This window comes from Hyalella azteca, unplaced genomic scaffold (assembly GCF_000764305.2).
Source record: "Hyalella azteca isolate HAZT.00-mixed unplaced genomic scaffold, Hazt_2.0.2 contig13331, whole genome shotgun sequence".
NCBI lineage: Eukaryota > Metazoa > Arthropoda > Malacostraca > Amphipoda > Hyalellidae > Hyalella > Hyalella azteca.
Window position 1 is genome coordinate 38,907 of NW_025943257.1, and position 60,948 is coordinate 99,854.

Below are 60,948 nucleotides of genomic sequence, written 5' to 3' on the forward strand. Positions count from 1 at the left end.
TAGTTCAAATGTTAGTCGTGACGTATCTATATCAAGTTTTTCAATTATGCATTAGCTTAAATTTTTATTGTTCCACTCCTGTGGAAAATAGCGACTTCTAGATCGTTGAAAAATGAGATAATGATTGGCCGCTCAGTAAACTTTTTAATTAGTGCATGCTCTCCCGGAGCAGCATGGTTGAAAACATCTTTTGAACATCAAGCTACAACTTATAAGAGACATCATTTAGATTCATCCAATATGATGTATGATCATTTATTCTAATGAAACTTGTAAGGAAGTTGGTAGCCTATCTCTGATGGTAGGGAAAGCTATAATAACATTCTCTGGTACAACTTTTGAAGTATTCCAATCGGGCCAATATGGGCAGTTGACTTGGGGTCTTTGATTCGCGTATTCGTAGCAACTGCACTGAACTAAAGTTTGTAACACAACTTCAAACGCTGAGACTTCGTGTCTGCATCCTTGAAATTGAACTGCGGGGCATTGTTTGGCAGTAAATTCGAAATTTCAACACAAAATTTCTCGAATGTTCTGCGATGCAAGCATAAAAAAGAAAACAGAAAATGCTTTCTGCTTTCTGAAAAATGACTAATTTTGAACACTGTATGAGTTTTCTCAGGTTCAATACGAACAAAAATAGTTTGAAAAATGCTAACGTGATCAAGTAAGTGACAGTATTATTAAGATCCTGTTGGTCTGAAAATTTTACTGTCTTTAAAATAATTTGTCCTTTCAACTGCAAAAACTAAAACATTATTGTTGACACAAATTATTTCATTTCGCAAATAAGAAATATGAAATTAGTAAATATGAAAGCGAGTTGCATCTGGTAATTATAGTTACATACATTCAGATTTTTCTATGTATTTCTTACGATCGATAAAACGTCATACTCAGATTGTAGGGTTTAAAATTTTTTTTTCTTTCTTAAGTTTTCAGCATTTGAACAGAAAATAATTACATAGATAGATCAGAACACGTAAGTTGAGAAATAGCTTCTACGTTTTCTATTTTGTCAAAAAAAGAATCAAATAGGCATAAAGAAAGTCGATAATGTTACTTAATATTTATTGAGAATTTATATTTCGATAATTTACAATTGATAAGCGGCACTTTTGACATGTTTCCAAAGACAGAAATTTTTATATACATATTAAATTAATTAAGGCTTAAATAAGCTATTTTACATGCACTGGAAAATGTCAATGAGAAACTATTCACTAATTATTAGACATGAATTTCCTTCACGCTGAATGAAGCCTATGACGAATGAAGTCCACATTACAATAGAATTAACTGCGACCATAATGATTTTCAACATATCGCAGCGATATGCAGTCGATGAGCATAGAAATAAATGGAGGTCCAAATGATCAACATAAGGTGTAAAATGGACACAAAAATAATAGAATTATTAAAATTTCAACTCATCGCAGATTAAATTTCAATGTCTCTAAAAATAATTTATTTGAGAAACGTTTTCTTTCTGACTTTAGCGAGTTAATGCAAAGTTGCTTACTGGGTATAAACATTCTTCTAGAAGAAGGTTTTACATAAATTGTACATATTATGGATTTTTATTAGGGCTGAATATACAATTACTGAAGTGAATCGATCGACAATTTACTAAAATTGAAGATTGAATCACTTTATAAACTAGTAGGAGTCATCCGTTGAAATATACAGTATTGATAATAATATAAATTCTAAGTCACAACTTCAGTAATCATTTTTTATTCTGAAAATCAACCAGCTCATATTATTCTTAAGCGAATTCATCGAATTCAGTCATAAACTAAATGGCAATCAAAAAAGTGAGCGTGCACAATTTAGGAGATTTTTTAATGTGGGATAATTAGTAGGCCAAGTTGCTTGTCAGTCGTCTACAAATCCAATGAAATTGCAAGTTTCACTAACATCATATGTATAATTAATTAAAGAGCATGCATGGGAACTCAGTAGTACGGACAATATAGAAATTTGTACTGCAAAGTAAACAGCACCACAATATAAAAATAAGAAGAAAAATTAGACAAATGAGTTCAGGGGAACGAAATTGATTAAAAATCGTGTGACAAAAATTCAAGGGCTGTTATAAGTTATCTACGCAATGATATGTTTCGAAAATAATTAGATTTTTCGTTTCCTTGCAGAAACTTTCAGTGACGGAAATTGTAATGCCACTTACGCTTAATCCCTCCCAAGTTATTTGGATCTAAAGAGTTATCAAGGATCCCAATGATCGTTTTGCGTCTATCAAGCACATTTGGGGATTTTTCAATAAGAGAAAATGCGTTTATCTCAGGCCGGAGTCGGGGTTCAGAATTTATATTTAAGAGAGCATGGGTAGTCCCTTCTTCGCTCCTGATTGGACTTATCTGAACTTCTTCAGGTAATGTCTCGATGTCTGTATCAAGAGCATTTGTAGCGAGTTCTGCAAACATTGGCAGGTTTGCTATATCAATGTCTAATGACGCGTTGTCGTATATTGGTCTTTTAATTGGTTTTGGAAGTGTTTTTCTCCATTTCTTACAATATTTCATTTCATCGCTTCTTATTTTCAGGACTCGTCCCAAGACTCGAGTTGTAAATTGTCTCGTGTAACTGGACCTGTCTAGACCAAGCTGAACCTCCCTTCCATTACCTGAAGGGTAAGTCTTTCCCATGATGAGGTAGATTTTTCCCGACTGCAGTTTCGGACAGGCGCAGTTGAAGTTCTCAACGTAGATGAACTCTTTGTGCAGCAGCGGCACCGTATTTTTGAACGACTGGAGGATGGTGACCTCATAGCGGCCTTTGCTCGTGGTATTGTTTTTCTCTTTTGGAGCGGCGTCAAAACTCACAACCTGAACTCGAGAAACTGTGGTGCAAAAAATGGCTGGTTAGAAGATTTCTTCAAACGAATAAATTTATATTTGTAGTTATTGTAAAATAGGAGATTAAAGGACGGATAGCAGGATGTTTTTGTTTACAAACACCTTCAGTGAGAACCGCTAATTTCACCATGACACCGCTCTGAAAAAAAGCCCTAAAAATATATACGGCGCTGTAAGAAAAGTTCATATTTTCAGTAGGTGGCTCAACTTACCGAAGTCACTGGTGCAGAAGTGCTTCTTCACCTCACGAACTCTGGAGCACTTGGGACAAACAAGCGCTGGGTTCTTTTGTCGGCGTTTTTTCTTCGTTCTTCGAATTTTCCGCCTCCTGTGAGTTTTTTTATTAGGGCTCCACTTGCTTGGAGCTGGAGAATTTTTTGCAGATATTTTTGAGTTTGTAAATGCATTATTCGCTTGAACTCGATTGCTGGAGCTGTGCCGACTAGCAATGGGATGATCTCGGCGTCTGCTGAGCCTCTTTTCGTCCTCTTGAAGAGGAACGGCGTCAGTGAAACGGAAATGTTTTTCTCGATTTCTCGGTGAATTTTTAGAAATTGAGGAGGGAACATTGGTGTTTAGCCTTGCTGAAAAATGAGCAGGATTGTCGTCTTGAAAACCGAACCTGATAGGCTCATCAAACATTTGTCTGGACAACTGTGTATCTTCGGAAATAATTTTATTTCTGGGATTAGCGTGGCTTTTAGTCCATCGGATGCGTCTCTGCTCTAAAGAATTCAAACGTGAGAGTTCTAAGTTTTGATGACGTCTTTTAGAAAGATTTCTCGCGGAATGTCGAAGAGCCTTGTGGAGTACAGCGTCCGTTTTTCTGCCTGATCTGAGACGCAGCTCGACCGAATCGTTCGTGAAATTAAATCCTGACAACGACGTCGCTTCTGAAGTTTTTGATTTCTCAAAAGCAAGCTGGTGATCAAAATTTGTACCGTGAAATTTGATCGAAGGCCATTCCTTTCTGTCGGGTTTCCAATTGGTACTCGGTTTCGAAGTCTTCTTGAAATGAATTGAAGGCAGACCGTTCGAGTTGCTGTTAGGCGTCCAATATTCGTAATAAACTCCTGGGTTTTCTTCTCTCAGCAAGATCTGAAGGAAATAACCTTTGTCTTTCACACGTTCTAAGCAATTAAAATCTCAAGACACCAACTGATGTTGGCGGAAATATATCTATGTATTTTTTCGTATAATTATGTAAGTGTAGATTCGCTCCGCCTGCGCAGTTTTGAAGTTTACTCAAAATAAATGACAAAAACGATCGCTCTAAAATACCCATAGCAACGATCACTTTATTAAAAATTTTATTATTTAGAATATATTTATCCTGATTGCTTACCATTAATGACAGATTTGACTTTGTTGGTCCCAGAGCCGTAAGCTGCTCTGAGTCGTTTTCAGCTCTGCTGTAGGAAAACATGACCCCACCAGCCTCGACCTCCCCGGGCCAGTCTATGAGCCAGTCGCCGTTGAGAAGAAATTTATTGCCCTCGCGCAGAGCTGACATTGTCAGGGGAGGAAAATAAGAAGAGCGATGTGATTATGTGTCAAAACATAAGAATTCTCTGCAAGCATGTTGAAATATCACGGAGACCTATTTGTTTATTTTAACAAGCACAGGGTAGTGACAAAATTGTCAGAAAATTTAGAGATCTCGAATTTCTACAGATAATAAAAAAGTTCGTTAAGATTAAAATGTACTAAGAAGTAAACAGCTGCAAAGTTCCTCATATAAAGTAGTTGGTTAAGAGCACTTAGAAGAAATTTTGCGATCAAGTAAAAACAACTCATCATAAATGGTACGCATTAAATTCTCTTCCAAATTAACACTCACTGAGCTTTGTTACAGTAGCAACAACTATCTGCAACCATTTTACATTTAAATTGTTATAGCATTGTATCTCTGATGCCACTAATATCAATTTGAATAATTTCTGCTGGAATTGAATATCTAAGTATCTCAAAAGATTTCAGAATCAAGCGATAGTTCTCACGAAAAAAATTGAGTCAACTAAGTGATTAAATCTGTAATGTTCAGGGCATTTTCTGTCAAATTACACGGGCGTAATCGAAAATCCCGTTTAAAATAAAATATTTTTGAAATACGGAATCTAAATTGATTTTAGTTATAAAATTTTTCGATCCTGAAAGTTTGTAACAACTTAATTCGTCCTGTATTTTTTTATTACAGCACGATCAATCAAAAGTAATTTATCTTGAAGTTCCATTCTCTGAAACAAAATATCGGCTGAAGCCGAAAAGCCTCTAATCGCATCTATTATATTCCTAATGCAAATAAATAAAATCAATGATTAATCGCGGTTAAATAAGTTCAGTTTTAAACCAAAGCCTAGATTTTTGTGCTCATAATGAAGCTCTCACCTAAGAAGTTATGTGAATGATCGGAGACTTTGATGTTTGTAGAGCCTTTAGGTATGAGAGTCACTTCATAATATCCAATGGTTCCTGCACAGACAAAGTTATATCGAATTTTAGTATTTAAAAGCTATGTACCTCAGCTTGTAAGAAAAGAATAATTTATTATTCATCATTTCCTACTCTCATATTTTAATTAAATGACAGATAACCTTGCTCTCTTTCTTGTATTTTCAATTTTGACTTCATTTGCATGAAGTAAGAGAAGGTACAAGTTGAAAAATTGCTGATTTAAATTTTAGCTTTACATGTTTCATTGCTGCCATGCAACATTCCAAAATGTGACGGGCTCATATACTACCTTCATTAGATTTGGTTTCTTGTATGTATACATAATATTATTCACTTGTAGTAACAATAATTAGTTCAGGCTGTTTTAATTTCATATTTATGCGCAATTTTATGAGATTCTATTTTAATATTTTCTTATCCATGACAGGAACCTTATTTTACAACCCAAATTGAACCACTTACTTAATTCATTAAAGAATCAAATAATTAAAGAATAATCGAGAATTAGAAGAACTAGGAATAAAGAAGTTCACCTTTTTGTTGCTTCTCCTCATCAGCAATAGTGGGCTGATCAGCTACGAACTGATCCCTCCTGAAACTGCCGTAGCCATGCCATGCCGGCTCCTCAGCTCCGTGCGCTGAATGATATTTCAAATTTTTGGCCTCATCTAAGGCGTAAATTTGAGATTTCTTTGCTTCGTTGTAAGGCTCGTCTTGAGGGTCCGTGACAGGGGAGTGGAAGATGCCCTTATGCAGGGTACACGTCGTGTTGTTTCCTCCACACACGCGACACTGGTCTTCTAATGCAGTGCCTCCAAGTTGTCCGTCGCATGACATTCGCTGCGGCAAAAAATTTAGCTTTGCCAAAAATATATTCTTGTCTGTATTAGTTTTCCTAATTAGTATATAGTTTTATATAGTATTTTTTATAGTATAGTTTAGTATATAGTTTTGTATATAGTTTTCCTAATTAACATTAGCTTGACCATAAAAAATGTACTAGTGCAGGCACTAATGAAAAAGATATAATTACTCAAAATCGGCATAATAGAGAAAGGAATCCAGCGAATTTGTCCTAAAAAATTTGCCTTGCATTGCACTGTTCGCCTTAAATAATGCGTTCAGTGTCACCATTATATGATGTTATACATTTCTTCACGGACTTGTTAGAAAAATTTCACCATGAAGCATGGTCATTGCCTTCCACACAAGAGCATTGCAGTGTGAGGGTTACGGAATAGAAAGCTGTGCAGAATTTTAAATCGGATTAAATTTTTACCAACTCAGAGGGGATTGAATTGGAAATAATTGAGTTTGGTAAATTTTTATCCCGCAGGAAAGTTCCTCAAAAACCTTCCTGGGAATTAAAACACTATTTGTCCCACGTAGTTAAATGTAGGTTTCAGAGACCGTAAATTTGTTCAAGCATCAAAATAGAAATTTTCTAATACCGCAGGATTTACGACGTCTCAGAAAATTCACATTATATTAGCATGATAGACTTATTTCCGGCTGACGGTAATTTTTTTCACTTAGTATAAAGGGGAGAAGCATAAATTAATTGAAAGCTAGAGGTCATTATTCGTGATTTATTGCTTTCAGATGTGATTATAAATTTGATTGATGATTACTGTTTCGCGATCGCGAATAATGGATTTTTACACGTTCCCTGTCAATTTTTTCTACCTTTAATAAAATTCTGCTCACAATAATGAGGCGATTTAAATAGGGATTAGCATTTACACTACGGTAGATTAAAACACTACCAATACAGGAGAGCAATACTATTTACAAAACTAAATAAATCAGGCAAATATTTCCAGGAAGCTTTAAACATTTATGTATCAAGGATGTGCCAAATTGGGGCAGGCGTAAAACGTTCATTTGAGTTACTATTACAGCAGGATAGTAAATGTTTTCCTGCATTACAGACATAACAAAATTGAAATCCTAGGCTCTCACAATAAGATTAATTGAGTTTTATTATTTTAAACGAAATGTAAAACTCCAAAATGAGAGTATAAATGGTTGATTACATTTTAATTGACAGATTTTATAGCGAAAAATTGTCAGGATATTGCCACTTGTACATATTTTGATATTCAGTGATAATTTTACGTATGTTTTTGTGGTAATTTCTTTGCATTTAGGTAAACACTGGTAATGTAAAGAATTGATTCGTACCTTTAATAAATAATGCAAAAGGTTCTATATTAATGTATGAACCCTAATAATTTTCAAAATAATCTAGCAAAAACGTAATTCATCACATGACATGTATAAAATAGAATTTTGTTACCAACTAAAATTACACGACTTGTTGTTAACTTACCTTGATTAAATTGTATACGAGCACATAACTCATTCCGAAAAGAACCCTAAACAAAACACTAAATCCTCAGGCCAGACTCTATGACCCTAATCAGTGCAGAAGCTTTCAAGGAAAACCGACGCAAAAATCAGGTTACTGAGTTTATGATAATTAGAGATCTTTGAGCGAGGTGGATTATTTCTCGTCATTCTAATTGACACTCGTGTGATCTTTTGCCTTTTCTGGTTCCTGCGACGCACTTTACAAAAATATGCGGAAATTAATTATAATGTTTAGTTGACAATTAAAATTCATAAATAAATAGGTAATCATGTCATGGAGAGACGAATTTAATTGCAGTGGGAACAATTGGGATCAAATAGCATCACCTGATGACGATATCATTATGGTGCTTGAAACATCTTCAATGTGCCAAAAATGACATTAATTACTGAATTAATACAAGAAAAAATAAAAAGCAGAAAAAATCAGGTTTGAGGTTACAATGATCGTGTATAAATCGTTCCGGGACTCTGCGGGAATAACAATTTGCTGCATGTGTACAAGATCGCTACTATGTGTACATAGGTAACGACGAATTTGCGATGGACAGAATACAAGGCTATTCAGCTGAGTTATTATGGCACCAATAATGACGGCAAATTCTCTTAAATGGAATAAAATATTTGAGATAAACAGAATACAAGGATATTCTCCTTAATGGAATAAAATATTTGAATACGATGCGTTAATCAGATGTAACTAGTTAGAATCTGCAAATGTGAGGCAAATCATCTCATAGGAGAAAAAAGTTTGAATAAAACGTGTTAATCTGATGCTGATAATAATAAAGTGTACGCACTAAGCAGCGACCGTTGACGCAGATGCCGACGAGGCCGCGGTCGGCCGAGCATTGCGTTCCGTCCCTGACTTTGCCGAAGGTATAGACGATCCCAGCGCCCTCACCCTCGCACACCAGCGCACAGGAATTCGTGGCTCCTGCTCGGGAGCCAACACAACAAAATTTTTATTGTTTTTTATCATGACAAAGTGGAGAAATAACTTGGTTTGACTTTATTTTTTTACATTTAGAACATTACAAATTCCATACTTTGAATGACTGAAGTTAGTTAAACTTTCAGATTAGCAAACCGACTCCATCAAACCTCAAAAACAAAAATCTAGTTGCTTACAAACAGAACATTTCAGTACCTTGCGTGTAGGGCAGCCAGCGCGTGACGAGTTTACCGAAGACTTTCCTATTGTTATAAAGTCTGCACTGTACAGCTCGGAACGATGCTCCGGACATGAGGTCTGAGCCTCCAGCGCAGGGTTGGCTGCTGCAGGCGTCGTACTGCGTGTTGGGGCCTACGCATTGGTCGTGGCTCGTGCGTATTCCTGAACCTGGCATCACGCGCGGGGCGGCCGCGATGCAGTGCCGTGTGCGCGAACGAACTCCGGTGCCGCAAGACCTGCTCATCAGAGGCAAGGCGTCGATATGAGATGTCGTTTCTTCATCGTGCAATCGCCCCTAGGTGACTATGAAATAAATTATGTGGAATAAAAATGCTCATTCTGGTAAGATAAAATGGAAACTTGGTAGCATGTGAACTTCTAATTTTCATATGTTGGGCTGTTAATCAATACAAGATAATATGTACGGTAAATCTGTCGATCCTTTGGCGAAGAGATCACAGTTCATCAGCCACTTGCCTGGAACATTTGGTCCATTCGCCCCAACGTGACCACTCAGTTAGCACGGAGTTGAGGTGAGGGAGCGGGCCGATGTGCGAGGTGCGCTGTGGGAACAGACCGGGCAGCGTGCGTGAGCCGTAGAAGGTCGGAGGCGGGGGACGAGACTCTGGCCCAGTGGCCTCTTCTGAACACCCGCATCCTACCATCAACTGCAAAATGGAGCGGTTTTCCACATAGTTTATTACACTTACAAAAATTTACTTGATAATTTTCTTTATTGCAATGAATTGTTGCCCAATATAATGGTGAAAACTAAAAATGAATATATTCATATATGCACTTAGTGTAATCCAAGAGAAGTTCATCCTGGTCTTCTCTCTAAATGTTTTACATGCTCAAGGTCACAGTTTGATAAATAATCATTATAATCTTTCTGTCTCATTGTGTTACATTTCTGAAATCTCAAAAGACTAAAATGGTCTGCAGTTTACATAAAATTACATTGTAATAAGTGTTTAAGCCTATATTTCGTGAACTTAGACCTAACTCATTTCAAAAGATCCAAATTGAAGTATTCAACAGAAGTAAATTTAAACATCATGATGGATTTTGCATTTCCAATGTCCCCGTAAATCAGTTGCCTTCGTTCCTGATTGCAGATTACGTTGCGCTTTACATCCTTCAGCTTCAGAAGCTTTTGAGCTGATCTTCCTGTAGAGACTCAAGATGATCGGCAGACTATAAGCAGCTGAGCGCCTCTTGACGCAATCTAAACTCTTTCTAAAGCCTCATCGGAAGTTATGCATTCTTCTAGTCGGTTAATGTGTTCTTTTGATTCAATTTTCTTTATGATTTTTTCTTAATATTTCGCTTTATCATAATAATTAATATGAATACATAATTTGTTAAAGATGATATTAAATTAGACAATTGAATATCGGATCTGCACAAGTTGAGAATTTGTTACAAATATTTTCTCAAACAAATTTTTCCAAGTGATCCACACTGAAAATACATTTGATACTTTCAGTGAACATTATTTATAGTTGATGGTTCGTTCATGACACTCGAAACAATATTTTATTTATTAATTGAGTTTATAAATAAGAAGTTGGTTACCTGGAAGGCAACGAAGAAGCGAACGGCTACCATGGCTTTCATCTGAGAAGTGCTCTGCAAAAAGAACACATATGGCAAACATCTTTCTTTGGTAAATAAGTCAAGTGACGGATTAATTTAACCAAAGATTCGAAGGTACCATTCCAAAAATTTAAAAATCAGTGAGAATCTATCGTTTTGTGAAAAGTATTTGAATTTAAGTACAAAGAATATCGAAATATGAAAAATATCATCATCATACTTCATTGTATCTGTTTTAAGGAATGCAAGCAGGTCAGAATAACATTGAAATTAAAATGAATCATTACAATTATAATTTCAGCTTCATCTTACATAAGTATACCCATAAGCTTCTACATGAACAACTTACGTTTAAGTTGAGCTAAGAAAGACTGTCATAAGAGTACCTAATACAACAGCAAGCCCCGCCTCGCGTCAGAGACGACATGGTGCCTGTAGAGTAGGAGAGAAACATCGTTACTTCTGACGCTAACGATGACATTTTATTATCTATATCTGCTATACAATTCTCATGACATAAAATATGATTGCTATAGGTTTTATGGGAGATGGTTTTCGCAAGTAAGTAGATGATAAAAGCTTGATGGTCATGTTGAAGATTTTATTATGACAAGATAATTTATTAAAAATTTGATAAATCTGTGTCAAAATTTTTTTGCGTCACCTTATGTTACATGTGAGCAAGTCGATTTCAAATTTACATACATAACAGTGTGAAAAAATGTTTAAAAATATTATAAAGAACCAAGGTGAGATATTAATATGTCCCCTATTAAATTACTCTTCCTTATTTAATGATATAAAATGTACAAAGTTCAGCAATTATTGAGTTATATACTATTGTGCATGTCACATCCACGTGACCCACGAATGATGAAGACACGCCGATATCATCATTTGTCCACATCAATCTAGTTAATGCTGACCTTACATGCGTACGGTTGACCACTGTAATGATATCGGCGCTTCGATTATTTCAATGTCATGCCAAAAGATTTGAATGCTGATTTTATCTAGATATTGAATTAATAAAATCTATATTCGATTCGATGGTCAGTGTTATATGTATTAAAAAACAAGCTTTTAACATTATACATGATGACTGCCTTGCGTATTTTTCATCACAACTCAACAGCTTGTTCTAAAGATTCAAACTGGGAAGAGCCCGTTGCCCTGCCTGTTTTTCATCACACCTCGCAGATTGTTCCAAAGATTGACTCGGTAAGTTTCATCGCGGGCGTCCATTGACCGGAACGGATGCAATCTGTGACGCTATCGACCGCGTATGACAGCGTCGGCCGGCACACCTCTCGACCGTTTTTCCATTGGAAAATAGAAAAGATTTATTGGTGTTTTGGGGCGTAATGTTGAGTAGGCCATGGCTTCATTTTGTGTGTACGAGAGCAAATAAGGTTTCAGGCTTGCTTTGTGAACGTATTTTGGTTGGTTCCAGTAAGTTTTTTTGTTAAAAACTATGCAAATGAAAGTAAATATATCATTTTATTTTACTGTAGACTACTGTCATTACTAAATTGTAGCTCCTTTTTCATTTTCGAGCAACATTAAAGCTTACATTTCACACTGCAATAGAAATAAAACACATGATAAAATACCGTTACAAAAATTAAATGTAGTCTCAATTGCTCAAAGAGAACTGACTGCTTTGGACGTTTAAAGAAGTTATCGAGTTTGTATGAAGATATTCATGAGTCGCTGAGTAATAATTGCCTCCGGACATAAATAAGTTGGCACCGAGTGAGTGAGCCTTGGCACGTCATCTCTAATGTCAAGAGCAAACTATTGATAAAAATATGCCATCGAAGAAGGAACGACAACAGTAACAGTAGACGAGCAAGTCGTAATATCGATGCTCGGCATAAATAAAACCAAAGTTTATGTAACGAATTTTCCTCTGCTCTACCACTTCTGATCTTTCTGAGCTACAAAAGTATTTTCAATATTCATACAGCTTGCTTTATCCCATATATACAAAAAATATAACTCAGTACTTACTGCAGTGAGTGACAGAGAGCGCATTTTCTCGTCGACGAAAACGTGAAGTCACGGACGGACAGACAGACGGACAGACAGACAGACGGACAGACAGACGGAACTCACTGCAGTGAGTGACAGAGAGCGCATTTTCTCGTCGACGAAAACGTGAAGTCACGGACGGACAGACAGACGGACAGACAGACGGACAGACAGACGGACGGACAGACGGACATGGCGAGCGCAATAGTGCTTTTTTCCATGAATGAGAAAATGCGCTAAAAAGCCTATTTGGACCATCTAGAAAACATTTAGATCTTCCAGAAAAATATCGACTTGTTGCAGGTAATTAAGGACATGTTGACCAAAGTTGAAGAAAGAAACAGTGCCACGTCCTGGGCAGGTTATTAGAACAGTTATGATGGATTGCTTTAATATCCAAGCCTCGGCGCTGGTAGAGATTAAAGATGTGACTTAATTATTATTTTTATGAATTCAACTCTTGATGAGTCACCGCTGGAAAATTGTAACTCACTGAGTCACTCTTTTATTACAGATCGAATTCTATAGCATCAAACATGATCTGAATGAGAATGTATCAGAATAGTTCATTTTGTGCTAACTGGAATGAATTATTTTGAAAAGCAAATGAAATGAAGTTAACTCCGGTAAGATTTGTTTTCCTCCTAGACATTCCCCGATCAAAGATCATAAAATTTTGTATTAGCTGGTACATTCACTCCCAGAAATTGAATGAAATCTATTCGAAAAGTAACGCTAAAGTTTATCATGCAATGAAAATCTAAGAATAATACTCCTTGTTATTCGTTTCTCCCGATAACGGAACCAACGGAAGTCGACATTTTCCCACAATTCCAGCAGTTGTCGATAGTACGCTAGGATCAGATAAGAGGGCTGCTAAAGCCAAGTTCGATGAGACCCATTGCAGCACTGCGCAATTTTTTGCAACGCTGAGCCACGTGTTCTATTATCTCAATGGAAATCTAATTAAGGCACCTTGAATCCAATTCTAGAGGCAAATTTGAGGCCCGCCGCGAAGTAAATAGAACACAATATAACACACATACTGCATGCGATGCACTTTATTTAATTATACTCCCCCTAGATGGGATTCAGATTGTCCGTTTTTCCTTATGTTGTATTCATTGTGCGCCGAGTGAAAGAGTTAATTATGGTCACAAATTAAATGAACATGTGAACAATAATAAGAGTCAGTTGTATGTCAGTCAAAGTCAAAGTAAGTAAAAAGTAAGTAAGTAAGTCAAAGTAAGAACATGTAAATAGACTACTGAGTACAAGTCATGGGACAATCAGGACATGTATATAGACTATCTAGTACAAGCCACCGGACATGTATATAGACTATCGAGTACAAGCCACCGGACATGTATATAGGCTATCGAGTACAAGCCACCGGACATGTATATATATAGGCTATCGAGTACAAGTCACCGGGCATGTATATNCGGTGACAATAACCGTTTTTCAGCGCGCTCTCTGACGGCTTTAAGCACCTCGGCGAAAACTGCAGGTTCAAATTAAATTCAATCCTTCAATTAATGCCCGTCTTCATTATCCCCGCTTCAATGAACTGGAATAAAAAAATGATGGAGGAGGCTATCGGTCAAGCTTTGTGTCTGCGATGCAGGAAAACCCTGCCGCATCTGTGTCTCGTTCCCAGGAATATTTTTTAAGGTTTTAAAATACACAAGGACTTCTTTAACTGCAGGTTTCTGTACGCTTTAGTGAATCTCATTCTACATTTATTTTTTTTACATCAGAATCTCATAATCGAATCGGAAGAATCGGAAATTCTTGATATGTCTCAGCCATTCAACAAAATAAAATTAACATAGTAATTACGACACATACTTAATACCGCAATACTTAATCACTTAATCAGGCACACATTGGATAAAATGCTGTTAATGATCTAAAAATCATTAGCTATAATTCAAGAATTGTTAGTAAGCGCTCGTTTAGAAACTCAACTACGGACAGTGGGCTAGCCTCTCGTGTTTAAATATTACAATCTTACACTCCGAAAATTGATGGGACATTGTCCAAATAAGGACGTTCATAACCACAGCACATCCAGATAGAGGACGTAAGCGTCGATCCGTCCATGTACCGGTCCAAACTGAGTCAGAAGGACACACATGAGCAAAATGTTCCTAGCCTATTTGTACAATATCCCACTCCATTATTTGAGTGTGGGCAAGAGCCCTCCTTCAGCAGCAATTTGGCAGCGAGGCTACGATGCGGAGGCGCAGGTCTCCGTAGAATCCTTTAGGGCTAAGAATCGCGGTTAGATAATTCAAGATATTCGTTTTATGGGAGACTTACAGAGTTATGGGTAGTGCGATGCTTTGAATGTCAGGCTGGCGTTTAGTCTTTCATTGAACATTTGTATAATTTTACGGTCTAAAGTTCTTTTTTAGTCGCGTTCAGATGTGCTATGAATATGAAAGGAACTTTTTTCTTACTCGGTGCTGCTCTTTCTTCTTATCTTTTTCGTTTTTATCTAAGAAGTTCTATTCATTTCAAGTTCGGTGTTCTGGGTCACACCATAATTTGATTTCACGAACATGAAATTTGGTTTCATATGTTCCCTGTTTCATAAAATTTTTTTCATCATCCAACATTAATTAAATAACGTGAAATCTTCAATTTGTCATATCAGTTTTTAAAACCTTTGTACAATTCACTCAATAATTAACATGATATATTCTGTTTAACACATTTTGGCTTAATAACAGTGTTATAATAAATAATCGATACATACTGCCTTTAAGTTTAAAAATGCGCTGGTTTAAATATTCTCTTACGCTGTAGTCAAAGACAGCTCAACTTTATTTAGCTTTAAGCAACTCAATCTAAGTCAAACTTCTGAATAAATTTCCAACAAATTTATTCCAGTCTCTCATTCTTTATTGGTCTCCACAAAGGATATTTTAAGAGCGAGAACTAAAGAGCTTACAGAATCACTTCTCAGAGTTTGCTTTTTATTAACCCATATTCAAACAAAGATCTCCTGATCTGACGCCAAGTTTAGAGCCGTCTTTAATTTTACGCTCCTGATAAAACTTTGATGGTGCCATGAAAGTTCGACATTATGGTGGATCGTGACGATTGTGACCCAATATTCATCAGTGTGACAGGATTTTGGTCTTGTAGCTTTAACGACGCCTTCTTCTACAACACAAAGTTTCAGTAACGATTGCACCTACCGAATAATTTCACACACTTAATTCTTATTCAAACAGATAATTTCATAATTTTAATTAAATTATCAAAGCCTTATCAAAGGGTTCCATGAATATAGTCATGCACAGTGTCATAAAATTTTTCAAATTACAGATTCTTCTAATTTCGTATAATAGTTCATCTAGAGAATTGGTGGAAAACCTCGACTATTATTAATTAATCATTATTTTTAGAACTATCAAATGGCGACAAATCGATTTTTCACACCGAAAAATATATACGAGTGATGCCGACATCCTATAGTTTAATTTCATTGACTAATTACGATTAAAAATATTGCATGAATTTAGTTTGAATGCCTGCTTTCTTTCTGCAAGTCATGAACATGACTATTGTTATCTATCAATTATTTATTCAAGTAAGTGTACTTAATTAATTATTGCGATGACATGGTGACAAGGGTTGACGGCCGCTCGCCCATTGTACACAATCTAACCTCAGATATGCCGCGTCAACGCGACTGCATTTCAAGCGTGCCACAGTCCCGGAAGCTGCAGTGCTAGAATTCATCGAAATATGAGATATTCCTCATTTTAAATAAATATACTCTGATATGCTTATGCTGAATACTAGTTATCATAAAATCTGCTAATATTTTCACAGGAGATAAGAGAGTGTATAAATATACCTCATAAAATGCAATCGCAACAGGAAATTTTGAAACATAAAAACTTACTGAATTGTGTTTTGAATTGCGCCGCAATTCAGTAGCTGTACGTCAAAACTTCACTACTGAATTTTTGAAGAATTTCTACGCTCTCGCATGGCATCAACACGAAAACTAACGGAAAATAACTAACGCTCGAAAAGTGCAATGAAGTTTCCGTCGCAAAAATTCTAATGCGTTCCAATCCTTTTCATTTCGGTCTGACGGAAAGTTTGGGTTGTAAAAAATAAACACGGGCCGTTGCGTGGGAAGAGCGCTTTCTTATTCCCTGATGTTTTCCAGATAAGATATCAGCATACATGAATAATGAAGAAGATAGTATAGTTGGTATAACAGCTAGGCTGAGGCATGGGTATTTCAGTGCCGAGGCGCTATCACAAGCCCGGGCACATGCGATGTTCATGGGTAGGTGCAAGCGTGCTTTTAGTTCCTGGTATCTTTAAAGAGGAACGCTGACTGCCCACGCAATATCGCTGGCCATTACCGTCTTCATGCGGCTACTACCAATGCAGATACAACTAAAATAAATTACTAAAGAAATTATGCAAGAAAATACTAAACAAATTTATCGTTTCAGTGGTTGAATCAATAAAGTTTTAGGTAATTACGATATATTTGTTTGATTTAACAGACAAATTCTTCGATATTATTTTAACTGAAATCCCCGATATCGGCACACTCAAGCCTGTGCTCTAGTGTTGGCTGAGTTTTTGTGCCAGTTGAAGTTATTTTGATGAGTTGAAGGTATTCTTCATTTCAATCCATATAACAACTAAATGTTAATAATAAAGAGTTGTTATATTCACATTCAATTATCAAGACTGAAAGGCCTCCTCGAGCTAAGCAAGAAAAGAAGTATGAGAAAAATCTCTCTTGGGGTGTATACTGCATAGGTTGCATCAAATACACGATTACAAACTTTCCATGATTTACATGTATTATACGAAATGTTCTGGATACTTTTTATTTGAATGCTTGACAAGTTTTATTTGTCAAAAAAATGCCAAAGGAATTTTTTGTCGTGAAGCGTTGTTATTAACCTAGCAAAACAATTGCTCGCATAAAAATGTACTAAAATCCAGTCGGTATAAAGGCAGGATACGAATGAAAATCAGCTTGCAGTCCCATTGAAAAAGTAGTTAAAATAGTTTTTTCGAAGGCATCTTTGTCAAAATTTACTTTTCTTTTCTATTTGTTCATGTTTACAATTTATGAAATTGCATATTAGGCTCATTATGTTAGGCTCATTATTATAGGCTCACATGGTGCATTATTCGTTCCCTTAATAATTTATTCACCAGGAAGCTTAATACAAGATGATATAAACCTGTCGAAATAAATAGGGCCTGATGAGGGAAACTGAACTGCGAAAAAGCAAGTTCACACCATTTCCTCCGGTGCAGAATAGCAATCATTACATTGGCTTTAAACAGAGCGAGGCCATAATAGGTTCAGCCAATGGGCATATTTAGCGCGGCTGTCGTCACGTAGCTCGTGAATCGCTCCATTATACAAATGCGAGGCAATTATGCCTCTACTCAGAGGTGATTCTTCACAGCCTCGCTTAATTCTCGGCTCTGGGAGCTTGGCACTTGGTAAATTCAGAAGCTGCGGGATGTCTCGCATTTTTGGCGTTCTTTGTCGCCGACTCGCATTCACAACTGCCCCTAGCTCGGCGTTCATATAAAATCTTAGGAATGAGGTCCATATAAGAAAATTTTCTACTTGGGCATATCACTATTATACAATCTTCTTATTTTTTAGGCATTTATTTTCGATAAATAGGGTGTGTTAAAAATTGTATTTAGCCCTTAGATGTAGATAACAGAGCTCTAATCGCAAATAAGCACATATAAATAAATATATGCAAAAAAGGTTTCGAAATAGATATGTCAGCAAACATTTTCAATGCAAAGCTTCTGAAGAACATATTGTGCCTGCTTTCCAGTATTCTGTATCATACATTTTCCTTTCAGAATTGTGATACGGCGTCTACCCGAAATTTACAAGTAATAAATGTTGCGTTTTCTAAATGTTGAATTTCATTTTTGGCTTTTTGTTTCACTAGATATTTTATTTCTTTCTAGCTCATCACTCTTGGTAACTCAACTAGAATGAAAATTATTTCTGCTCGTTTAAGATGAATTACGAGCAAATACACTTCCTATTTTGAATCCTGTAGTTAATTTTAACCATTCAGGATCCTGTTATTTTTTATTAGCAGATGCAGCACTGTCGTATTTTAAATTGGAAAAATTTAGATTCAGAGGCAAAAATTCAAGTTATACCCATGGAACTTAGAGCCATCCAGATAATGCAGGCAAATGAATTAATTGTCGTGATTATTGATCATTGGTGACATTAATGTTACGATTTGAATTATTATGAATTTGTTTCACTTCGAAAATTATCGGAATTTAAATGACGTTCTTACACCGATCTATGTGTGTAAAATATTCAATGCGGGTAGCACAGAGGAAGCCACGAAATAATTTTTTGAATACATATTTTCCTCCTATTTTACAATTTAGATAGTATAAATGAGAAGTTATATATTACAAAAAAAAAGGAACTTGTGTACCGGGACAATTTTAAGCGAACTCCAAAGTCAGTTTGCCTAGAATCTCTACAGCTTTCCTCGTTCTGAAATATGAACGCAAATTCTTCGCTAGAAATTGCTTGTTTTTTGTGGGTGCGCAGTGCCTTTATTTACATTTCTGCAAATCTAAACACGCCCTCAAAACTGAACAAAAGCTCTTCAGAGACGCCTGGCTCATTGATTTTGGTAGTCAGGCTTTACGTGCGATAAGCAATGCAAATATAGCTCCGTGGTCGTACTGAAACACTCCGCCCTTGCTTAGTACTTTCCGCAGCCCTCGTCTTCTGAAGAGCACGAGTATGGCTGGATGTTCCAAAGGTTAGTGCATGTATAGAGAGGATTTACGTGAAAGGCGTGTCATGTTGAGATTTTAGTTGCTGCTTCTCGGGAGAAATAACTAGAAAGTCCAGCTTGAAAAGCGGGTAGGAGGAAATGGAAATAGTCATTTATTTAAAAACAGTTATGTCTGTTGAATCAGTGTTTACCGAATTAATTTCTGATAATGTTTGAATTTGAAACCTAAACCAAAGCTCTATTAGACTCCTAAGGCTTTGCAAAGAAATTCTTTTATCTCTGACGCCGTCAATTTCAGCATATCTCTGAAAGATCGAATGCAGATATTATTTATTCAAGCAACATCTTTACGCCGAAAGTTTATCTTCACTTTATAATTGTAGAGGAAGAACTTAAGAAGTTCGGTCTAGCCCTCAGCGCCCTAATTGGTAATTGATTGCATCAGAAGCACCGAAGAATTTCACACCCGTCACTCCCATATCTGAGCTGAAGAGGCCATTCCGTTCAGGAAGTCATGGCAATGTTTCTCTTGGTTTGACGTTCTACAGCAGACCGTTTATGCACCAAGAGCGATGAGGCTGCTGTCTTGTAGGTCAAGTAATTAGTAGTAGCCGCCATTGTAGTCGGGACGTGAGCCATGTTTACATTTCTGGGCCGTCGGGGCTGGTGTGATGTGCGAGCCGCTGAGCTTGAATCGACCTGACGACGCGTGATCTAAGAATAACGTTTATAATTTTAATATAAGAACAAAAATTTGATAGTAAGGGAAAATTTTAGCTGAGAAAAAATAGAAATTACAACGAATTCTTTTGTAGATGCCCGATAAATGAATTCAATGTTATATGAATTACGCAAATTTATTATTAAATTGCATTCAAGTTACGCTTGCAAAATTAAGCCAAAATACATTATTTTTATTGAGAGCAAAATCATTTCAGGCGATGAGAATATAAATCAGGCTTTATAACCATGAGAGGATATTTTTCAGGAAAATATGGTTTGGTATATAATAAATTATTCATCCCATCGATGAGGAAACTCTCATCAAAAATTGTTTAATTCCCGCATCACCGTAAATTCATAATTGAAATGAATGAACTTCTTTGCATTTTGTCATGAAAATAAATAGCACTTACTTCGAATCTTTTCGGCACCTCGCAATAATTTACGTGAAAATTTCGATAATTGCAAAAAATGGGCCTCATCTCGATATTATTTGAAATAAATCGTAACTATAATCATTCCGTTGACTGGACTTGAATTCAATAATTTTTGCATATTTTCTCACATACTACACTTTCTCAGTTCAACTTGACCAACGCCAATCAAATAAAAAAGTATTCAAAATTTCATGTTATCTTCAAAGAAGCTAAATCTGTTTCCTCTGTTGAACAAGGACGTGTGTTGGAACCTTGTGTAGAATTACCTCGCCTTATAATTACTGTAACACTACACCGAGGTTCTCCTAGAACCCTAGTACAATTATTCGCAATGGGGAGCTATGGAAGCAATCCAAGGTCCCCATCTATCAAGCGTCGGAGGCCATAGAACTCAACTCTCTAGTGGAGTGCGTGATTGAAGATGGCATCAAGCAGCGAGATTTGCTCCCTGTGGGCGGACCGAATGCCACTTAGAGGAACTAAGAAATATTCGAGGCGGGTTTGATAGGCATACGCTTCTGAAATATTGCATAAAAAAACTAAGGAAAATTCCATGCGTGTTTGATAGGGGCAAGGTTGTGAATTATCACGCGAGTAAGAAATATCCAAAGCATTCATGATTTTATTTACGCTTCTATGAAGCGTTTATTCAACGGCTAATTTTGATACCACATCAGCATTTCGTGGTAATGCTAATGTTTCTCAAGTCTCAATAAAAACCATTGTGATGTTTTAATTGTATAGGACATACGGGTTGAATATTTTGAGGTTAGCTCAAATTTTTTGTAAGTGTAATAATACTTAAATATATTCTCGTCCCATACCCGTATCTTTCAAAATTAGAAAGAATATGTAAAAAATAGTAACGATTTGGGTCCATAAAAATATTGTTTTTTTTTTTCAGTGATTACCACAAAATGTTGGCATAATCGAAAAATTTTGAATCTTACATTCAGAACGCTTTTTTAATAGGACTGCCAAAAAATTCCGCGCCCAAGGGGCGTCAAAATAATTATTTAAACTAACCTTATTTAATTGGTAATATGTATGACCTATGTAGAGGCCGCAGAAGTCATGTGACCTATGACCTCTGTTTCTGAAATCGTGAGACTTCGTTTTTAGTAAATAAGGTACTAAACTTTTGTCTGAGGCTCGCATGCTTTCATTTTTAAGTCACAGAGCAAAAATTTCGTAATGTCAAAGCTAAAGGCGCAGAGCGTGTGTTGTGGGAGAAAATTGTCTCAATTCATAATACTAATAAATTCTATTCAGTTATTTGAGTTCTTAATGTTCATGTTTTAAATGTTGACAAATTAAGGATATATGATAATTACAAACATCAATAACAGAAAATTAAAATGCGAAATTGTTTCCCTCTTTACGAATAATAATGGGGAGAATGGACCAATGATTAAATGTTTCCCAACTTTTGATGTGCCAAGGGCGTAGTACTTTGAATGCAAAGACAAAATACAGTAATTTGTTTCACTCAAAGAGGAAATGAAACAGGCCATATCAAGGTAACGTACGTATCCCGATAAGCTGGAACATTTCTCATCCGTTTTCATATAACGAGCCATGTTCGAGGTGTGGCTGTCCCGATGCCCCGGTATCGGATAACTGATCGTGAGTACTTTAAAGTGATGGAGAGGAGTCATGTTTCACTTTCTCCAAATCACTGCCTTACGAGCAAGCCCATTTGACTGGGTAGCGGCCCGAACACTCGTTAACCGCCATTGTCGCGGGCATGCGCTAAAAAAGCACACTAAAAATATCGGGCAACTAATCTCTTCGCGTGTGTAATCACACACCGAAAATACGTGCCTAAATAACACATTCAGGTAATACGTCACTTTGTGTAATCTTGATTAAAAAACCTTGAGAAATAGAGCTGGCAGCTAATATCTCAGAGAGAGTATTAGATCACACGAGTATTCGACAAGTACCCGTCGACAGAGCGCAACAGCAAATTATACATGTGGGAGCAAAAACAAGTTGACATGACAAAATAAAATTTTATGTTTACGAATTCAGCAATAGGAATGAAAAAACCATTATTACTAGGGTAGCCACTTTCAAAGAAACAGCGTTAGTATGAATATGTATATACATTATCGAAACGCGTATATAAATCATCGAAAACGTATTCCATGAAAACATGGCAAATTTATTCACAGCTCTTGTTTAGTCTGATGTCATACCTAGCTGTAAATTAGATGTTTAGTCTACAGTCCATGCCTGTAGACACAGTCTACTGTAATAGGTACAGTATACCGTTAGAAGAACATTCTTCCGCTAGAATTACATCCGTTAGAAGTACATTCTACCGCTATAGGTACATTACACCGCTATTGGTACAGTCTACCGAAATAGGTACATTCCACCGCTATTGGTACAGTCTACCGCTATTGGTACAGTCTACCGCTATAGGTACATTCTACCGCACTAGGTACAGTCTACCGCTATAGGTACATTCAACCGCAATAGGTACATTCTGCCGCAATAGGTACATTCTGCCGCTATAGGTACATTATACCGCTATAGGTACATTATACCGTTTTAGGTACAGTCTCTATAGGTATATTCAGCCGCTATATAGATCTATTCGACCTCTATAGGTACATCCTACCGCTATAGGTATAGTCTACCGCTATTGGTACAGTCTACCGCTTTAGGTACATTCCACCGCAATAGGTACATTCTGCCGTTATGGGTACATTATACCGCTGCAGGTACGTTATACCGCTATATGTACATTCTTTCGCTATAGGTACATTCTACCGCTATAGGTACATTCTACCGCTATAGGTACATTCTACCGCTATAGGTGCATTCTACCGCTGTAGGTGCATTCTACCGCTACAGGTACATTCTACCGCTACAGGTACATTCTACCGCTGTAGGTACATTCCACTGCTATAGGTACATTCTACCGCTATAGGTACATTATACCGCTATAGGTACATTATACCGCTATAGGTGCATTCTACCGCTATAGGTGCATTCTACCGCTACAGGTACATTCTACCGCTGTATAGGTACATTATACCGCTATAGGTACATTCTACCGCTATAGGTGCATTCTACCGCTACAGGTATACATTCTACCGCTGTAGGTACATTCCACTGCTATAGGTACATTCTGCTGCTATAGGTACATTCTACCGCTATAAGTGCATTCTACCGCTACAGGTACATTCTACCGCTATATATAGGTACATTCCACTGCTATATATACATTCTGCCGCTATAGGTACATTAATTATATCGCTATAGGTACATTCTACGCTACATGTACATTCCACAGCTATAGGTCCATTCTACAGTTATAGGTACATTCTACCGCTATAGGTACAATCTGCCGTTATGGGTACATTCTGCCGCTATAGGTACATTATACCGCTGCAGGTACATTATACCGCTGCAGGTACATTATACCGCTACAGGTACATTATACCGCTACATGCAGGTACATTAATTGTACCGCTATAGGTACAGTCTAAGTAGCACCTTCTAACCCTCGCTTCTCACGACGACAATTCAGACTTTCTCACGGCGCTCCTCGACGCTCGTGATCCTGCAACGCAACCTTATCCTTTTTATCAAGCTAATAAATACCAGGGCACTAAATGACAGTTCTTTCTCCAGGGAAACGCTCACCAAGCAGCATCATCTAGCGCTGCGAAATTGAAACCCCCAGCGTTGGCTGCGAAAAACTGGAAGCACCATAGCGAGGAAGCGGAGCTCGAGTTCCAGCGTTGGGTAATCGCGTCAGCATTGAGGAATTTAATCTTTTCCAGGAGTAGACGACGCCGTCGTCAAGGTTAACGAACTCCAAAAATTTCTGTTGCTGTGCACACGAAGAAAATCTCATAGAAAAGAAATGATTCTCCAGATTACGTCCAGCGGTCGTAAGGAAGCTTAATGCGTTCTAGGCAGAAATTTTTACCCCAATATTGTTCGAAAGCTTAATTATATTCACTCTATTTCTTATATGACTCATGTGTGACCGGCTCAGATGAATGATAGCGTTGAAGTTAGTTGATACAACTTCCTGAAGCGCATAAGTTTACATTTATGATGTTCAACGCGTTATCCGAATCGCTTGTTCATTGCCAGATATAAAAGGAAGCCCAAATTTGTTAGATAAATATAATTTATTGAGGGATAAAAACTAACTCAATGTATCATGATGCATGAATTAGATGGTTGCAAAATAGACTAAAAAATGTATAACATTATTTGAGATTCGTGCCTGTGCGGCCATGTGGCGCTCAATAATTAAGGGAATATTAGTAGCGCAATGAAGGTGAGCGAAGCCTAGCACACAAATAGGCAACATAACATAACATGCAGCTCAAGAATTATGAAGCCTAATTAGAGACGAATCCAATGCGCATGTTCCTATAGTTATTTAATTTCAAATTTGATAGGGAACGTTGCTTAGCGATATGAGATTCAAAGAAGGTCTTTGAATCGGCTTTTTTCCAAGCTTCGAGTTCCCACCATCGTATCAGATGCCATGAGGCGACGCAAATAGACTGGTTCCGAAATTCCATCGTCTACACAAACGCCCCTTCAATTTCTATGATAATGCAAAGTTTCAAAGAGGCAGTCTGTGTACTGCGAATAATTCCTATTATCTCAAGCTGCAGCTTGAAAAAAATACCACTCACGTATTTATAGGAAGTTTCAAAGACTCTACGGAGTCAACCGCAGGGATATATTCGCAGCTACCTCATGTGAAAGTAATCGAGAAAGCCATAGGCGATTACTTGCGTGGACTTATGTATGTAAGTGACCGTATTGAAGTACAACAACAGATTGCCGGAGGTTCATGTCGCCGAGATAGCAGACGTCCCTAAAATTGTCATGTTACAACCAGAAGGAAAATGTACTTATGGCGGAGTTTCTGCTTGTGCACCTAGCAATATTGTAGCTCATTAAGGTTTTATACGCAGGAAAAAATTTTCTACAAGAAAAAATTATGTCTATAAAATTTCATGAATATGATGTGAACTTCAGTGTAATTTTTTGTTGCGAATGGAATTATTGAAAATTTTTATTAAGGATTGAGTCGGCACATTTGCTACAGACGATGCATATGAAGTATGTTTTAAAATGAAAATTAATAATTCTTTAAAGTTCATGAGATAACAAAAAATAGGTATTTCGGCTATCTCACTGCCCCATCAATAATGTAAAACTAATTGAAGACAGGATCAGCTATTACCTCGAGAAATTTGTCGATAATATTAGCCGATATATTTACCTTATCCAATGGGAAATTATTTTGTTTGTTTGCCACACTCTCTGTTCTTCGAGTTTCAGTGAAGGCGTCTTCTCCATTAATGATTTTTTCAGAATAAAGCGATTGGTTTAAATGGAAAGTTTGCCGTATAACCTGCAACACCTTTCAGCCGATTGCTTCCTTGCAATATTTAAGTAAATTGCCTTTTTTCGCTTCGGAAAAAATTAAATAGCTTTACTGCAAGGCCTCTTACTTTGGTTCGGTTATTTTGTCATTGTATTACCTGGAGACCTATTGCATAAATGACAATGATTTTCTTTGCTGGGGAAACTTTATCTGCATACATTATATACTTAATTACCTAATACAAGACGGTTTACCACTTTACAGAATGCACATGGTGTCAGGACAAGCATTTTGCAGCTGCTGGAATGAATTTTAGAACGGAGGGAGAAGCCTTGACAGACATTTTGATTTTCTTGAATGGAAATCGAACTTATATTAGTATTTTATGCAAAAATAGGAAAATTGCGACATAATCAAGCAGAAAAATTCGTTTCTCTTTTCAAATTTTGTAAATAACCCCTCAAAATTGCCTTCATGCATTTCAACATACGTTGAAATACCTTGTAACATATTGCAGGATTAAATTGTTCAGTTTAACTTCATGGGCTCATATAAACCAATGGAAAATCATTACTGGCTCTAATTAACAAACAAAGAATAAACATTACAGGCTGGACATGAGCAAAGTAAAACAGAAGCTTGACTACTTCGCCGCAAAAGCTTTTAAACCCAAGGCGCTATCGTCTTCAGCGAAGGCTTTTGATCTGAGCTGATGGTTTACCGCGGCTACGTTAACATTTCCCGTTGAAAGGTGAGCGCATGGCTGGCAATTACGTAGAGTTTACATGGGTCGGCGATTACTGAAGGTCAGCTTTCAAAGAGCAAGAATAAGGATCGTGTGAAGCGCTTGAAATGGCATAGGAGTTAACCGTTATCATCGACTCCATCTCGCTCGGTTCTTGGCGAGTAACGAGTATTTAGCTTCGGGATCAGAGCCGTCATCACGCTAAGTGAATCTCCATGTAAATCATGGGCGAGGGCGATTAAAACCGACATGATGTTTTGTTGCGCCGGCTACACACGAGCACATACGTTGTCGGAGATAATCATCAATGATGTTGTGGAAAAATTACGATGTCACATTAGACAGATGAGTTGGAGAGTCGGATAATGTATGATTTTGCTGGAGATGCATATCGATGCATACAGCGCGCGAAATCATGAAGTCGCACAAGCTCGATAAGCTCTAACATCGAAAGCTTTTAAACTAAAAATTGTGAGACCGTGCAACGATTTGACACGCTTAGAGTTTGAATGCTTGTAACATGAAGAAATATGAATGAATTACGTAAACATGAATGCATGAAAATCAGTAAAATTGGTAATTTCCTATTCATAATTGAATGCTAATTTCCGGTATCGTTGAATATTTAGATAAATAAAATTTTTGATTATGAACAACGCTCTTCGTGAGCAATGAACAATTTTAAACATATGTATACTCAGTATACATATACTGAGAGTAGAACGTGAGAGTAGAACATAGAGCCACTACTACAAGTAGAACGGAGGCTCTATACTTTATTGCTGAGTGTATGAACGTAAAAACATAGGAGAGGCATTAGAAATATTTTTATTCAAATTTGCCATGTAATAAGCGCTCATTAAACGTATTATTGAGAAGTAAGACTACAAAAAATTAACAAATAATCTTGTCTGTAAAAAATGCGCTGTTCAGTTTCACTAAACTTTGAGCGAAACGATTATCAATAGGTTTTGTGATGAGCTAAGCACCTCAAATAAACTAATTTTCTAGATCTGGGAAGGAAAACCTTTTCTCCCGGGTTTCGTGTTATTGAATTAATGGAAATGAGTTTTTCGTGTTCATCTAGATTTTTAATAAAACTTTGTCGTTAAACCTGTTAATTTAAAGGACATTTATTAAGAAAATTCATTGTTAATTAAATAAAGAACTTTATTTAATAACATTGACCCCAAAGTACCATTTAAATTAACGAAATAGCATGTGGAAAAAATCAAATACATTAGAAAAGAAACATAAAAAACTTAGAACGCAATATTGAGAACTTCATGTAACGGCAACATCATATAAGGGCCAAACAAAATATTTTTATGTGCCGCGAGTTGCTCACCCATGCTCAAGATCAAACCTAAATTAGATAAATCCTTTTCTGTGAGTCTAGCAAAAGTAAAATGAACTGTTATCGTCACCATTATATAGTGATATTATAAAAAAAAACTTTTACAGTAAAAATTCCCTTCGTTCCGTTCATGAATATTTGCTGGTGAGATGAAATTGTTCCATGACATGAGCAGCATAAGTGATGATAATTAAGTTGTGGCGCTATCAACACAGCATCAAAATCAATGGAACCAATCGTACGTCTAAGAAAATATTGTCTTATTCATGCATTGGATGGCTTTTCCGCGTGTCATCATAATTAGGGAATGAATATTCAATCGATGTTCGAATATTCATGGAATATAAGATCAACGGCAGCGTGATTGGAAGAAACACTTTTTCATTATAGATGTCACAATGAAAAAGAGTGTAATTAGATTATTATCGAATAAAATCATGATTTGGAAAAATGTTTAGACAGAAGGGATTCGAGCACAGCGTCGTGTTGTTTAAATTAATCTTTAATAAATTACGTGACAGTGACACCGAAGACAGGAAACTTCTATAGCAACATGCCACCGCTTCGATAATTCGTTGAATGATAAAATAAGCAAGACGAATAGCCTCAATCTTATCCTGAACAAAAAACATTTATCAACTCATTGAATTACATAAATTTGCACAACAGAAAGTATTAAACCCAAATCCGATTAATTTTTTCTATAAATGACCCAAGGTGTCGGTCATAATTGCAAGTGTATGCGGTAGCCTGGGCTCCCATGACCCATGCCTCTATAGCCAGGACGGCTGCAGCCAGTCTGTTATTTGTCTGCTATCCTGAACATAAATTCCACGAAGGGCGTAGTGCCGATAGATCAAAATCAGGCTCCCTATAGGGTCTTTTTGGCTTCGTGGGTTTGCCATGTCAGTGGAAGGTTAGAAATCATTTAACGGAAAAATTTTAAATTCTTATTTTTTTATATAAATCGAACAACAACATCGGTTCGGTTCTTCTTCTTCCAACGTCATAACATTCACACACACTGAGGCCTAATGGAAAAAGAACAGGCTTACATTAATTTGAACATTATTATTACGTTAACCTCAATTCGGGAAGTCACACACGAACATGAATTATCATGTACTCGTATAGGACCCTATATTTTACATAAACTACTCTGATATTCTAAGAAAAAATTCTATGTTGTCTCACGAATTTTCAGTAGTTTAATTGCAGCTCACAACGTGATGGCCTCCCAATTACACCGGCAGTTCAAGATCAAAACTCAGTCGGTTGTAAATGTCGATACTCACAAAGCACTTCATCCGGCAATCATAACGATTTCATTGTAGAGGTAATAATGTAAACTCAACTTATTGAGATTTAAAAAAAACAGTAAGCTGGCTCAACACAATAAGAAACAAACTCAGGCTTGATTGTCGCTTCAAATATGATGCTGGGAGGTAGGTTCCACAAATTGAAGACACATGTTCTTAATCTACTTGAACGTCATTAGAGTTGTAGATACAAACTGTCACTATGTTTTTTTCTAGAAAGCAGTAGAATCAAAAGGGAAGTAGAATTTTTAATGGTGAAATTCTAAGGCTTCCATGTTAGTTTTCCCGCTGAAATCGTCTCGTCGGTTTGCCGACGTTCCTCATGAACTAACGCAGCGGGGAAGAGCGAGCGATGATCCCGAGTGACAAGGCAGCCAGTAATTACAAGGTATCCTGCATACCACACCATGGATCACGCCAGCAGACTGTGCGCAGGATCAACATAAATTAGCGAGCATGACGCTCAGAACGTCGCGCAGTCGCCCATTAGTCTAGCGGCGCACAATGACGCATCGCACTAAACCAGGCGTAATCCGTCGACTTACCACCGTGCACGAGAGCATCTATGCCATTAATTTGTATCAATACGAGATATTACTTTTATAATGATTTGGGTTCTACCTAATCGAGTGGCAGAAGACCATTGTTCTACATAAATTGTTGCAGTATGACATCATTCTTTTATTATATAAGACTGATTGGGTTATGTCAAATTTCACTTTCTACATTATAGGTTTTGCCTGAAAGTTCGGCTAGTTTATAATCTCAAGGAAGATGACGCACCTCAGCACTTAAGTTAATATATAACAGCTTAAAACTATCCGACATGCCAATGTACGGCCTAATCTATTGACTTATATTACACGTATCTAAATAGGCATAATTAATATACCTACTAAATTCCACAGATTTCACCACATAACAGCCATAGACAACGGACGACTTACGGCAAGAAGTCTCCTTTTGTCCGCTGCCTTGAGAGGCACTGGAGCTTAAGCCGTTAATCAAGAACCGAGCAATGCAAGCCAAGGCTGGAAAGCAAGTACAGTGAATAAGAACTGCCAGTAATGATGGAGTCTTAGATTTTTATTCCTTTCGTTTGTCTGTCTTCATATATGGAAAGATAGAAATGTTGGTCTTAGGCATCGCTGTACTGGGGAGATTCCCTGTATTATGCGCATAAGATCTGTGCTTACAAATGAATACAGGACTGAGAAACGCGAATACAGGAAACTCACAGCTACAAGTAAAATGAGCCAGCTTCTGTGTTTGAATCCAATATATATTATCATATTATTCAGTGCAAGTTTAGGGATGCGTTTTGTTACTCTCAAAATCGTACAAGGATACAGGCTCAGAATGTAAGCAAGTAATTGGTTAGGCTGGTTGGCATTTTTGGCTTCGGATGAGTTATGAATTCTAATCCGTTTCTCATAGATAATCTTTAAATTTTTTAAATTCATTTTTTCTTATAGTGTAAGAAAAAGTAAGCCAGCAAAGGAAACGTTTTATCAGACAAGAAAACAAACAAGAAATTAGCAGCGAGGTTTATTTAGTCACACTCAACAGTGAGTCGTGAAGAATAGGAATCAAAACTATATGCTAATTCGAAAATCTAGCTTGCTTATTTCGTCTTCAAAATTTAATAGATAGAATAAATACAACTTTTTGCCAGCTTACATTTAAGCGTTTTCATTTTTGTCATTTTTTATTACGCACAAGATCGCCCTTACCATTTTTTAAAGCGTTTCCAACCGAACTCAAGGCTTAATCGAAAGTCATCACACTTGTTACCAGAGTTACGTCCTTGGCGGAAAATGCTCCGTGCTCACTCTGAGGGCATGGAATGGGTGCTCCAAAGCTAACTTTACGGCGAGTCTGGCAAACTAAATTACAAGTCTTCTCAGACTGCCTAGCGAACCATGGAGGACTTTGGGCGTGCACGTTTCTTTTTATCTTACGTCCCGCGAGTCGCAAGTCACCAACCTCCATGGGAGCAGAGGCAGCTGCACAAACTGCTCGGTCGGTTTTCCCTTGTCGTCGCACGCTCCCCGATATCCTAACTAATAACATTCTTAATTAACTTTGCTCCCAGGAAGTCACAAGTTGCCAGGTTTTATAATTAATTAGTTTAGGTGCTGTCATAAGTTCCCTACCTCAACTCTTAAAAGAAAAGAAAACATCATTAATATGAATAATGAACACATTGTGCAGAGACTGCGAGCAGAGCTTGCGACTGTGAACACTGAAGTCGCTGGGGCTCATTAATTACGCGTCTTTAAAATGCTGTGGTAAAGATATCTTCAGGAATAATTGTCACGTTAGAGCTTTCAATTTCAATTTCTTTTTGACAGAGTATAAAATTTTATAGTCACAGCGTACGCTATCAAGATTTAGATTAAATTTTGAAATTGGTGCTATCGTTTCGAAATTCATGCAAGAAAGTTTAAATGAGAACCTAAAAATCTAGTCTCCAATTTTGTTTTTGAGATCATTTGTATTGATATGGGTTTAATTTTCAAATATTTTTTCTTCCAAGCAGAATAATTATAACAGTGTAATAAATTCTAACAGACTTAGATTCCTACGTGAACACTGCTTGTACTTCACTATACACCGCGCGCTTGTTCTTTCCTCCTCTTCGTTGTTTACGTCTGATTGAAATTAGAAATCGAAATCTTGATTTTACACCAGTAAATTTTGATTTCTTTGCGTTAGGAAAAAATTTTGGTTTGTAGTCTAGCCATATATGGAAAAATATGTATTTTTTGACGAATAATAAAAAAAGGAATTCAAATATGTGCAAATTTTAGTCAATAGAAGTTATAACAGGATAAGCGATTGCTTGTTCAGTACTAACTGTTTCCAAATGAAGTTTATGTTGAAATATATAGAGAGCATAGAACATTGAATGAAAGGACTAGAATTTTTGGTAATATTTGTCTATTGAAATAGTTAGTTCAGACTTACAACATTTTTTTCCAGCCTATTTTACGGTGAAGAATCGTAGTGAAGTATCCATTCCTGAATAAGAACCAAATGAAAATAATGTACTTTATTGTTTTTAATATCAATTTTTACTTCAATAGATTTTGCCATCAGAAGTTGATAGCTTCCTGTTTTCCCGATACGATATTCGTGGAATTTTTATTTAGGTTCCCCTCTTCAAAACCATTCCGAGTGTCAGCGTCTGACTGCGTACACTGACGTCCCATCTCTACCTACCGAATATATCTTTATTTTTGTCCGTCCATAACTTCATGACATACCATCTTCTGAACCGCGACGAACGTCGTTATCGCTGAATTAGGGAGTGCGAGAATGTCGTTCGTGAAGCGAGGTAAACATTCGTCCAGCGTTCTCTGAGTTTCAATTTAGTGCGCAGATTTTCATCGCTTACACTCAAATTTAAATCTTGCCTGGCTCATGGGAGTCAAATAAACAGTTTATATTCGGCCACTGAAAATCTACCACTTTTTTACGAAAGAGGCAAAAGCTTTAAACAAAGGCTTCACAAAACAGAGCTTAAACGCGCGGTGCAGACAAATGCTATGAATATTGTTGGTCAGGCCGCTGCATAACCTCTCGCATGCAGTGTTGTTGTGCGCCTGCAACACGAGCGTATAATCGTCAATGAGGAAGAATACTAATCAAGTTCATTGCATTACATTCATTTCATGAGCCAGCGTCTTCGGGATTTTTCTATTACACAGGAGCTGGTAACGGCAGGTAAAATATTTTTCCATCGTCTAAATTTAGAGTAAAATATTCGCTGTGTATAAAATTATATACTAACTAGCAATTTAAGTGATCACGGTCACAAAATTACTCGAAACGGAAAGCAAAAATTTGCGACTAAATTTGTCCGTCATTCTCTGAGCATCAAACCCTTAAAAATCAATAAAACAGTTCTACGACCATTGAGAAGTAATCTAAAATTTAATCCACGTCATGATTGTATATTTTGAATACTCATAAAATTTGTCACACTCTGACAATCAAAGAACATCGGGCCTCAAATCTCAACTGGACCCTGAGCAATAATACTTCAAAGTCGCGCTGAGGGCGCTGTGGTACGGCGGCCTGTCGCAAACTTGGAAGAGGACTCCTGCCTAATTGCCGACTCCAATTTCCTCTTCAAATGACGGCGAATTGGATGCGGCGAATACAATGATGCCCATAATGTATTGTAAAACTCTGCTGTGGCAATTGAAGTTCAAGAAATAAATATCAAATTTCATTATTGGTTTGGAAGTCTTATTACAAAAATAGAGATAAATACTAAAAAGAATCGCACCCATTGAGAATATATTTGCAATGTAATTTCATACAGCCATTAAAAGTTTATCGAATTCTGAACTGTTGGTTATGGCTAGGAGTGATCCCTAGGCTGAATAATATGAAGTTAAATCGGAAATAAGGAAAGTTGTATATACAACGCTGTAGAAAATGTTGTATTAGTCGTGCAGAAATCGCGGGATTGTCGATTCTATGAAATTAAATTAGCAGCCAGTTGCCGAATCTGTAGAATCAGCATTTATATACCATAGGAATTTGGGGTTAGGTCAGTCAGCCAAGATTTGTTTTTTCAATATTTAAATAAGAAGGAACTTGATCGTTATTGACCTAACCTTTTCTAACACTAACTGCCGATTTATGTTCTAACTCTAACTTCCAATTTTCCAAATTAGCAACGAAATGGTGATTATACAGATTCGGCAAATGACTGCCTATTTCATAGAATCGGTAATTCCTCGATTTCGGTACGACATATGTGCATTAACGATGTAGAATGTTGTATATATAACGCTGTAGAATCTTGTAAATACAACGCTGTAGAATCTTGTATATACAACGCTGTATAATCTTGTATATACAACGCTGTAGAATGTTGTACATACAGCGCTGTAAAAACTTGTATATACAACGCTGTAGAACCTTGTATATACAACGCTGTATAATCTTGTATATACAACGCTGTAGAATATTGTACATATGTACAACGCTGTAGAAACTTGTATATACAACGCTGTAGAACCTTGTATATACAACGCTGTTGATTGTTGTACATACAACGCTGTAGAAACTTGTACATACAACGCTGTAGAAACTTGTATATACAACGATATTGAGTCTGGTATATACAACGCTGTTGAGATCTTATATCCTCTTATACGCTCTTGCCGTCATAAGACCTTGTCTCCAAATCAAAGCAAACATAATTTATTCTCTCATGTCATTTATTAATAATTCCGTTCATTTTATCTCAATTCTATTCTGCTAAGGAATTAAAAAATATGTGTTTAGCTTCGATCAGGATGAGGAAATTCGACTTTTTTCCTTTCCTCTTCGTGTAAATTGTTTCACTCGTTTAGCTGTCCCATTATACTTTTCAAGCGTCTAACAATTTCATTGCAGTCATGCCAAAGCACTCATTTATTGATATTTCAAAGTGCATAAGCGATGAATAAAGTTACATCAAACCAATTCAACATAATTTCAAACTGAGGATGCTGAAAACGTTTTTTCCTGGCAACGGACGGCCCGATAAACCAACTTTCACATGAACTCCACTCCGGCCAGACTCACGCACGCTCTTGAGTTTGTGCCCGAGCGCCACGCATTTAAGCTTATCGGGCGCGGAAGAAGTGCCATATTGTCTCTCTTTTAAGCAGAACACATGGGACTTGAAGGCCCGTTTTGGAGTTATTGCCCAGAAGAAGAGGTCCCATGTTTAATTCATCTCTCTCCTTGCTAAACTTGGAGGAGTAAACGCTATTGCGGAGCATTGGTTGCCTTTACAGGCACAGGAACGCATGTATTGAGAGTTTGCCATATAACAGATGAGACATATTACGCCGCACCTCCTTGTTAATGCGAAAAGTTTTCCTCAATCCATGCAAAAGAGATAGTCTTAAAACTTCTGTAACAAATCATGATATATTGGCACCAAGTAGCTTTTAAACCTTGCACGCATTTTATATATTTAAATATCAGGAGTTAAATATTTGGTAGATGGTTCATCTGTCAGAAGAACCAAGAATTATTGATATGAAATTGTACTCAACGCATTTCAGTAACAATCCGTATTACACTGGAGTGATTTAGAAAAAAAGAGCGATATCATAGTCTTTCATTATTACATCGATGCTAAGGTGGTGAATTAACATGAAATTGTACACAAATTTCGCGTGGAAAATCATGATTTCATTAAAAACTGACAATAATCAGGGGCGAGGTTACGTGAATACTATTATTATTATTTTTGATCGGGGTATTTTCCTTGTACGTTCTTTCGGCTTGCCTGATGTGCCACACTACGAACATGGCATGGAACATGAGGTTCGCCCTTCCAATCTTGACAGAATTCACGTCCAGCGTCGGAAGGAAAGCATAATCTATAGTTCGGATTTGCCAATATTTAGATTATCAGTAGAAACTACGATATTTCAGAGAAATGCACTAACTCTATTTAGATTAATAAAAAACGAAGAACTCTGATTTGACATGAAATGCACATGTAAATAATCTCAGAAGTGGAGCAGGACCGTGGAACGAAGCTCGGAGCTGCCGGGCAATGAAACTATAATCTGGTGAGATGGCAGAACAGAACTCAAGTTCTGCACAGAAAACGCGATCTGTTTGCCACGGTAAGAAAATGAAGCTATAAGTCAGCGAACAGTGGAAGAAATAAAAGAACATGATGATGCCAGAAGAATGAATGTACCAAAATGTCTAACTAGGTAATAATTAATACACCGGCATACATGACGAATGATATTACTCAATTGTTATCTCCGATAAACAACTATCAGTCATCACTCAATAAATAATCAATCGATTGTAGGAGCAAACTAACAATTTCTCGCATAAAAGCAATTTTCTGACAATAAAGGAAAGAAAAACCATGAAAACCAACTTTCAATAAGTTTACACGTTAAACATTAGTAACGAAATATCCCGTTTAATTTTTATCACTTCATCTACTTTTTTAATGTGAATTTTAATGCTACAAGAAATATCTCAGAGATTTGCGTTGTATATTATATTATTTTGATGAGGCTCATTTTAATGCAAAATAAAGTTCATGGCTTCGCAGAACTTGAAGCGTTCCGAGAAAAAAAAAACACTTACGCAGTATTTGAGGCTCAAAAATGTTTATTAGTTTTCTTGGAATTTCAGGCATAAAAGGCACTTTTGGAGTCCATGAAGTTGACACAAACGGCATTTTATGTCCGGAGGAAACACTACTTAATCCTTTAAAGACGGGAGCCGGAACTTAGGCCAGAATAATCCACAATCTGAGATTTTTCCCGATGCATGCATGAATATTTCTTAGGAAAATCCTTCTGCAAACGTAAAAAAGTATTTCACGATTTTTCTTAATTCTGTTTTCAATTACTGGAATCGTCTGTAAATCTATTGAAACTGACTGGACTAATTTAAAAGTAAGAAAAAATTAGCTTTTGCAACCAATATTGTAAGTTCATTTCAATTGAATTTGAGCTTTTCGCTTAAATACAATAATTTATGAATCATCCGCAAGCATTTGGAACAACAGAAGAGAATGTTGTCCAGTTTAAACCCCAAATTTATAGAAGCATATGTTTTTATTTATTGACGAATCACGATGAATATTTTATACTGAATTACTTTGGTTTGCAAAAATTATCGAAACATAGTGGGACTTCTTGAAAATAAGCGCTTATAATACAAATCCTCATGCACTTGAGATGTTTGCCTTCAAGTCAACGATTTGATTGCGTTCTTTGTGACTTTGATGAACGCAATCTGTTCAACAAAACCCGTTAGAGTGACGACAGCTTGCAGAGGAGATGCCATGATTATGGCCTTCAACTTCCCCACTTGCCATCACTTGAATAATGAAACGCGTCGCCTGACAGGTCTCGAGGGAATTTTTGGCGGAAACAACTTTTACGCTAGAATTCCATGATTCACTTTAAGATTTAAACCGACTCGTCTTTAGTTAATTACCATATAGCTAAAATATCTGTGCACTGTTTGGCACGACATGCAGGATTTGTGTTTATAGGCGGCCAACAAATATTTTTCATAGTTGGCTTGTGTGTATGTGTGTTTGAAGCCTGGTGATGAAATTATTTAAGGTTTGATCAGGTGTGCACCCACAATGCCCATCATGCCGAGATATTACCTGGACCAGAAAATTCATTCTTGGTGGAAAATTAGTAAGGCTTTGTAAACCTGAGAAAAAGCACTGGAGAAAAATTGAAGTTATATTTTTATATTTGAATTTGAAAATTTAATCTAATCGACTCCAATATTTTTCACTGATTTTTAAATTATAGTTAATAGATGTTCTAGGTTCCATGTGATGAATGAATTTAAACGCGGAACTTAATTTAAATTTAAGCGGATCTGCATGCATGCACTGGCTTTATGATCATTAACTGGATTAGGGACAGCGAAATTTTGAAAGACGGAATCCCTGAAAAAGAAAATCTGAAATCGCATGGATTATCGTGCCCCAGCAGCGACGTTCTAACCTGCTTATTAATAACCTGGTCATCAATATAACCAACAGCGTTTACAAAAAAATGTGATTGTCGATATTGAAGCGCACGTTCCATTTAATAGTAAAATAATTACGTATAGGATTAACTTTGAATCAAACTCGATTACCAAATAGTAACTTATCACCACATGTTTCAGATATTTTAAACTTATTTTGAATTTATTTTTAGTAATAATATTGAGCTGCAATATTGAAGTCATACTGAATTTGGTTTTGGCAGCATTTGGAAACATTTAGCGTTGTTCCTGGAGAAATGGAGGAATTTGCTTCAACCCTTTAATATAACCCCATTTATGAAAAATGAAAGAAAAAATAATATTCAAGAAGCACCAGATGTGCATCCAGCAAGATATTTGTTATGAGTTTCATAAAACTTTCCAACGGCCTCCCGAACTTAGTTATGTACAGTGTTCTAAACGAGACAAAGTGCACAGTAAATTGCGTTATTCACGAAATTCAAATTGCCTTACTCGCCTGCACTTCAAGATTCAATAAACTGAAAATTTTCTGCGAAGAATTCCACTCGCCTCATATTGATGGTCGCGTTGAGAAGCTTGAAAGTTATTAAATTCTTTACATTGTTGTAGTATGAGCAAATTGGAGCCAATATACTCGGTTCTAATAACTTCTCTCCCTCATGCAGGAAAAAAATTCCTAACCAGATACACCAGATTCGTGAATAAATCACGTAAATAAATGAATTAAATAAAGTTCTGCCTGACTGGAAAAATGTTATGATTTAATTATTTATTTCTCAACTTCATGAACCGGTTTTAGCTATTCCGTGGAAGGACAATAATGGGAACAGGGTTACAATTCTATAACTCTTACTTCAGTTACATAGAAACCAAACTTTCATTGAAGTGCTAATGGATTAAAAATGACCTCTGAAGACAGATATAGACATCAGCGTTCCCGGACAAATCGAAATGTTTTTGTATCGCCACTATTGAAGGTTATGGAGTGAGATGCATGCCAAATTTTGCAATGCATTGTGTATTGCAGATCATTTGGTCGCGGGTATAAAAGCTCTGTACTCTGTCCATGTCGTGGGTATATTGCAGCTCTGGATTCTGACGGAGTCCCGGTATTGCAGCTCTCGACTCTGACGGAGTTCCGGTATTGCAGCTCTCGACTCTGACGGAGTCCCGGTATATTGCAGCTCTCGACTCTGACGGAGTCCCGGTATATTGCAGCTCTCGACTCTGACGGAGTCCCGGGGTATTGCAGCTCTCGACTCTGACGGAGTCCCGGTATTGCAGCTCTCGACTCTGCCGGAGTCCCGGTATTGCAGCTCTCGACTCTGCCGGAGTCCCGGTATTGCAGCTCTCGACTCTGCCGGAGTCCCGGTATTGCAGCTCTCGACTCTGCCGGAGTCCCGGTATTGCAGCTCTCGACTTTGACTCCGTCAGAGTCGAGAGCTGCGCTTGAAAACTAATACTTAAATTTATTGTAAAATATGCCTATTGCAACATTCATTAACCGTCGCGTTTAAAGCTCATCAATTTTTATGATGGTGGATTAATGTTATTGTTGTTTTAGTTAGTTTCAAGTAATATAATTCATTGGTTATAAATAAACATAATCTTTCATTAGCTTAAATAAGTACATATGCATTTCATACTCATCAACTACTTGAAATGGATTAAAACAAGTGCCAATCAATTTCCTACAATTCATCAGAAAATCTTAAAATGCTTTATTGTTTCATTCATTACACTCGTCGTTATTACCGCTTTATTCAACGTAGTTTTAATATATAATACTAAAAATTATATATTTATAATATTAAAAATAACAAGATTGGTAAAATAAGGCTCCGGAATTTCAATTCAATTTTTATTTGATTGAGTATCTTGATTTTTAAAACCCCCCCATCAATCAGTTTTTTGTCTGAATTTTAAAGTGACATTACATGTTGATGGCATCACCAATAAGTCCACCAAGTACTGCAGTTACCGCAATAATCCGAATTCTGCCTGAATTCCAAATTTTACTTATATATGAGAATGAACATTGAATTGACACGTATAACTATGAGCACATTTATTTGGTCGGTATATTTTTGAGAGTTTAATTATTATTTAGAATTAATTTCACCTGTAATAATTGCTGTAACAAATGTAACCTCTACTTCGTCCTAAAAAAATGTTAAAAGAAATATTACCTTAAGTTACAATTCATCATGACGGTCTTTTACTAAATTTCATATCATAAATTTACGAAAGGAATACTTTTTGTTTAAACCCAGAAAACCTAACAAAATCAATTTCAAACGGCGATAAGAATTATTCGCAAAAATCATATCTTAGTTTAATAAAATACTTTTTAAAAAATCACTCTACTATCGTTTACATTTGCTCAACAGAAGAGAATTCATTAATCGCGTCGGCTTGAATGTCTGTGTCGACTTTTTAATTGCATTAAAAAAACTTGCAGCCGGAATGCGCGTGCATTAGCCGCGCCTTCCGAATGCGATTGCCCAGAGTGCGCAATGACGCTAATTTTTTGCGAATTTTGGTAACAAATAGTTGGTATTTCAACATCGAAAATACATTGGGCATCCGGGATTACTCAAAACAATCAGAGTGCGTTTAGTATTCCGAAAATTTTCCTACATGGAGCAGATCGAGATATAAAAATGTGTATCGTAAACGACGAACTGGGACAAAAATGCTTGCTATTCAGGTCGGAAAAATGCGAAAAAAAAACTAAAAATATCAGCAGAATTACATATTTTTTTGGGGGTGATACAAAATTGAACATTTCATCCAAACGAGGCATTTCTTCCCATGCATCACCTTGCAGTGATTGCCATTTTGGCGAATAATTATTTACCATTCCATATGTACTCAAGCGTTGATTCCTGAAAACAACTATTAAAAGGATATTAAAAAATCAACGAATTGAATAGCTTGTCCTACGAAACAAAGTGGATGTAAACATATTATTCAAATTCCAATATTTTTCGTATTAATTGCTACAATTCATGGAAAATAATTCATGAATGGTTGGAATTATTATGGAAAAAAGCACAAGCTATCGATGGAGTGATAATTCTTGCTTAAATTAAAACAATAATAAATAATCAGAAGGTTCACTAAATAAAGTAAGCATATGATCATGCAGCTGCTGAAAACCTCCCACTTAAGCACGAGTTCTACTTAAGTCGATCAGTGCTATTTCTCTCACTAGAGTCGTGCGCGCTGCACAAATGCAACGACTACAAAAACGCAGCTGGTAATTAGCTAGCTTTTGGCTGAGCCGTCGAGGAGCAGTGAAGTGTCAACCTCTGCCAGGTATAGATCATCATTTACTCGGCACGAAACCTTTCTAAACGAACGTAAATCGGACTTAATGCTGTTTTTATTGATTTAAACGACGCGGGATCACGTAGCAACAGCTTTCGGGACCTGAATCAAAATGAGCGAGAGATTAATATAGCTGATGATGGAAAAATATTCACCTAAATTTGTTAAAATATGTTTTAAAATTGATAGCAGAAAGCGTTTCGTGCATTTTACCTGTCAACACCAGAGAACAGAGAAAAATTTATAGAACGCGAAGGGGTCGCAAAATGTTCTCAGCAAAGTTCAAAGCTAAATCTCTAACAAATTGTCTCACAGAATATGCATGACAAAGTTAAAATCTGAATATATACAGGCGGAAGAGTCTTCTGACTACAGTGAGCTAGTGACATTTTTCTCACAGTTTTGGTACACAGAGCCTGACACGGCACAAACGCCTGCCGTGTCCAACAGCGTTATGTGCCACTCACCTCGTCGTGTTTCTGTTGCCCAATGGGACGTCACTCAAGAAACACTCTCTGTCAGAAGAAATTCTGTTATTTTGGAGCTTTGAAATGCACTACATCTGACATGGATTCTGTTTTGATCTTTTCTCAAGGGCTCAACAGGAAAACTGTCGTCAGCGTACAAAACTTTAAATAAAAGTATTATTACTGGGAGGGAGAGCTTGTTTACAAGGTAGACTGCAATTCTCTGACTGTGAAGAAAGTTCTTAGAGTAATTCATAATATCCTCGACAATTGTGTATTTGATATTTTTCTTGCGTTAGATACTTTGTTCTGTTTCTGTATTTTTGTACACGTTGCTTTTATTACTCAAGTGCACAACATTTTTTAGTAAAAGGTCATTTTCTAAGATGTATAGTATAGTGTATGATCGATAATTAATAGATGGAATGAAAGATTGTGATGGGAAGTTACCAACAGGATGAAAATTTATGGTTGAAGGTTTTCGATTGAATGGAAAGATATGACAGGAAAATTATAAGATATAATATATCTTATATGTTATAACTATATATATAATTTTATGATAGGAAAGTTATAATAGGAAAGTTATCGAGAATTTGCTAGATTTTTATAAATTCGACAAGAACCAGATAATCCGATTTGGATTAAATTAATTTTCATTCGATTGAATGGAAAGATATGACAGGAAAGTTAAGCTAGTTATGATAGGAAAGTTATGATGGAAAATTATGATGGGAAAGTTAGGATAGAAATGTTATGATAGGAAATTTATGATAAGAAAGTTATAATAGGAAAGTTATCGATAATTTGCTAGTTTTTCTAAATTCGACAAGAACCAGTAAATCCGATTTGAAGTAAATTAATTCTTTAATTTTCGAAAGATAAGATTAAATTGTTTGCTAGAGTCGATGACAGACTCAGACATGGATATTCTGCAAACTTCAACGTCTACCAGAGATTCAAATACATTTGTTTGTATGCCAAATACATAAAATAGAAATACAAATGCATTAAAGTAGAAAAAATTCATACATGCACGTAAGATTCATCTCAGGCGCATCACTGTAGAAATTAGTGCATGCGAGTGCAAAATAAAAACAAGGCTTTATTTACACAAATGTAACTCAAAGAACTCATTTGCTATTCCTTCAGTCTAAATGTAATTTATATTGGAAAAAATTATTTCAGATTCATCTTAGTTCCATTCTTATATAGATTTCATATTAGTTTGAAGTAAACAAAATTTTTAGTTTTTCAGCCACTTTGTTAACAAGTAAATCTAATTCGGTTATGATCCGAGGAGTAGGAGAAACGACCGTCACTGGTTTACGGTTTTATCAGTTAGATTGAGTACTTATTTTTATATTTTATTTATTAGGATGTATATAGATTAATATTCCATGTTCACAAATACTGTCATTATAATACATAACTGTGCACGTAATACATACCATAATACATAAATACAAATAATCACTGAATCAGGAATTTAAAAGCAAAGACAATACCATAAAATTCACCATATCTTTATAAGAGAAAACGTTTCGGATTCCAGCTCCGAACTTTTTTCAGGCTTAAGGATACTCTACCTATTTCTTTTGCGATCGTCACCAGTTTACAGATAAAGTTGTGCGCAGTGCGCATCAGGTACNCAGCGCTCGTATCAGGTGCAGAATCGCGTAGCTCTTGGTCGCCATTGTCAAGGCGACGGATAATTCTCGCATTAAGAGAACGAAAGTGGAGTGGTCCTTGGCTTCATCAGAACGATCGAGGCTCGAGAACATAGCTTGCTTCCAAAGACAAAGACACTCTGCGCTTTGTAAGAGCCTTTTGAATTTTTGTGTGCCATTTCCGCGGCAAAATGTGGAATATCGATGAAGTTGGCTGGTGCAGCACTAGTGTGTTAGATGCTGCTCGGATCCGGTTAACTTTCATGTGCGAATTCTTCTTAATTTTCCAATGCGTATAATTCAAATAATTTAAATCAACATACTCAATAAACCTCACCACTCAAAAGAATTGTGTTTTCCATATGAATTTCCTAAAAACCTCTTATTAATTAATTAGTTATTTTCAACTATAATTGAAAGTAATAGCTGTACATAAAGTCGTAAAAAGTCTCCCTATCACAAAAGTTTTGCCTCTGAAGAAGATTATAGAAACTTTCAGATTGGACTTCACGCTCAGTTACCGAAGAACTAATACTTCTATGAGAATATATAAGTTTTGGATAATAATTATGTCACTGCTGAGACGTAACTGTCTTATGTGTGCTGTGTTAGGATGATTTAGAGGCCAAAATATAACGATTACAATTTTTGACACCTAAGAACGTTTCTTGCAAGTGACTTACATCTTAGCAAGGGTGCACTTACATGGCTGACTTCTGATAAGCACTGATACACTTGCATATTTGAACTATGCTTCTTGAGAACTTCATCTACTTTCTATTCAAATCATGTCGGAGAAAGCTGCTTGGCCAACTCTCATGATAATATATAAGACTACAGCCAGTCCTGTTATGCATGTGATCGATCGAAAGGTCGGAGTTGTCCAGGCTGCGGCCATTAAACGTCAGTACTCTTGATGAACCATACTTGGCAGCGAGCACAGCCCAGTTCGCAGAAGACCAGTTTCAAAACTCGCTAAGTGAACATAAGTACTTACGCTCTAATTTCTCGTCTATGATTGGTGCATTTTGCTTGAAAGGCCGTCAATGATTGGCCAATGAACTTACGATCTCTTAACTTTTTTTGAAAGTATGGCCCCTGTCAATGTGTGTCTTCATCAAGACACTTGGCGAGAATCAGTATATGAGCGCCTGCTGTTTTCATACCTATTCTTGAAAAATAAATTGTTGATAAAATTACGGACTCAAACAATGGCCTTTGTCCCAGATAGGTTGAAAGTTTTCGGTTATGTTAGCGGTAAAAGCGGCATCAGAACACCTTTGGGAAATAAACGTTCCAGACGGCGTAAAATTTGAAGCATTGAGATACCAGTACCATATACTGAGGCTGTACCATTATAGTGATGGCTTATTTCGCGCTGAATTTCTTTCTTAAATTATAAATATTCATGGCGGCGTAAGAATGAGGCATTGAGATAACGGTATTATCCCAAGGCTGTTGATTAATTATATTATCCATGAAGCTGTATTAGTTATGAAGGTGTAACATAAAAGTGGACGCATATTTTTGGCAGTGCTACCTAGATGAATTAATAATGAATATTCATGGCAACGTGAGAAAGAAGCATTGAGATCCCAGTATCATATACTGAGGCTGTACCGTAAAAGTGGTGGACTATTCTGCGCAGTGCTGCTTTGATGAATCGATCTGGAGGCAAGACACGTCCCGTTCTTGACTAAATACCTGAGAGGCTTCTCGTGTCTGAGAGGGAGACTTGCATTGCAACAACACCTAAATCCTGATGTATTGAGGCACTGCAAAGGAGGTGACGTTTGTGTGGTTCATATGTTATAGGCATCGCTTGTTTTGTAGTTATTTGGGCAACGAAGATGCTCTTTGAGGTTAGCAATTCTGCTTGAGTTTGAAAGCATTTGCAGCATAATGTGGGAAAGATCCAGTATTTTATCATCGAAAAATGATGCAGAAAATGAGGCAAATAATTTAAATCTTTAGAAAATTTAGACTTCCGAATTATTAAACTTCTTAAACAAATGTAACGTACAAGAAAAGGGTCTGAAACTCTCACAGAAGGCACAATAAAAAATTGTGCATACGTTACGAGGAAATGTATACGTTATGAGGAAATGAACGGAATTGGTCGAAGAACTGGCATTAACTTCAGCGAAGTTTTACAGTCGAGAATATCTCAGGACACAAGTGTTCAATTGTACGTAATCAATCATAAATCCGACATTGCACCGACATCGCCAAACAATCACTGAAATTATTATGCAAAGTTAGTTTCGACGAAAACCTGAATGAAACTGTAGAACCTCAACTCAGTTCTTTATTTTATGTAAAAGTGAAGCAAATGAACATTGGTCTATCCCTTGTAACTGAAGACAGTAATAATTCGTTGTACTCTCGCAATACAAAACTTGTGGGTGAACCAAACCCTTCGCCAGTTGACATACGCAGTCTTCGAATATCCGACGAGAACATGGCTGCCGTGATTGGAAGCGCGTGTTGTCCGTTAACGAGAATGTTTTTCCCTCCGAAAAACGGTCCCAATCTTTACCCTAATACAGGACGATCACTCAGAGACCTGCACAGATTCTCCTTAGAGACACAGAAATGAAATCACCTCGCTGGCAATATGTGTTTTTACAATGAAATTGTTTCTAAGTGCCCAGACCGAATGAGGCAACGATTGAATAAGAGATTACTTCTATGATATCGCAGTTCAATTATTGAAATATTTGAATAAAATTGGAAAACCGTATTTTTATATCAGAATACATAGCTGAGAATTCGTTGATAATGTGTTACACTTCGGCAAATTATATTTCTCGTTTAAATAGGCAGAAGTACCTTGCAATGGAACACATTTGCTTCTAATTTAGATATCGTAAAAAGACGATGATATTTTTCAAAAAACTCATCAATTAAACTTAATGTATACAATATTCTTTTTCAACACATTCCGAACGATGAACTCAAAGCCTAAAAATAACTCTGTCCTCATTGACGAATTGAAACCGGTTTCCAACTTTAAATAAGTTTCTTCCTCACTTCAAACACGTTCGTTTGCATACATTTGCCTACAGTGTCTAAAGCAAACACTCGAAGCTCATAGAAAAGAAGCTTCTTTTCTCTCTGCCGTACGCGCGCTGCAGGCCATATTCAGTGCGGATAAAGCCTTTCGTTGGCACAGAGGTTTGTCTATACGTCGCAACAATACTGTCTTGTATACTGGGCGTGAATACAAGCTGCCGAGAGCTAGTACCTATATAGCTTATCAGCGAATGTAGGACTAAGTGAACAAAACTCAATGGATTGAGCTTTCATAAAATTAATAGATTGGTGATACTTGTAAGCTTAAAAAAAGCGTAAACATTGTATTCGAAATTAATATTTTCATTTCATTGGAAAATAACTGAAACTTTCAGTACTGTAAAAAGTCATATAGTCCGGAGCAAAATAATAGGAATCGAAATTTGTTATACAAACATTTACTGACCCCCAGAACAGGATTCCAAAATAAAATTTAACAAAAAAAACGTGAGTAAAGGAAAACGCGGAAATTTTTCAATCCCAATTTAATTGGATCTATAATCTGGGATTTTACAATCGCAGACTTGATTTTCTCGTACATCACTATAAAAACATCGCTCTACTTCCCGACCTGGTTGGTTTGTTGTCAGTCATGATGTTAAAGCGGGCTTCTTCTAGTGACTGAAACTTAAGAATTAACTTATTAATTATCTCAGAGTTATTTAGAGACATTAGCATTTATATGGAGGGACATTGGTTGTACAAAAATGTGCGCAATAATTAGCAGCGGTAGACAAAGATTTGTGCTTGTGCTTATAATTTTTCTTGGATTACGATAAGGTCATGGGTACATGTCATTTTTCGATTTTTGAACATTTCAATTCATTGTCTTAAACCTATAGATTAATACAGAAATGGCAGAACGCGATACTAAGGAAAATAATTGTACGGCGACAAGAAACCGAGTTACAAAAATACATTCAAATGAACACGTTAAATAGAGAATATTCGTTCAAAATGCTATCAGCTAGAACATTGTAGTGAATGTAGGGAAACTAAAAGCACATATCGTTAAAAATTTCATCGTTCTCTAACTTTACCATATTGGATCATGACGCACGCGTATCCAAAGCTGCTAATATAGCTTTCCCCTACAGTAGCAATACTTTAATTTTGACTACAAAACTCATTTTCTGAAGAGCTTTCAACGTCCGCTGCAATGAACTAACGGAACGAGTGATGCGTGCACGATAGCTTCGATAATGCAAGCATTTTTAGAGTACCATCACGACTAACACTTGGCTCTTTATTTGATGTCGGTCACGATTCTAGCTGCAGGAGTATAGTCGGAATTCCAAAGAGCTTTGCAATATACAGGGGCATTGTCCATAAATGTTGCCTTGTGAATGCAAGGAACGCTGTAAAAATTATATCCGGCTATCTTCCTGTGAGGAGATGACTGGAGAGAACAAAAAGAACGTGTGCTCTTTGGTCCATAAACTCTGAAGAAAGTTGAAAGACTTTGAGTGAATTTGCTGGATGTACTAACAAAAAGATTGCATGGTATTTTGCATTTTGATCTCACGTACGTGGCGAATAAAATTTGCTGAATGTAGAGAAGCTCGCCGACGAATGATGTACATGTATACTATGTAAGAACTATATACACGGATTTTTTATGTTGATATTTCACTTTACTCTGGAATTTGAATACAAAAATTTTCACTGACATAATGATAAGGCTAAACAAATTTTTCATTAACAGTGATCATCGTCTGCATTTTTTTGGAGGCAAACAAGCTTCTTGGTCCACTTGATCATTGGGATTCAATGAGCCAGGATGTCAAACAACGGGCGGTCGCGGCGTCTTCTGAACTCCAGCCCGCTTTGCATGGCATGAACTGCTTGGTTTATTGGAGATGAATGGTCTCTCTTCTGCGGCTGATACCGTGAGGGTTCGGTATATTTTTTTATTCATCATTGACATTTAGGCCATTAACTAAAAATCTAGTCCATTTTCAGATTATTATGAGAAAGAGGAGTTTCAGATTAATATGATGATAATTATAGAAATTGAAACGCAAATTGTAATCACGATATTTGAATTTACTCAATAGTAATTTTCAATAAATAATTGTCATTGTTTCAGTTAATGAAGACCCTATATCTAATACATTTAATTGCTGTTTGCAGAGATAAAATTTAATTCTCTTTCAAAATCAATATTTGATTCTGATATCACACAAAAAGGTATTGATCACTACGGTGTTCGATGAAAGGTATGTGATACGTAATCAAAAGCTATGGCAAAATATTTCTACCAGTGCTTCGGTTTGGCGAACTCGACTAATAATTGGAACTCTTTGTTCTTTGTTTTGTTAAGTCAATAATATTCTATAATATATTCAAAGTCTTAATATTCTAAATATATATTCTAATAGGTGTTCTTGTCATTATTCTAAAATTTCTATTCATGTATTGGTGGCACACAGGTCTGAATTGCATACTTTTCTGTTGGAATGGACATTTGCGGGAATAGGTTATTTATACGAAGTTAATTAGTAGCATCATTTCGTAATTTTTAATCGTTATTTTAAAATCTCTTTCTGGATATCTATCCTGTAAAAACAAAATTTAATTAGCATTTCTGTCACCGATGTAATCGACGTCAAAATTGCGTTCTCAAGATTAAATTTCATTACAAATGTCAGTTGACCAAGCTGAGTTTCATCCTCGACAGCTTTAGATAGGAACTCCTTCCCTTAACTGCATTGCAATAGCGTGAGGGGAGTTCGAACTTTGGCGATTACAATAGGATTTGAGATCTGTTATTCGGAGGGTGGCTGTAAATGACGCGTTGAGCCATATAAAGAAAACACCTTTGATTCCCTGCTGACGACATGGTAGTTAGTTTGGTAGTTATCGTGGTAGGGATGAATTCAAGACACAGCTGAAGACGGATGGAAATTTAAATAATTCAGTGATGATCCTGGATGTTTACATTCATTAATTTAGTAATGATCTTGGAGGTGAGATATTCAGTCTGAAGAAAGCGAGATTCATTCGAAATAAATGAAACTCACCATGTACAGTATTTACTTGACTTGTACCGCATATTTCGTGCGCTGGGGATATTAATTTGTCAGTGTTACCTCCGTATCCCTTGTTTACCGCAATACTAAATTGTTCGTCATCATTTCATGTTATTCATATATTATTTGTGGTATTATTATTCGGTTGATGTTAGTAGAAGAATGTCGACGAAACTAAGGCTGTTTCTTACGGCTGGCGACGAGAAGCCAAGGGACGTCCAGTGCAGTTGCGTTAACTAAGTCAGGGAGGCGCGCGCCTGAACACACGCTCGATCTAATAAGGAAACATTCAATGCAAGAAATTGCGCCAGATTTCCTCCTACAGAATTTCAGGGAATGGGGTAATTCTGTGGAAGCTGCGCAGGACGACATTTCTTTAAAGTAGTTGCGTGCATGGGAATTTCGTTGAAGCTTTTCTATTATTATTTTATTATGCAATGTGCGATGGATAAATAAAGTTCTGCAGCATAACTGAAAAATTCCTCCACAATTAGAGATAATATTAGTTAATGTGGTGGCAACTATTGCGAACTTTTTTAAAGCTGTTTGGTCTCTCTTCGTTTGGTCTCTCTGACTATTAGCATGGCTTCATGAAGTATAGTGCATTTACATTTGAATTTGCGCTTGTATAACCTAAATAAACTCAAGGCCTATTCAAAAATCTGTTGGTTCAAAAATCGCCACTTCATCAACTCTGTCATTTACATCCGGCATTTGACAACGCTTCTCCTTTCGTGGCCTATCTATAACTGAACAAATACAGGTACAATAAGGAAGCGATCAACTAAACTGGGATTTGTTATCGACTCGCGAAAATACTTGTTAAATCATTCAACTAAATGAAATACCATTTAGCTCTCTTGAAGAATTCTGCTTCTCCCTCTCTATATTCACAAAATATATCTAATGTTGCTGAGGTGCTCTGTTCATTATATGTTTAATCCCTGGCAACCAATTAATGCACTCGTCACTCAACCTAAGCATTTGCTGCGGGAGAAATTTAACACACGCATTTTTATATTACAATATTTCCATACTCTAATTTATTGTCAGTTGCGCAGCAATACTCTGCACGACTTCGGTTAAGCTCATGTTGAAAGTCTATAATTTCTGGATATATTTTATAGACTATCCATAGTTCTTAAAGATTTTCAAAGGCCGTAATCGACATTGAAGAATAAATTAGAGCGCTCGGGTGTCCAGTCCGTATAGCGAGAGCCTTCAGGGTATTTTTTGCTGTAATTGGCCTAGCATATTTTCCGTAAATAATTTACCTGGGGCAAGATTTACGAAGCTTTACCTGGTTCGAGGTCGCACACCTGCGGCTCCCAATTGAACTGCATCTTATTTAAGAATTTCTAATGATCTTAAAAGCAATGAGTCCTGAAAAAAGTCCTGCTTCAAAGTGGACAAAAAAATTGAACCTTCAAATTGAATGGAAGAAGAATTTTTCTTTTCAAATATCACGTTGGCCATGAGAGAAATTTTTATTCCTTTTGCATTAATGCAATTGAATGGAAGGGATTGAAATGGACGAAAATGAGATCTTTAATTTGAATGAAGCAGATATCTTTCTCGTCGAAATTAACACGAAAAGACAGCCTCGAACTTGTGAAAGTTAAATAGACGGAAAAAACTGAATTAATTGAGTAAAAAGATAAGGTGAAAATAAGTAAGATAAAGTGAAGTGCAAACATTTGTAAAAATACTCACTTATTCTGTTTTTTTTTTAATTCAAAGCGCATGTTTTAGCTCGAATGGCGCCTTCACTATAATCTTACATGTTGATAAGAACGCAGTGCGCTTTTTTCAATTATGTGCAGTAACTTGTATGCGAATTGTCTTCACATGTCAAGCGCAAGTTCAGTAACATGGAGCTGCCACCAATCATAGCGTATACATTACGTCATTACTTATTGATAGGGTATTTACTTGGGCACTAAATTCTTTCTAGGACGTAACATGTCTACTTAGGACTTTGATCTGCGGTCATTATAGAAGGTGTAATGCTAAGCAGTCGCAGGCTAGACGGCATAAAGTTTCTAAAGCAACATATAATGAAGGCACCCAAGGAAGAGGTGGGCATCATCCTACAGCTTGTCTGTCTTACAAATGAAGAAGATAGCCTCAATGATTCCTGTTTATTATTAAATGCTTCAATACAGGCCTTAAAGCTCATATCGCTGAGTTCGTTGCCAGCCTCAGATAGGCCTCATTCTATTAAGAATGTTAACCAACATTAATGGCGAAATGTTTTAACCTGTGTATAGTATAATTTTTTTATACAAAGTTTGAATTTCTAAACACGTCCTAATGAGAAATAAGTTGAAATTATCATACACACTTAACCTTTCTGGATTCAATCGTGGCTAATCCAACGATTACCCATTTAATTTCTGATAAAAATATTCTAGAAAATTGTCAACATTTATTGATTATATATCAGTGATTCACATTAGTTACGATCCTATACAAGGATTCACGTTCATTTCTTTTTATAAGTGAATAGAACTACCCTCTATGAAACGCATCGGCAAAACGTTTAAATATAAAGTTGAATTAACTAGCAAATTCATGCGCACACACATGCATGATTTTTATTTGCTCACCATGCAGGGATCCTAAATGTCAAGCGGTTGACTCAAATCCTATCCAATGAAGCTTGCATTCTTGATTGATTGAACTTCAGAATCGAGCGTCCAGTAATGTTAACTGTCGCTGTATAGTTATATCTTGTTAGCCTTGGGGTATAAAAATAGATACTACAATAAATTGGACTGGGCACCTGATTCTTCTTCGTACCGAAGCGTAAATTGTATATATACTACTTCATAGGGGGGATTTCCCACAATGCATCAATTTATATTGTTCTACAATATGAGGTTGAAAGAACACTACATCGACTCAACATGTGTTACAAATTCTTGCTGCACAGTGAAATGCAATGTTAAAAGACTGTCAACGTTGTATCGTGGTAGATAATTCGACCTGTGCTCGCAGTGACGTTGAAAGTATAACGAGATTCTGTCGGTGCCATGAAGTGCATCTGCCATAACTCTCTGAACCAGGGTCAGCGCGGCCAGCTTGAGTATGCTCCGTTAGAACAGCAGGGAAGCTTGTCTACTTACCCTGCGGACCTGTCAATCTACAGGAGGTAGAGTGGCAGTAGACCTCACGCACATGTAGCGTACGACGACGCTTTTCAGACCTGCCAGGGCCGACCGGTCTTTCTGTAAGCGCCTTCGGGCACGCACACTTAGCGAAATACCGGCCTCCTGCCGCTGGTCTTTCAAATGCTGAACTTCTCGAACAGGTGGTGGCGTTTTGTTGCAAAGGTCATTCGTTCAGTACCAGCTGTAAAATGAACTAGTGGTGGCCAGAGGTGACATCAACCAACCTTTGATGATGAAGGATGCATTGACGAGTCACTTGCCAGCTTTCTCGTCCGCTAGTCGAACGGCAACAGCTGGCAAATCTCAATTGTTGAGTGACCCTTCATTTTTTAATGCGCAGTTCTGAGTAAAAGCTTTCGATGTTCGATCAGCCAAAAACATAAAGAACGTTCAGTCGTACCCATTGTAAGCGTTATAAATGCGAAAGTCATCGTACAAATATTGGTTGTAACTGATTAAAATTATTCTGATTTGATTGAAAATCAAATCGCAAATTATACTATGACCACAATTATTCTTTTTGGATTCGTCGAAAATTAAAAATTTGAGATTGATTTCTGAATTAATAGAACTTGTATATATTCCAGAACAATCTTAACCATCTGAACCGCCATATGTCACACTCCGCTAATATATAACTCTCAACTTAAAAATTATGCGTAAACTATTGAATGTTGCAACCTGATGACGTTTTTACGCAACAGAGAACATTTAAAGTTGTTGTACGTGGCGGCAACCATCATGCAGTGCAATAATTCATTTTGCGTTGCGCTCACTAGAACATATCCTTTTTGGGAAGTAGGCTTGGGACAATATTGCTCCGGTTACTCATGTCAGGCGGTAGAGGGTTAAGAAATTTTTAGAGCACATAATGTACTTAATCGATAGACAAATTTCTATTAAAAATATAAGCCGTCTCCCTATCAAATTAACATTGCAATGAATTGATATGCTTGGTGTTATGAAGTATACGAAGTATATTCCACTTCTCTTGCTAATTACAGTCTTTTGTTGCATTTCAAACAACTTCAGTGGACGAAACGAAATGTTTGGTATCTGGTATTTTAGCTGACTACAAAATCCTTCTGATGAGTGAGCTCTTTTCTTCTCATGACAGTTTTTTTCACCATATCGCGACCGTCTCTACTTCTCGCGACCGTCTCTACTTCTCGCGACTGTATCTTATTAACGCGGCAGTCTCTCTCGCACGAGACAGTCTCTTCTTATCGAGACAGTCTCTTCTTATCGAGAAAGCCTCTTCTTATCAAGACAGTCTCTTCTTATCGAGACAGTCTCTACTTATCGAGAAAGTCTCTTCTTATCAAGACAGTCTCTTCTTATCGAGACAGTCTCTACTTATCGAGACAGTCTCTACTTATCGAGACAGTCTCTTCTTATCGAGACAGTCTCTTCTTATCGTGCCATTCTCTACATCTTTCAACAGTCTTTTCTCTTCGTTCCCGCGACTGTCTTTTCTTATCGCAGCAGTCTCGCAGTCATGAGACTGTATATTCTCCTGGCGACAGTACATCTCATCATAGTCTCTTCTTCACGTTCAAAAGTGTATCGTCGACTGTAATATATATCGTAAATGTTTGAATACAAAACCAACAAATAAGGAAATAAAAGGAATACATAATTCATATCACGTTAGGATAGAGAATATTCAAGTTAATAATAAGAGAATATTCATTTTTCTATTTTCACCCGTCGAACAATTTGATACTAAAATGAATTTGAAAGTTGTAATTTGTGTGAAACGAGAATAATTCAGACGTTCGCGAGATGTAGCGAGTTTGGATTACAAGCGCGGAATGGATTAATTATTGCTTCTATTCCGTGTTCGCCTTCACGCCGAGCTACTATAATGGAAATTTTGCGTATTGAACGAGAATCAAACATATCGCCATTTCTTGTATTATCCGGCTAGGAACTAAATTCTGTTTATTATATAGTGGAATGTCTACCTGAAGTTGTCGAGAGAGGTTCCTCAATGCAAGGTTCATTTCAATTTTGTTTGTTTGCATCAAAATACCTCACTGAGCTGGAGTTTAGTTCACACACATTCATTAGAATGCAGTGTAAGTCAACGTAATTGTTTTAACCTTAGATTTTCTAAACTAGCACGCACCTCAGGAGGATGTCGTGACAAACTCATTAGGTTGGTACCGAGGTTGCGACTTGACGATTTGTACCCGCTAGTGTACAGGATAATTATAAGATTGGTGTGCATCCTCTTTTCTCATTAAAATTTCAACGTCTCCAGTACAATAGGATGCTCGGTACGGGATGGTAAGAACATGCTCTTCGACAGCGAATTCTAATTAAAGGGAAACTTGAAATTAATTAGTATATGTAACATGAAATGTTTGTCGTGTTGCTGGAGCCATACGAGGTCACGAGTGCACCATTCCTACTTATAGACGAGTCGCGTATTATGTTTAAATTGTGCGCCCAGGTGTCGTGCAGCGGTGGCATCCAAAGAACCGGTCAAGTTACATTCCAAAACACGCGCTTAGAGAAAAACTCTGCCGTGGAGCGTAATGACTGGCCATTGAGGTGTGAGAGCGCCTTTGTATTTCATGTCTTAAAATGTGTGCTCAGCGTTCAGCTGCCGGCGAGCTCAAAAAAGATTGGTACGAACGGTTCTTTTTTTAGGGACAACGTGCGGTGAGTTTGATGTAAAGTAAAGACTTATAGATAAGGTTAATATCTGGGAGCTGCAAAGAAACATCAATTCATAAAGAGTATGTAAACCTTGAGGACGAATAGTTGAAAATTATTTATTGGCAACTATATTCTTATATTAATTTAGGTTTAATGAAAGTTTTCGGTAGAACCTTCATGTCAAGGAGTGCAGAAACATTAAATAAATATTTTCTGAAGAAATTTATAACTGTTATTGTTGGTATAAAAATATGTATGCAATTTCATACAAATATCTATGAAATTTAACATAAATATATGTGAAATTCGCGGAAAAATCATCATATGTGAAATTCGCGTTCGTCAACAGTCGATGTCTAAAAAACACATTATTTAGGTGTAACATGTGGAATATTGAACCACCCGTTCAATATCCATGCACCACATGAATTTCAGGATAGCGCAAGCTCGATATGCATCACGGAAGGGTACCATAAATCTTACAAATAGTTTTACAAATATTTTTTGGAATGAAATATTTCCGAATTTTCGTTAATAATATTATGCACTCGTGCGATCATGTGTGCTGCAGGACTTGTTGGCCCCATTGCATACAAATGATCCCTATTAAAACGTCCCGATGGAATGGACTGGGGCCATAAAATGACTCAAAAACATGCAAGCGTGAGATTGAATCACTCCAGTTTCACTCCGGCCCTAAGGACATCTCAGTGATCAGTTTGCCTTTAGCGGAGCCATAAAATAAAGAAAGTGTTCCCGAATCAGATGAAACAATCTATCCAATCCCATCTTTTATACCTTCCGAACAACTTTAATTTTCTGGGTCCATATAATTGCGCTTGCGTGTAATTGAATTTGGTTCCATTAAGGTGAGGCGCTGCCGGCCGTAAAGGACACACTGAAATAAATTAAACATTTTACCCAGCGCCGCGACCAATTTCCTTGCACTGATTTGATAACCAGATCGTTCATTCGGCCTTGAAAAATACAGGGTATTTTTTTAAGGTGAATTCTATTGAGATTCGGTCGAATTACTATAGATACCTCACGGATGTGAATGTTTTAAGAGACCTGAAATTACTATATATACTCGTACAAGAATGCAGATCTCATTTTCCACAGCGATTGCTTTTATATTTAATTTGTAGGTCGCATTTAGGTTTACGCTCAACAGCGACAACCTGAGCTCATTAATAAAGCAGTTAATTTCATAGTTCAAAATATTTCTTTTTTCTAGGGCTGAATGGATTCAAGACTGCAACTTTAGAAAGATGAATCTGTTATTGCATGCCTGGAATCAAATCAAATTAAAATTTAAATTATCTCTTTTAAAAATGCATCATGGCTGACACTCTAATTAAAACTTTATTTTGCAATTTTATAATGTGTGAGTATTTGGAATAAACGAAAACTTACTTACGTAAAAAACCATATACAGAGATATGAATTAATTACGGGGCAATAGCGATAGAATATTCCTATAAAATAACTTTCTTTGAGGTTGAGTATTCAAAAAAATTTTAAATTTCATAAATTTTGCAAGTTGCCACACTTTTCTAATAGACTTGTGTTAAAAATAATTTAATACCATATTCATTATTTATTAGTAATGAAATATCTTAGGTTCACAATTGAAATATCAGACGTACTTGCAGAACGATTCTTCAGCAACCAACTGTAAAAAAATCCTCTCAATAAACAAAGGTTTATAGTAGAAAACTACTTGTACACTAATAAAAAATCCATACTCCATTTCCACGTATGAGTCTTAGTTTGCGCTAAAAATTTTTGCGCTTTACCGAGAAATTATTGCTTTCCAAGAACCATCATGTCTTTACCCATTCAATTAAAGGAATCCACGATTATTGATAATTACATTTAATCGACGTACTTGCTAGCCTCTGCGGCCGTTACTCATACAGCCTCCACATTACCTGCAATCCACGAAAGCAGTTCTTAATCCAGCACTTCATCATCCATTCCTATAATGAAACAAGCCCCCTTCAAAATTACATTCCCTCTCGACGACCGCACACAAAACTTTGATAATGTGGTAAATTGTCCCACTGAGTGCTTATCAATGAAGCTTTGCCCTCCAAGGAGCGGTAAGCCTTTGAATTATTGAGCGATTATGGGTGCAATTTTAGGCTAATTACCCGGCATTTATGAGCCCGCCTAAATGCGCTGGTTGTGCGTCATCCGAGCAGTACACGAGCCTGGCCAAAAATAGACCTTTATTCCTTTTTAAGAATGTGTACAGAATAGCAAGCAATAGATAAAATAGACGCCGATTTCAACTGTGCTAACTTGGTATGCCATTGCGACTATAAATCACATCAGAGCCCGATAACTACTCTATGTGATATTTTGATCATAGATATCCATACGACCTATTTCTGAATGAATACTGCGAAAATCAACCCACTATAATAGTAATAATAATAATCAAGAAGAAATAATTTTTAATTATTCATCGTGATTTCGTACTGCGTTTGGTAGGATCGGAATAACGACTTTATATATAACGCTAATTATATACAAACATCATCAATTGCCAGCAGTCGGTGCTTGAGTTCCATGTACAGCACTGAAACAACTAGCAAAATCACAATAACAATTAAAAAACAAGCACCATCAGATTTTGGTGTCCTTAGTATTTATGGAGCTTAATACATCCTGGGCACAGGATACATGAATCCTGCGATAGGCCGGGCAGCAGCATTCCTTTATATACATAAAGATCGCTATAGTCCAGGCACCAAGTCTCCTATATACGTGAAGTTATATAGATGTATAGGCCTGGTGCCAAGCCTTTCTAGTCGTATAATTCTTGCTATATGGACGTAAATCTGACCCATGTATACACTCAAGCTTACTATAGGCAGGGCACCAAGGCCAATATATATAAATGTATAGCTGCTAGAGGCAAGGCACTAAATAAAGCATTAATGGCCTGGAGGGAAAGCCTCGAGGCACTTTACGTACCAAGACGGGCACGCCTAGCGTAATTAAAGCCTCCTGAGGACCCTTCTTACCTGTGAACTGTGCCGGTGAACGTCAGCTTGGTACTTAGTTTTATCAATTAACTTCACAAGCTTTCCCTTCCGACGCTGGTAACAAACTTGTTTTAAAATAGCAGCAGTGACGCCTGCTTAAATGTTAGAAATGCAGGGAAATTTATACCATGAATAAATCAAGCGAAAAAAATATTTGAAGATTGAATACTTTTTTGGTTAAAAATCGATGATGGATAAGTCGCTGAAGATGGATCTACACATTTCTTGCGGATAATAATCGAATACTTTTTCATTATTAAAAAATAGCTACACAATCATAAATTAATAGTAAAATCGTTATAATCATATAATTTAAGAATAAGCAGGAAACTATTGATAAAAAATATACTTATATTATGATAAAGAAGTAATTTAGTTATTGAACATTTTACGAGATATTCTGCGTAATTACTCACCTACTCTATAAAGATTGTAGGTAAGAAGCATTGCAGCTCAAAAAACAGTTTTGGTCCATTCGTTCGAAGAAACTCAAGCAGAAAAGCTAGCCATAAATTTTATAGTCATTGTGTGATGATCAATAAAAATTTCGCAGTTTTTTATCAAACGCGGAAGCGTTGGCTGAGGAAAACTGTCACCTGGGCACAAGCAAGAGCCGCTGGGTACAGAGGAGGCCTCAGTCACACACCCACTCACTAGGGAGAGCTGCGCTCGACTGACGGTGATATGTGCGAGACACGAGATATGTAAGCTCATCAGGTCAAATATAGGGGATCTTGTACTGAGTAACGATTAGTCATTTGAAATTTAATATGACTGAGAATTTGGTCTATAGCCTGCATAAAATTTCCTCGCCAAGTTAATGGTAATATCCCATATGAAAATTCATATAGAGTTTTGGCATCATTTGCTCATTTTTACGAAAGATTAAATCACCTGAGTACAATTGTTATTTTGAAATACCTAATTTCTTTTCACCAAGGAAAGTATGATTTTTATTAAGCATCATCACGACTTGTCAATCATCCTACCTAAACCTTTAGCGAACAAATTACCTCTCTAACAAACGTAATGTAATCATGTTAGGGAATATTAAAAAAAATAAAGACCTAATAAAGCACTCGGAAGGAACTTTAAAAGAAGATGAATCTTAATTCATAGTTCAAAATTTGCTCAGACTAAAATTTTCCCTCATGGATTGCAAATTCCTCGTTTTTACTGAACTTTCGGGACGTGAACTTTCTGGACGTGAACTTTTCAGGGACGCGTTTAATAAACGGCCCATAAAATGCAAGTCGGGCGGCAGGACATCCGCTGCAGCTGCGGGCGTCGCCAGCCCAAGTCGCACTGAATTCTATTTCTACACTGAATTAATTTTTAAACCTGTGAATTTCCCTTGAATTTCTATAATTAACTTTGAATACTTTCAAAAATAATTAGAAAATGTTATTAATATGAAAATCTTGTTTTAAATGGTGTGAATTACTCTTAAGATGGTCTGAAATAAGCAGAAGAAAGTGTTCCTACGTCATGCAGATTGGAGTATTTAAGTTCCCGCATTAATTCCAAATAATATAAGGTCCTCACACTGACAATTTAGTCTAAATGCTCGAAAATTCATCTTGAACAAATAACTGCTGATAATTCTACTCATTAATTAACTCGGATTTGTACTTCAAAATTCTTGAGCTTATAAAAATATTTATTGATTAAATTTTTAGATTCATTGAGAAGATTTGGTCCTGATTTTAAAAGCCAATCTTTTCCAACACATGAAGGTATGAACCAACACCATCCATGTAGGTCATTTAATGGGTCGTCCCTTGAATGAATATTTCTCGAAACTACACTCCAGGCAATGTTATCATTACAAATAATTCCAACTTTACTTATCCTGCAATATAATTCAAATGCTGGCATCAAAATAGTTATGACAATCCCTGGAACTGCATTGCAGGCAACACACCCTAAGACCTGAAAACTTCAGCTTGATTTTGCTGCTGTATAATTCAAAAGCTGGCATCAAAATAGCCATAAAAATCTGTCGTCCAAACGGCGTGGTTCAGGCACTGGATGGCTCCGAGGATAGAACTCTGATAACTACGCATTTCTGTGGCCGGCAAAAATTGTTGAAGTAATTCAACTGATGTGCACTTAGATGGAACAATTTTAAGGGACAGATCAATAATTTTTCGGCTAGTTCTTTGCAACTTTGAGAAACTGGACGTTGTTATTAGCAACATAGAATTTCTTATCGAGAAGGCTTTGAAAATTAAAATAAATTTATGACACAGTAAACAAAAAAAACTTCCCCTTGTTATATGGTTCCTTATTCTGCAAAAAAAATTCAATGTATTACGACTAAATGCACGGAACGATTAATTTTACTGCGTCTATATACTATAATGTGGATATAGGGGAAAATATCTGCGGTGCTTCAATGCCAGTTCAAGTTCAGGAGCCTGTGCACTATTGAGTTCCAACAGCTAATATTGATGCAATCGTGGTAAAATTTAAATGCGATGCAGAAGTGCACTGTAGGCTTTTCTCAGATTCCAGAAAGTTTAAAGTTTTAGCTACACATACACTGCGAAAATGAACGACTCCCACGGTAATGGCGCTGCGCAGTATTTGCATACGTAACGCCTGGCGAGCTCAACGTGCAATTCCTGCAGCGGCAGTTCAGTCCTACAATCATGCCAGCGTCG

At 36.7% G+C, this 60,948-nt stretch overlaps 1 protein-coding gene across 3 annotated transcripts; it reads right to left on the reverse strand.

Moving 5' to 3' along the window:
* Positions 1–1,063: 1,063 nt before the first annotated feature.
* LOC108681692 lies at positions 1,064–58,945 on the reverse strand. 3 transcript variants are annotated; one of them, XM_047883608.1, is made up of 11 exons: positions 58,703–58,945; positions 10,829–10,911; positions 10,459–10,512; positions 9,358–9,548; positions 8,857–9,116; positions 8,507–8,643; positions 5,867–6,173; positions 5,268–5,351; positions 4,225–4,385; positions 3,092–3,977; positions 1,064–2,863 (listed from the first exon to the last, which is right to left on the reverse strand). In XM_047883608.1, the coding sequence occupies exons 3-11, from the start codon at positions 10,498–10,500 to the stop codon at positions 2,163–2,165; spliced, it is 2,769 nt and encodes a 922-aa protein (XP_047739564.1). In that variant the 5' UTR covers positions 10,501–10,512; positions 10,829–10,911; positions 58,703–58,945; the 3' UTR covers positions 1,064–2,162. The 3 variants fall into 3 exon arrangements, with proteins under 3 accessions (XP_047739564.1, XP_018026241.1, XP_047739565.1); XM_018170752.2 differs by having other exon boundaries at positions 58,699–58,945; XM_047883609.1 differs by lacking the exon at positions 58,703–58,945 and adding an exon at positions 58,262–58,363.
* Positions 58,946–60,948: the final 2,003 nt, after the last annotated feature.

Excerpts from the sequence above, each read along its gene's own strand:
- LOC108681692 (XM_047883608.1), bottom strand. The coding sequence starts at position 10,500 with ATGAAAGCCATGGTAGCCGTTCGCTTCTTCGTTGCCTTCCAG. Across the intron at positions 9,117-9,357 it reads GAATGGACCAAATGTTCCAG|GTCTTGCGGCACCGGAGTTC; the intron begins GCAAGTGGCTGA and ends TCTGATGAGCAG. Across the intron at positions 5,352-5,866 it reads TGAGGAGAAGCAACAAAAAG|GAACCATTGGATATTATGAA; the intron begins GTGAACTTCTTT and ends TTGTCTGTGCAG.